The 72,089-nt window shown below is 41.4% G+C and overlaps 2 protein-coding genes across 2 annotated transcripts; both read right to left on the reverse strand.

Annotated features, from left to right (window-relative positions):
- Positions 1-25,395: 25,395 nt before the first annotated feature.
- On the reverse strand, positions 25,396-26,890 carry pou4f1 (POU class 4 homeobox 1). Its single transcript, XM_056413177.1, has 2 exons — positions 26,768-26,890; positions 25,396-26,370 (listed from the first exon to the last, which is right to left on the reverse strand). The coding sequence occupies exons 1-2, from the start codon at positions 26,888-26,890 to the stop codon at positions 25,396-25,398; spliced, it is 1,098 nt and encodes a 365-aa protein (XP_056269152.1).
- An 812-nt stretch (positions 26,891-27,702) lies between these two features.
- On the reverse strand, positions 27,703-34,599 carry obi1 (ORC ubiquitin ligase 1). The gene is made up of 6 exons (XM_056412617.1): positions 34,481-34,599; positions 34,108-34,243; positions 32,736-32,827; positions 32,242-32,463; positions 30,775-30,863; positions 27,703-30,175 (listed from the first exon to the last, which is right to left on the reverse strand). The coding sequence occupies exons 1-6, from the start codon at positions 34,550-34,552 to the stop codon at positions 28,807-28,809; spliced, it is 1,980 nt and encodes a 659-aa protein (XP_056268592.1). The 5' UTR covers positions 34,553-34,599; the 3' UTR covers positions 27,703-28,806.
- Positions 34,600-72,089: the final 37,490 nt, after the last annotated feature.

The following is a 72,089-nucleotide window of genomic DNA, read 5'->3' on the forward strand; positions in this document are numbered from 1 at the left end:
GGCGGAGCAGGTGAAATGAGAGATTACTAGCCTGTGCTTTGTTTGATTATACAAACAACCGCTTCACCTTTTGTGTCAGCATCACAAGGAGAAACGAGCGATGAAGAGCTGTGTGAAAAGATCTAGACTCTGTGGAAACATTCACTTCCTTCCTTCCCTTTTTTCCTTTTTTGCTTCGTACACTTATTTTCTCCATGTGCCCTCTTTTCATTTCCTCTTTTGCTCCCTGTCACCCTCACTCTTGTTTACTTTCTTTATTATCTTTCTGTCTTCTTTCACCCATTTTCCTCTCTTTCTTCTTTATATTTCCTCCACCTCTCTCACTCTCTCTGTCTCTCAGACACGCGTGGGCACACACACACACACACAAACATGACACACATTTGAGCAGTCTATTCCTCTTTTGAATAACACCGCTTTTATTAGTTTGGGTCTTTTCTCTCTTGCCCGCTTTAAACAGAGAGGGGAGATGGGATTCTAAAGAGCTGCCAGGGGCTCAGTTTGCACAGCGCTTTGATGTCACTGAGATGCTGCGAGAGCAAACACACACACACACACACACTCACTAGACACCTCTACATATCCAGACAGAAAGCACAACCCCACTCACACTCAAACACACACACATATAAACATGCATAGTGTACAGATGTGCTTGTGGCTGCAGCACCACCCATGGATGATCACACTTTACTTCCTTCTCTCTGCTTCTGTGGAGCTGTTTTTTCCCCCTCTTTTTGACCCGTGACACATGTCCTCCTTTATTTATTTGTTTTTCCTTAAAGAAGGTGTCGTATTTAAAAGGAAGCCCCTGTTCCCCAGCGACTCCCGATAAAGTCGTTATCGTGATGAAACACTTTGTTACAATTTCGGGCAGTCTGGAGCGGAGTGAATTGGCATAACATAGTTCTAATACCCACTGACTCCCATCTGTGATCCTGATTGGTTAAGGAGCTTCTATTTATCTTTTCACTGAGAGGTCAAGAGCCCTGGGAAATGGAGGGAATAATCAGAAGTAGGGCCATGTCTTCATTATGTCCAAATGAGGTTGGGAGAGATTGGACAAATACGGCACGTGCGCATTCAGCACTTCATATTCATGACCCTATTAAAGTGGTCTGGAGTCATTTTCGGAGCAAATTTGATCAGATTTTCTCAAGGCAATGAAGCCGATAAGTGTTATTTGAGGTTGGACAAAACGAGAGGGATGGCGGGGATTAACACGTGCAGCAACGTGCTCAAGAGGGACACACACACGGATTTGCATGTGAAGTGTCGTCTGTATGGATGTGTTGGTTTTGCTTAGTGTTGCATGGCTCAGAGTATCCTCTCCAAGTACCAGTGTGAGAAGCAGATTATTGTGTGTGTGTGTGTGTGTGTGTGTGTGTGTGTGTGTGTGTGTGTGTGTGTGTGTGTGTGTGTGTGTGTGTGTGTGTGTGTGTGTGTGTGTGTGTGTGTTTGAGAGTGTGTGTGTGTGTGTGTGTGTGTGTGTGTGTCGCTCAGCCTCCAACCAGCCTTGACTAACAAGCATATGTTAATTATGGAGGAGATCACAGGCAGGTCATCCAGCACTCTGCCACTAAAAGAAGTAAGATGCTTTCCTGGAGGGCATATCCAGAGCTGAGGATGGGTAGAACACCAGCTATACACCACCAGCTCTCTCTCCTCCCAGCCTCCTCCTGTATACACCCCTTCCTCTCATCATCCTCCCTTTTCATTAATTAATGGTGTCCGCCACTTTTTCCAGCTGGTTCTGATTTTCATTTCAATAGTTTAGGATCTATTATTTCTGTTAGTTGTTGCCAGGAAAAAGTATTTGTAGTTATTCTGAGAAAACAACATGGACACTATAAAGTTAAAAAAAAGCCCCAAAATCGCGACCTGTCCGATAATCGACGCACACACAAACAATATAATCAGATTATTAAAGCACAGTGTTTGAATACTGTACCCACATAATAGAGCATTTTTGGGGCACACATGTAGTAACGAGTGGAGAAGAGTACTGCAGTTCAGATTTTATTTGGAGGAGTCGGTCTGTGATGGATATGTAGAAGACCTTTCCAACATGCAGGGAGAGCCCAGCTAGCACGACAGCTGGCGAGCTGATCCGCTAACATGTTTACTGCCGACTGACCACTTTTGGCTGTGAGCTATTTCACTTCATGGAAAACGCTGATTGTTGGTTTGACAATGTTTAGTCTTCCCCAGTGGCAACCATCTTGGCTCTCTATCACCGGGGCGGACACACCAGTTGACACAAAGTCATTTAAATCTCTTCGTATTGGATATAATGTCATACTTTGGAAGTTGCTTGCTGACTTCTGTCACGTTTTTTTAAACTTATGAAAATGTTTACGTTGTTATAATCACAAGGATGATTTTTCTGAGCTTGCGCTTCATGAAGAGGTTAAGTTGCGCCTATATAAAGGCCTTCACCGCTTACCTTCTCACACTACAGACGAGCTGACAAAGGCTGCCAAACACCTTCAGTCACGTGACCTTTGCCTGGCGTGTTGTCCATGGCCGCCGAGAGTCTCACACGTGTGTTTTGGTGATCATTTTAGCGTCCGCCTTCGTTCCTTCTTCTATATAAATATGAATGACCTGTGGGCTTGCTTGCCACCTGTGCTCATGTTTCCTGTTCCGTTATTCCAAGTAGGAATGATGGCCGAAACTATGAAAATTAGTATTAATAAAACCAGAGTTATGCTTTAACAAGCCTCCAGCCAACAGTAATCCTGAGTAATCCTGAGTCACGCCAAGATTCTCCCCTTTTAGTTTGCACCCCCACCCACCCACCACCACCGCACCACACCTCTTCACCCCACCCCTCACCCCCCTACCATGGCTTCTTCCTGAATCCCCTGCTGCTCCTTCCACTCTCCCCTTCAATTCTCCCCTCTCCCCTCTTTCTCTCTCTCTCTCTCTCTCTTTCCCACACACACAGCCCTGTACCCTGTACCCCCCACCTCCCACCCCCACCCCCAGGCCTTGCCCCAGAGCACATTGATTCTCCTGTATACCTAATTACTGCTCATAATCTATTCATTTCACCACCGCCAAAGAGGGCAGCAGCTGTCACACAACACACCACCAGGGGACTGGAGGAGGGACACTGGGGCTGGAAACCGTGAGGAGGATTAAAACTTGAAGGAAAGACTGACAGCTTGACGGCAGCGGTGATAACAATAACTCCTCAGAGGGCTTTCATGCTATACAAGTTTTGCTCAAATTCTAATATATTTATATATATATATACATATGTATATATACATATATATATATATGTATATATATATATACATACATATGATCTGTGATGGAGATGTTTTTTTGTAACTCGGGTTGCTCTTCAATTCTTCTCTGCTCTCTCAGGCTGTCTGTGAGCAGAATGATGCTGGTGGGAAGTGTTTTGTTTTGGCAGGTTGAGGCAAAAGGGCAAAAACACTCTGGGTTTTCTCTTGTTGAATGTGTTTATCACAGGGAGAGTGTTGAGAATTAATAACACAGTGGATCGTAGTCAGACCCTGAGATGGGCTCTCGCCGACGTTTAACCTTTGAGTTTCAGGTCTAGCTTCTGAGTCAGGCACAGTTTTATACTTTGTGCACGAAGATATTAAAACATCTATCTCTCTATCTGAACATCGGTCCGTCTGCCCATCTCTCTCGCTCTCTATCTAATCTGTCGATTTAATGTAAACATGAGGAGATATTATTCTTCCATATATTTCCAGCTACAATGGAGTTGAAATATAGCGTATTCTAAACTTATTAATTAATTTCCCTTCAGGAGAAATCTTAGTGGATTCATTTATTACGTCTCCGCGCCGGCAATAGCCGTGGGGTCGTACACACGTCCACATAATTCATGTGAGCGCGATATCTCCAGAAGCCTGACGTTTGGCACAAATATCCATTTGGACTTTTGGTCGTGAGAGGTTAAAGGTCACTGTCACCTCACGTCCAGTCAGGAGAACCTTGACAATACAAATATTAAAATCAGCCGCCTGCAGTTGGGAAAATATGTTTTGACTCAGAGTTGGGCGGCGTCCCATTTCCACAGATTTGTGGGAGCTGACAGTTCACAGAAAATATTTGGTGGGAATCTTTTCCCTGTGCCTAAAATACTAGATCACACATGTCTAGGAGACCCGTAATACCGAGCTTGGCCCCGCAGAAGTCAACATGGCGATCACACCCAGAGAAGTGCACCTCTCAGCCCGCCCAGGGGTAATCAGCATCTGTTTGTTTAATCTGCTTAATCTGCTAGTGAGATCCACTGGGCGTGCCTAATTAGCCAAATTAATTTGTTAAGACATTAACGTGGTTAGAAATGGCCAAATGAAGCTGCACTTCTTCATGCAAATGTCTGTGGATTTGGCTGGCTGTGTTACCTCAATTAGACCCTTCTTTGATATCTGCCTCTTTTTCTCTCATTCTGTGTCCCTTCTCTTCCCTCTGCTTTCATCTTTCCTTTCTCCTCATTATCACTGTCAGATTCTGCTAATCATGAAATACCGCGTTTGGGTGACAGCAAAGAAGGGGAATGGAAAAGGGGAGGAGAGGAGGGGAGGGGAGTGATGCTCTGAAACTGCTAATCATAACACAAAAAAACAGCAGATCTGTTTTTTCAATTAGGGCGTACACCGTGGAGCTACCGGACCACGATCATGGTTGTCATCCCCACTACCGGCACTGTGTGTGTGTGTGTGTGTGTGTGTCTTCTAGTGTGTTGGTGGGTTAATTAGCCCCCCTGTACGCAGCACCCCTCACAAGCCTGTTTAAGGGTTAATGAGGCCCCAGCAGCTTCTCAGCATGGGTTGGGGGGGGGGGGGTTGTGTATGTGGGTTGGGGTCGGTACAGGCCTAGCTTCAATAAGAAACCACCCATAGGACTATCCTTTGAAGTGTCAGAGGGTCCCCCCTTGTTCCGGGTGGCTCCTGTTTCATTTGTCTGAGTGGCAGCATAAAATATAGATGAGCTGCCAGACGACACAATCTATGCACCCCCCCCGACCCCCAAAAAAACCTCCCTCACACTTTACACCAGCCTCACCCCTGACATTATTCACAGATTAACCAACGCCTCCCTGTCACCCGATAATGACCTCCCTTTCTCCTCCTAATCTAGCTTCAGATGGTGACAGTAAAATTAGACACACACCAAGCTTCATTTGTGAATTTTATTTTGCCTCACCGTCACAATAATTAACCTTTTACCACCAGAGGACCAAATAAATCCAAACATTATCTCAGATAATGTAGCCGCACACAAAAGTTTATAGTGTGTATTTTCTAGTTTTGCCCTGAGGTGGGGTTTTGTAATGGGTGGTAATGCAATAGAGGTGCGAGTGATACTGCAGCCTTGGGGATTTGTAGTTGTGGACTCCATTGTGCCCTCACTGTATTTCATCTTGGCTGGTCCCAGTGGGATGTCCAGTGGTCCATTTGAACACCACCTCGAGTCTCCGTCAGCTGCGTCCACAGGAGATAAGGGCCAAATTGCTCCATGGTAAATTGTAACTGTGACAACTGACAAAAGAATGGTTAGATTTATTATAAAATAAAGTATGTTTTTTACATTGTGTAGATTTGTGACATAATGAATTTTTATTTTGTATTGTGCTTGAAAAAACTTTGAATCAGACAGAAACAAAGATATTAATATATATACATACATATACATCTATATATGTATACATATATAGATATATATGGACACATTATGTACATATATAAATGTATATATATACATATATATATGTAAATATATATGTATATATGTATATATAGATACACCAAATATATGCATATATATACGTATATATATGTTTATATATATATATAGACACACCATATAAATGCAAAGAAAAAGATATATTTATTTTTCTTTTTCTTGAGGCTATACATCACAGACTCAGAGTTGTTATCTTGCCAACACTTATTTTTTACAGGTCAATCTTACAGTAAAATATAAAATATGATCACACTTACATTACAGACAATGATTTACACATGATGACAAAACAAACAGCAAAAATGCACCAAACAATATCATTAAACTAAACTATTAAAACATGCATTCTGATAAATCTCAAGACATTTGCATATCTATACTGAAGAGAAAGTCAAATGATACTCCTTTTATGTATTCTACAGGCTTGAAACATCTTTCATTGCTTTCAAAGAATAGTTTTCTCAGTTGGAATTATTTATGCTCTTTGTCCCTTTCACATTAAGTTAAATAACAGTTAAAGAAACTCTTCCTACCAACTATTCATACACTCTATCATATTCATTTATTGTGTTGTTACTGTGTTTTAATTTGTGTATAATGATTCCTTCTGGTCACATTACATCTATTGCACCTGTCCATCCTGGAGAGGGATCCTCCTCTGTTGCTCTCCTGAAGATTGCTTCCCATTTTCCCCCCTGAAGGGTTATTTGGGAGTTTTTCCTGATCCGATGTGAGGTTTTGGGACAGGGATGTCTATGTGTACAGATTGTAAAGCACTCTGAGACAAATTAGTAATTTGTGAAAATGGGCTATACAAATAAACTGAATTTAATTGAATTGAATGGAATTCCTAAGTCTCTGAATATTACACTTTTTAAAAACCTGATGACAAGTGAAGATCATGAATCCTTCCGTTCAAACTAGTATAAAGTTCAAAATAGTGCATCTTAATACCATATCCATGAGAAAACCTCGAGAAATATAATTGTAGCTGTTCATCTCATATTTCACGTCTTAAAAATCCTAAACTGAATGGTGCCACAGTATCCAGCCGGAGTCCCTTGATGTTAATGTTTTTGCTTGTCTTTATTTCCGAAGCATGCATCAATCATAAGAAAGTTGAAGAAGAGCATTAATATGTCCTCATGATGACAAAATGCATTAGAGTCGGGAGGCACCACGTTTCATTACGGACTACAGGGACCTCTAATTTCATTCCGGTCCACTTTGTGGAAACGACAAAATGTTATTACGTTCCGCGGGTATATCCAACATTACACAAACGCTATTTATTTTCACTTTATTTGCTTAAGTAACACAGGGGCATCTGCAGGTAATTGGTTTATGCCTGAGAGAGTCTCTATACATAAAAAAAATCATATTTTTCTCATCTGATCTCCCGGGAACCTTCACACTGGCCAACTTTAAATGCTTTCCCTGGAACAACTTTCTCCAGTCACTTTGGGAAACTTTCTCGTACCAATTATTATTTTGTTTGTGTCTGAGCAGGATATTGGAGAACCAGGGAGATTGCTTTGACCTCTGTCGTGCTTCACACGTTTGCTTCAAAAGTGGAAATAGATAACGAAGTGGCCGGCCTGTCGACAAGGTCTGCTCTAATTACTGGATGCATTCTTCATGTGAAACGGGAAAATGTTACTATGCAAGATTAAAGACTGCATATAGATATTAGAAATGAAAAAAAGACCAGTGTTTGCTTTGTTCTATATAATTTATGACGGCTCTATGAATGCGTCAGGTACAACTAATGAAGTCTGCGTATGAAACAATATGATGTGATAAGGTGAAATTGAATAAGAATAATTGGAAAATCCAGTCGTTTGAGTGGTGTCTCTTCAGCAGAATGAAGAATGGGAATTAGTGGTCATGAGGTTGGGTTATCTCTCTTTGACAAATGCTCAGGAAACAGAGATAGACTGTTGCTGCACAGAAGGCAATTGAGCAGCAAATTACAAACAAGATAACAATTTTTCTTCCTTGCTTGAACTTGGAGGAGAGTATAAGAGCTGACAGGAGGGCTGGGATGAGCACGATAAGGAGGCGGAGGAGGGCAGGGGGGGCATTTTTAATCTGGAAATTATTATATCTGGACTAGTGACTCTTCAAGCTTTATCAGATTGCTTTTCCTAATCATTGCACCCTGAGTATGTTTGATCTCCATGATGAACAGATGATTAGTTTTTCATGAAACCGTTCAAGCAAAACGCTCCAACATGAGCTGTGGCGAGACGCTGTTGACTTAGCTGTTTGAGCGGCAGCAGGCGGCCCGTCTACCGCACGCTAGCCTGGGCAGGAACCCACATGGGAGTAGGGAGGGGTCAGCAGGGTCAAGTCTATGGGTAATGATATATCACCTGCCATATATTTAAGGTTTTGCTAATTCTCCTCTCAATTATGACCATTCCTTTGACCTGCTGGCCTTGGAAGCAACGAGGCGACACAATCAATTTGGGCAGAGGTACACATTTTTGACAGGGAGCTGACACCGTCAGGATGCTGCAAATCACAGGCCGGCGGCTCACATCAGAGCGTTGACAAGCTTAAATGATAATGTTATCTTCGGACAATATATATATATATATAAAGTTATTGTCTGATATATGTATATATATAGATATATACATATATATATATATAATGTTATTGTCTTATATATATATATATATTGTTATTGTCTGATATACAGGACTGTCTCAGAAAATTAGAATATTGTGATGAAGTTCTTTATTTTCTGTAATGCAATTAAAAAAACAAAAATGTCATGCATTCTGGATTCATTACAAATCAACTGAAATATTGCAAGCCTTTTATTCTGATTTATTGCTGATTATGGTTTACAGCTTAAGAAAACTCAAATATCCTATCTCTAAATATTAGAATATCATGAAAAAGTATACTAGTAGGGTATTAAACAAATCACTTGAATTGTCTAATTAACTCGAAACACCTGCAAGGGTTTCCTGAGCCTTGACAAACACTCAGCTGTTATAAATCTTTTTTTTTACTTGGTCTGAGGAAATATTAAAATTTTATGAGATATGATTTTAGAGTTTTCTTAAGCTGTAAGCCATAATCAGCAATATTAAAAGAATAAAAGGCTTGCAATATTTCAGTTGATTTGTAATGAATCCAGAATGCATGACATTTTTGTTTTTTTAATTGCATTACAGAAAATAAAGAACTTTATCACAATATTCTAATTTTCTGAGACAGTCCTGTATATATATATGTATATAACATGATGTTATATATATATATATATATATATATATATCAGACAATAGCATTAAATATATATATAGATATATTTATGTATAGATAAATATCAGACAATAAATTATATGTATATATATATGCCCTTCCTCTGTCTCCGTCTTTCCCACTTTATTTGCTGTGTGTTGGCTCGAAATTAAATGCTTACTTGCTGTTCAGAATAAACCACATTGCCACACGCTGTTCAACACCATTCGTAGCCATCCTTCGTTGAGCCTTTAAACTACACAGAACTTAACGACAGCGTACACAAAGGGCGCCACACAAAACAGTTAGGAAGTCAGCATCTTTGCAGATCTTTTGTCTTTCTAGAGTCTCGGTTGTTTGGATTTGCTGCTTTCATTTGTCTTATCATGATTGTGAATTATATCACTGCATATTAAAACATTCCTAATGTTGTATTGAAGTGGAGAAACTTTCATCTAACAAGCTCAGTGTTTTATTTGTTTCTTCGTTATATATATTTTGTGCAATACTTGAACAACACAAAGCACAATAGTTCTCCTCAGATAAACCTCTGTACGCAAAGCTCCGGCACTCAACACCTCAGCATAATAGCATGACAGCTTGTGTGAGCAGAGCGAGGGGGATAAAAAGAAGGTGAAATGGATTATTTAACCAACAGAGAGCGGGGAACTGCAGGGGGTTCAGTTCTCCATCAGTAACTTTGTTCTGCTTGGATAAAGTAAAGAGGAGATGGGAAGTTGTGTGCTCACCTCTTTGCACCAAACAGAACAGCAAGGTGCAGGCCACAGATGAACCCCCCCCCCCCTTTAGTTTACTGACTGATTAACCTCTGAGACACACAGACTGCAGAGGCAGCATATCATTTCATCCTGGGCCAGATACACGGCTCATAGTGTGCCCCAGGCCTTGGCTATTTGGTATAGTTACACGTTTTGCTTTTTCCCGTCATTTGAAAAGTTTCATATCTAATCTAATAAATATTTACTGGACATTCCAGTGAATCAATACTGATATTTTACAGACAGAGGATTCTTTAACGACTGGAATTGTTTCTTAGCAAAGGTCTAAAAAAGGATTTAGCAATACCACTCGCTTTTAGGAGTAGGCTATGTACTTTTTTCACTTTGCTGAAGAGAGCTAAGTTAGATGTTTAAATGATATATGCCCATTATGTTCTATGGGTAAATATGTTTTATCAGTTCAACACAATTCATTTTTGTCTCTTATTTAAACCCATGGAAAAATCTATAGCACAAGACTCCTATTACCCACTGCTCTTTATGCAACTTCTGTTGAGAATGTCTTCCACGATGTTTTCACTGTCTATAAGTTCATAGAAATAACCAGCCAGTTCTTCTCAGGCGAGAATCTTTACATGTAATTCATATTCCATGTGTCTTCTAAAGAAGGATTGAAGGTGGTTCATGTGATCAGTAACAATGAAAACATTGTTGGTCGCTTTAAATCAAGTCACGTTTGCTTTTGGCGCCTATTTCGCACGTTTGTTTGTTGTTGTTTCTTTTCTTTAATGTCTCTATTCTATTGTTGTAGCTCAGTCTGCCTCAGAGTATCGTGTGGACTGACAAATCAATGTAGCGTACATTTTGAAAACACAACTGTACAGTATGTATTCATACGTGGGCTTTAAAAGATTTCAGGAGGTGTTTATCTCTACAGGTGAGCACCTGTGGAGTTGCCATTGATTGCATCATTGAGAAAACTCCCAAGCGTCCAACGTTATTTTTCAATATCCGAATAGCAGATACACAACAATCCACCTGCAATACACATAATGATACACTGATACAGGTTTCTATTTTCACTCTACATCCAGTTGTCTAACAGGTAGTTTCTTTGAATTATAATGACTTTTACGTTCTGGAGTTATGTGCAGCTAATCATCTGTAAAAAAATTCCAAGCAAAAACAAAACAACTCTTCCATAAAATATAAGCTTACATTAAATATAAGCAGTGTTGTGTTTCGGGTGTTTTTGTTGGGATGATGGCCTCATAATCCACCCGCTTCTTGTTTCCTTCTTAAATATACATATCTCTTAGGCGTAGTATTGAATCTGAGAGAGGCTCTTCGGCTCGTTGTTTTCATATGAACGTGACCAGGGTGAGAAGAAAAAAACTAACAAGCACTTGTCAGTTCTCAGCCATCACCGTCGTGACAAGCCACTCTTGTGGACTTCTCTTATCTTCCCTCTCCCTCTCACCTTGCAGTCTTCTGAGAGTGCACATTTCACTGCATTTGTATCTGTGCACATGTGTGCATGTGCACTTTTGTGTGCGTGTGTGTGTGTGTGTGTGTTTGTGTGTGTGCACATGCTTGCCTGCATGCATGTGCCTGTGTGTATCTGTGTGTGCTTACACGTGTCAGAAAGTCGACATGATCTTGTCTCCGGTGAAGGCCTTGGATCACCCAGCCCTGCTCACTCCAGACCTGACAGTGTAGCTGAACTAATCAATATCTCTGTGCAGTCAAAGGTGGGTTCTGCCAAGAGGCCGCGGGGGTGCACTAATTGATGGAAACTCACCGCCGGCTAGCTCCATGCCCTGCGGCGCTGGAAGATGGAACGCTAGGGCCTTCCACCGGAATTGAAGGGGAAAGAGAGGACAGAAAAAGGCCGAGATCATAATCAGGAGGCGAAAGCTGTTTAGTTTGTGTCACTTTTGTCTGTTTGCATGTGTGGCTCAGTGTGATTTTACATACATGTGACATGCTGCTTGTCGGGGGACACATTTTGCACTTTGGCTTTTTTTTTTATTCTGAAGGGCAGAAATGTTCAACATAAAAACGGCCTTTTGGTATGCAGGTGCAAAACCTGCAGTGGAATTTTATTTTTATTCTTTCTGTTTTATTTTCAGTGAATCAATTCGGCAGGTCACCTTGCCAACCCATAAAAAAGAATTACATTAGTCTGCTTTTAAATGTTCCGATTTAGTGTCACAAGACCTATGTAAGACAATTTGATTTCATCATAGATTTACGAAGAATTTCAAACGGGAAAAATGCAATTACTTTTCTTTTAATAAATGCCCTACATTTTAATTAAATGCCAAAAATAATAACGCATATACTTTGACAATGTATTTATTACTATTCTTTTAGAAAGAAAGCTGATTCTTTATATTCACTACTATAGCCAGTTAACTAGTCCAGGCTGCTGCCCTTATATAAAACTATCTAGAGAATGTGTCCTATTGCAGGTATGTCTGTGCTGGTGTTATAAACGTGTTATTAGTCAGTCTTCCCTTTCATTCTTGTGCAGGTCACTTTGTAGAAGCATATCACATGTAGAAGAATCACCACTATCAGAGTTTTTAGTCAAGAGGGAAAGAAACCAAGAGTATCCCATAAGAAATAGAAGATCATTTGAGAGAATGCCCACTGACTTGCTTCTTGTTAGGGATATATTGTTATGGTGCAGGCTAAGCATGCCATTATAATTACCATCAATAATTGAGTAAGGGGAAATGGTAGAAAGAGCTGCATTCAACGCTTGCTAAATGTGCCTGAGAGATGCTGAGATGGACAGTCTGGCTAGCTTGCTAATTTGGCTCCTTTTTATGTGGCACTGAAGATTATCTTTATGTTTCCAGGCGCTTAGCTTTGGCTCTTACAAAACCTGGGAGGAGAGCACGCAGTATTTCCTGTCATTGCAGTTTATCAATTGTTTGGTGGTGCGTATTGATCCCAAAGAGCATCAAAACAACATAAAGTAAAATGCCTGAAATGCACGTCTCATCCTGGAAGGCATATTAACCTCATTCGTGGATAAGAGCCTCCATAAAGGACACAATTACAAAGCGGTACCTGAAAGTTTCAGGAATGAAAAGTGAGTCATAAAGACGCCTTGTCACATTATATGGCATGTACAGTGCAAATATAGAAAGCACATTTACTCTTCCACTTTTCTAGTAGACCCTTCCTCTAGAAGCAAACATTGCAGCATCAAGGGAGTGTTGCTTCTTTTTTTGCCTGTGTTGTTGTGTGTATATTATGCTGACGATTACCTTTCTAGAAATCTCGAGACTCAGATAACCTTAATGCAGCGCTAGCTGGAGGGCAGTTGTTGGCAAGAGCTGTTGCTCGAGCCTTTGGAAGAGGGAGCTTGCTTCTCAATTAGGCCAGATAAACACTATGATCAGCAAAAAAGAATTGTCTTATATTGAAGGAAAATTAACCTTTAAAAAAAAACTCTTTTATTGAACTGAAGCAACCCGGCAAACATGTTTTGATCCACTATACGTGAAAACATTTAGAACAATCGGGGTATTGTGATTGGATTGGTAGACGTAGATAAACTTCGATACAGTCTGCAGGGACCACATATGTGTATGGATTCGGACATGGGTTTTCCACGATGCACTAGCTGTAAAAAAGGAAGAGGAAAAAAAAGTGAAGCAGCCATAAGGCAGCTATGTGAGTAAAGGACTGGAGAGCCTTCTACAACAAAGAAAGTTCAGAGCCAGTATTGACTGAAAACGATAGGCAAACCCACCGGGAGTAAGGTGCACTTTCCAAAATGTAAATCAGGTCTTCCCTGAGACACACCTGGGCCTCTCCCTCCCCTGCTGCTCAGAAAGCTTTGCCATTCACCTTTAAACAGCAGAACAATAATCAATGGAGCATTATTAATGCTGAAATCATTCATGTGCACTCCGGTGTAACCCTGCTGAGTGTAAAGCCACTGAAGGCATGTACCCGATACAGTGGATTGCATTATATGTGTTACATGGTGGAGAAGCACACCTATTGTAGCCGCATGTACTCTGACGTGAGATCTATATTCATCCAACAATCCTGAGAGGAATAGTGCTCCCATCGAATGAAATCTTGAGATGTAATTTTTGTAATGACCCACAGACTTTATTGTTGGCACTGATAATGAGCTATTACGGTTACCCCCCGAAGCCTTTGATACCTTTAACTCCCCTTCAGTTTCTTCTTTCTCTCCATTTCTCTTATTCCCTACAGAAAAGAGCCATGTGTGTATGCTTCAATCTTTAATAAGCCATGTTACTCCTTCCCTCAAAGATCATGGTGTGAATTCTTCACGAAGCCGTGTCTCTGTTTTAATACACGGCCAACATATTTATCAGACGTTAGAGGAGTGTGAGCGGAGCGCCAGGGCTTCGGCAAACGGGGGCGAGGAAGGACTGAGCGCTCTCCTTCATTACAGTGGCCAGATATAAATCAAACTAATTACGGAGCTGCTACAGTATCGAACCCATGGAGGGGAAATGAAATGATCAGAGAGGCAGGTCGCAGCTCAACACAGAGCGAGTTAATGAAAATATTAATTACCTGATGATATACTGGGACTCTAACTCCCCACCTCTCCCCCTCTCAAACCCCCTACCACAGAGAGCATTTGTTTTAATTGAGTAATAATAAGACTGTTACATTTGGCTGAGTCACTTGATTTGAGCGGGTAATTGACCAATAAAGGCCCATGATAGCCAATTATAAAGCCAATGTAGCTCTAATTAGTTGAACGTCTTAAGTGTCTGACTGACGCCAAGAACATTTACCCTAAAGTGCAGATGGTTGGTTTAAAAAGTAATAAAATAAAAGCCAAGTGAGTTCACCGAGTAAGTTTGATGCACATGGCACATACTAAATGAGTTGCCTCTCACTCTCTCTCGCTCGCTCTGTCACACACACAACAAACGCCACCTCCAATGGAAAGTCACGGGTGTAATTTACTGTTAATATCAGATTTTGGCCTCGTGATTGATTTCCTCTGTGTTTTCATTCTGAATTATTCAGTGGCACACTTTATCTCCTCACCTTCCCCTCTCTGCGGAATGCCCCCCCCCTCCATACCAGTGTTACCACTGGTCAATAAGTGGGTGAAATTTGGATCCTGACAGTGTGGGACAGGGTGACTTGTAGGTTGTATAGATGTGATGCAGGGTGGCTGGGGGGGGGGGGCGGGCAGATAATATGGCACAACAGTCAATCACAGTAATTAGAGGAGGTATCAACAGTATCGTGAGGTGAGTTCATGACAGAACTCACCCCTGACAGGGGTGAGCAAGGCAGGAACCAAAAAGCAGCACAAGGAGGGTGGCTTCGGTCTGTCATGAAGAGTCAAGGATGTCCCAGCGAAAGAGGACCCAAATGCCGACATAACTGCAAAAACCAATATTTAATTTCAAACTACTAACAGGACGACAAAAACGCGGACCAAACAGTACGAAACCACACAGGGTTTACGTACACAGGCAGGCGGAGGTGATTGGACAATGGGGAACGAGACACAGGTGGACACAATGAGGGCGGGGCCAGCAATCACACAGAAGGAAACAATCAGGGCCAGGGCAGACAATCACAGGGAGACGGACGACACAAGGACTTCAAAACAAGACACAAAACGAGACACAAACTCAGGATCATGACAGCTCATTGAACAGCAGGAAAAAGAGTTATTTTAAAACATCTGTATGGATGGACGTGGCTCAATAACTTTAGCTGTTTGCTTGAATAACAACAAAACAGATGTTTTGCCCCACAAACAATGTTGAAACTGCATGAAAAAAACTACATGAACTTAAATTTAAGTGAGTTTCTGATAACATTCCAAGGTGGAGGTTTGGAGGACAAACTGATTATTCACATTAGTAATTATTCCCGATAATTACAACCTATTAATTCATAAACTGGCAAGTAATTACTGAAATGGCACCAAAGCCATGCTCTGCAACACCTGCACAGATGCATCAATGTGACCGGTGCGCATAGCTCGAGAGTAATTAGTCATCTCAATTTAATTCATCTAGCTCGATCAGGTGGCGCATTCCGTCCGCTACCTATCTGGCCCAAGGCGAGTTGATCAATGACTTTTTACATATAGTTTGCGGCTCTCCTGCATTCGGAGTGACAGGCTAATCAGTGCTTTGTCAAAGTCCACTGCAGCTCCACCTGTCAAAGCTGGCCGGTCTTCTGTGGAGCCGATGAGGTCCCCCGAGTAATAAAGCGGGGGGGCTGGTTTCACACCGTGTGACCTGCGAGGTGTGAAGTCAGGACGCCGAGGACACAACAATCAATGTCAGAACGTGTGGTATTGATGAGAGGTGTCAGAAATGGCTGGAAGTTACACGGGATCCTGCAGGCACTGGTGGCGGGTCTCCTGGGGCATGATCATGATTATTACATGATGTTTTTGTGTGGCGTAACAGTGATGGAAGGCAGCAGGGAAGGGTCCACCGGCCGTAGCGGAGACTGTTCTGGTGAACTGAGAAGTGACGGGAGCTTGCCGAAGTGTCCTTGAGGGCATCGTCAAACTTTTTACCTGCATGCTTTAACTCTCCACTTCTCACCACTTCACTGCTCTGGGAGAGCGCTCCCCAATTGGGGGAGCGCTTGTCATCTTTGTTGTGTGTCGGCTGGTCGATGGGTGACACTCAGGTTGAGGTGCTGATCTAACAACCGTGTCATGAGGCGGATATTCCAGTAAGGGGATCCAGAGGATGATATTCCAGTCTGAGTAACAAGAGGCTAATAAGATCACAGAGGGTCGATCAATGGCTAGTAAGCTGAGCTCTCTTTTTTGTCTCCCTCTAGCTCAGACACTTGTTTCCTCTCGCCGATGACTGCTGTCTGATAACCCCCCCACACACACACACACACACACACACACACACACAATGACTCACTGGACATGGCAGAGATGATCTCAGGACATGATGCTCCAGTTGTGTTTTTTCATGCACATACAATACAAAGAGGAGCTGGTGTGAATGGGGTGAGCACATGCTTTTCAACGAGGACCCAGTGTTGGCTTTGAAATCGAGCTCAGGCCTTTGTGGGGGAGGTTCTAGGATTCAGAGCTGAAACAATTAGGCAATTCATTGATTAATCTGCCGAATAACGGATATGTTGCTGGAGTAATTTTTCAGGCCGTTTGCACCAAAAAGCGTCTATGATTTTCTCTTTTATAGCAAACCTAATATTTGGGGGGGGTTGGACTATTTGGTCTGATTTGGACAAAACAAGACATTAGCATGCAATCATCTTGACTCTTTTGCCATTATAAACTAGACACAATAAATGGTTAATCAATAATGGAAATAATATCCATAGCATGAGTTTATTCATTTTTTAATCACTGAAAACCTTGCATTAAACTTGTGCCTGTTGTTAGACTTTGAATCTTTTCAAAAGGGTGAACGGTTTATGTATTTCCTTACTTTATGAAATGTAAACATAACTTACATTCTTTGCAACTCGGTCTCATGAAAATCTAAACTTGATTCATTGGAAACTGAGGATTTGCACACTATAGTTGCAAAGTTGATGTCCATCTGTGGGCATTTGTGTGTGCAAACAGGGGGGCAAGAAGATTGCCAATCCCCCCTCCTCCTTCCACCCATCAGCAAAAGTGAAATCAATCATTCAATTAGATCCTCTGTTGTCTTGCTAAATGAGCCATGTAAAGTCCCATGGCTCATGCATAGTGGAGTTTGCATCTTCAGAGGGACGGGAGACGTGAGACAGAGTGGAGATTCTCCAGGAAAATGACAAATACAATATTTGTATTGTCACTGGTATTCAAGGTACTAACTATTCAGTCAATAAGGTGTGTGTGTGGGGGGGGGGGGCATGTGGTGGGGGGGGGGGGGGCAGGACCACTGCATGAACATTTGTTCCCCCTGCATGCCTCTCAGCCCGAGTTCAGCAAATGAGTAGAACCAACCTCTTTCCTCTCCACTCCAACAACTCATGAAATATTTAACGTGCCTCACAGTAACCCCTCTCTATCTCTCTTTCTCGCTCTCTCTCTTTCTGCCCATGCTTCTTTCTTTATGATGGCCATGAGACGGACATGTTTAAACTCCGCCAAATTTCAAAGTGATATCCCTTCACCCCCACATAGACGCGCACACGCACGCATTTGGTGAACTTCCGCTCCTCTATATCATCTCGTGGATGATTTAAATCCTGTTTCATTGAACGCAGCCTGGGTGTGTACAGAGGTAGCTGGATACAAATTTGACACCCAGCCGATCTGCAGCTGCCGGCTGTTTAATCAACAGTGATGAATAGTTGATGGCGTGGCGGCGGGCAAACGGTGGCCGACGTTCTCCTCATTATCGAAGTCCATGTGTACAGAGGAAGATATTCAATATCTACCGACGGGGAACTGGCCTCACTCAGCCATATAAAATGCCACCACAGTTCCTCATCGGGAAAAACAACAACTATGTGGTTGGAAAAAGTATCGGTGTGGAAAAACAGAGAATATAGTCCTCTACTGTGATTTAAAAGAACTATATCAAAATCAAAACATAGCACTCAATTAATAGTGTCCTTTTTCCACACGGTTCTACGAGTCACGGTGTTTCTTTCTCTCGCCACTGTGGCCCCATGCAGTGCTGCTCCTGCGGGAATGCTGTCTCTGTAAATTCTACAGGAGCCACAGTCTAGAAAACTGTCTCCACATCACTTCAGTAGACGCTAAATACAATTGTCATTGAATTGTGTTTTAACATTTCTGACGGTTTAATAATGTCCTCCCGAATCCTACCTAACTACGTTTAGTTCATCGAAGGATATGGAAGCACGTTCACACTGTGTAGCTCTGACAAGCTTCCAGCAGACTTGACATGAACGATCAAAGTCAATACGACCAGGTTTTTCCCGGGAAGAGCGTGCACGTGCAATGAGGGAAGTGATGGTGATGTTCAGCACCAAGGCCAGCGACACGGGAGGAAACAACAACGACACCAATGTCTTAAACCATGTCCTCTTGTTCAAACGATTTATAAACGTCGTTATGCGTTTGTTGTATCAAATAATGTCTCAATAATGACAGGTAAGAAGCCAACATCAACTCGAGGTGCACATCTCATCAGGCTTTTTTAAAATCTGGACATGGGCAATAAGACTAAAGAACAATAATGCGTGCTTTAAAGGAAACAGCTGGCTAATTTGTCGAGCTGCTTGTGACTTTATATTTGCTTTATAAATGTGGCAATGGCTAGTAATTATATAATCGCATACATTAATCACAAATAGTGATTGATTAGAAAAAAAAATCAACGTCACATAAAAATTGCCTTCTGAATATTCTGCCTGCAGGTGAACCACGTGGACAAATTTGACCCATAACTTTAGTCGGTCTCAGGTTTGCTTGAAGGTACACCCACATTAATGCGGAATCTCCTTATATGGTGTTGTCTTTCCTTTTATTTCCGGTTAGCGTGTGCCCTCCCCCCTCTCTCTAGTTGGACCGTGCGCCTTCTGTCTGCAGCACGTGTGGGTAATGACGAAATGGGTTCAATACAAGGGGTTCAAAGAGCACTTTGCCCGGGGATATGACAGCTCTTAAGAGCCAAGACTTGGGAAATAAATGACATTTAGTCAGGCAGATTTAGCATAAAGTGACATTTAGGTGGCTTTTTTTTTCTTCTTCTTTTTGAACGAGGTGAAACACCCCGAAACGAACCGGTGCAGACACTGACGAGTGTTTTGATGTTTTAGTGCAGCACTTCTTCAGCGTGGAGGACAAACGTTTGATCCACACAAGCAGGGGGTTCAAACATATCCGCTTTGTTTTGGGGTCCAGTTCCAACATCAACTGAAAGACAGATAATGAAAACATGAAATGGCCTTCCCTGTGAGGTCCTTTGATAGTTTTGATGGAAATAAAACTGTTAAATGTATATATCTCGTAGGCTTGTTTGATATGTTTAGCAGTGGACAAATGCGGATGTTGCAAATGACAAATGGTTGAGTCATCATGTCAAACTTAAACAGCTGACAATCGCAGCACATCCTCTGAGTAATGGCAGGCCTCTGGAGCCATATTCAGAGTTGTGTATGCAGTCTCTTTTTTCTTCTTTTTTTTGCTCCAGTGAAACTCAACAGCATGTGTTCACTCCTAAGACATCCTCACGGTTGAAGCAGTGCTTAATTGTTTAAATAATCCATTAGTTGGCTCATGGGTGACGCCCCATAAAGATCACCTATAGAGTGAGGAGTAAGTGTTTAGGTCATGGGTGGTCAAAACAAAGCTGCAGAGTGGCAGCCGGCTTTTAGTTGTGCATGTCTTCATATAGTCTCCGTTGTAATTTAGAGTGGACTCTCTGAACGTGGAGCAGTAAAAAAAAATGTTTACAAGATTGCAGTAACATGACAAAAATAAATTGTAATGTTCCGTGGCACAAGCTGATTGCATACAAAAGAAGTTTGAGGTGAATTTCCAACAAATGATGAACTTTGAGAGTTGAAGTGCAAATGAACGGATTAATGGAGGGATTTGATTTAATAACTTTAAGTGGCTCACTACAGTTGCTTCATTGACTGTGCAGGCCCAACATGTCTTATTAAAGCTGATGTAGGCCATCTTGTTTTGTTTGTTTTTAATCTCAAAGTCACGTGACACCTGTCCAAGATGGATGTTTGGCAATTAGATTAAGATTAGGTTAAACAGTTGTCCAAAAAAGGTATTTAATGATTAATTATCTTGGTTTAAAAAATATAACCACAGTATATTGAAATAAAATAATGACACAGATCTGCTCACAAAAATCTGCACACTTTTCTTTTCTACTTGCTTGAGGAAGATGCTGTTGATTAAATGTTGCCTTGAAGATAGAAATAATCTATTTGTTTGCGGGATGAAAGGGTGTGAAAACCTATACTATGTGTTTGTATGTTTAGTATTTTGGCCTGGATGCCTTCACTATCTCCATAGAATTATGTTATAAAAAATATATATATTCTAATAGTCACATTTTGGATATCTGAATCGTTTTATCCTTCATTTCTCCTCTAGACTACACAGAAAACTTTTTGGTTTTCTTCCGGCTCAAGCATTTGGTTAACAAATGCTACAATAAGAGGATGTGTGCTGGCAGGCTTCGATCTGTTTGTTGTGTGTGTGCTTCATACAAATATGAATCTAAATTGGGGTTTTGCAGACCTGCATATCCGTGAAGCATATACATACCCATTTTTATCCGTCGGTAGCTACATGACAAGAGGTCAGCCCCTCAAGATCAAATATTTTTCTTACTAAATGACGGATTTATTAGACAAATAAGTTGTTCGTCTGACTCTGAACCCTCTGTGATTGAAATATACCCCTGTGTCAACAGCAGCGCCTCACAAACCGGGTCCCGGGCGATGGAGGGCTGCCACAGCGGATTACTGAGCAAATATAAGTGGGAAATGAGTGCAGATCTGGGGGATCTACCCATCCACATCCACGGTTTGACATTTCCGTCCAAAGGCCACCCTTCCTGCGCATTGTTAGATCAACGGAGCCTCTCGATGGGAGATCTTTTTTCTTTCTTTCTTTGTTGTTCTGAGATACTGCAGAAGAAGAAGAACAATGTCAAAAACAAGGACAGGAACCAACGCAGTGCGCTCCCCATTTCCTTTCCCTTTAGCTTGTAGTCTTGTAATTATAATGATCTAATCCATCTTGACCTGGGCGCCTAACAGCTGCGATTAGGGTAGGCCCACTCCCTTCCGCTCAGAGCTATAGTAAAAAGTCGTGTGCTCGTAAATCTAAGCGCCTGCGTAACCATAACGTGCGGTGAAATCATTATTTGGCGACGTGGTGTCAAAGACTCTCTCATCTCGTCTGTCAGGAATCCAATTTCCCTTTATTTACATCCACGGTATAGATTAATTACTCCCGCGACTAGTAGCCTGGAGGAATTAAGTTATGAGATCCTCTGGTAGGCTCCATGATGAATCCATCGCGGCCTTTATGCGAGGATACGAGGGAGAAAGGAGAGGAGGGGATTAATGCAGTCGAGGGTCGTAAGCATTGTTACGCAATAGCCTCCTCATAATAATAATAATGATAATAGTAAGAAGAAGAATACTGGTGATAATAATACACTCTAATACACTAATTTATCAAAATATTTTTTTGGGGGGGGGTTATTGCAAAAACGTGTTTTTATGTGATCAATTGGAATATATGGTTGTTTTCAACAGGCAGCTAGAGCACCCAAAAGCATCATGGGAAATATGCAAGAGGACGTGTGGGGGTGTGGGGGGGAATCCAGTGGGTGCAGGGTGGCAGGCAATAATAATACCATATACGATCAGGTGATGCTGCGCGGCCCACTATTGATAGAACTGTAAGGGTTATGATATCGGTGAAGACACCAATGAAAAAAAAACGTGATTAATAGAGGACTCCGTCGTAACGGGCTGACATATGGAAGGCGAAGCAGCTGGGGACGGTACCTCAAGCATCCCCTCCGGCCATTAACATATTAGAGGCTATTGTGCAGGCAGACAGTCCGACTTCATCCAGAGCCCTTGTGCAGAGAGACAGCACCCCAGAGCTGTTTGATATAAGCTTTCAATAATGCATTACTCTTCACTCTAACCAACGGAGCTGTTCGCGGTGCTGAAATTATTGCCATGTGGCGCGTGCGGTGCTGCGCGCGGACGGTGTTCAGGTCCAGCCGTGGTGTGTTCGATGGGGAAACTTTGAACTCACGAGATTTTAAAAAAAGGGAAAAAATAAAATAGATGGATATCAAGGCTACACAAACACGCGCGCGCGCGTACACACATGAATACACATTCTGATCAGGGGCTCCCTTAGCTGTGGGAATTAGCCCAAGACGTCAAAACGTACTAATGTATTTAACATTTGCGATGTTAATAACATCAATCAAGAAACCGCGACTATACCTCAAGTAACAGTGTTTCTTTTTGAAGATGGTATCTCCCTGATCTGTCTGTGCTGCGCGATCAAAAGAGAGAGAAGAAATTCAGATGTTTTTTCCCCAAGTTACTTCTAATAATCTTAAAATTACAAATGTAAACTTTTGAAATTATTTCTTAAAACCTTTAAATAATATATTAACAAAAATACGTTTGACGAACTGATATTAGAAGATACTTGTGCTATTAATTTAAATACCGAAGAAAAAGTCCGACTAAAATATAATTTGTACTCACGTTAATGAACTGCTCGTTCGTCGGTAGCCAAAAGCTAAAGGCAATAAAGAGCCGTTCTCTCTGCTTTTAAACAGCCGCTTCCTTCGTCTGCCTGCCTCCTCTCATAACCCCGATAGCGGCCTGAAATATTGCATTTTATATCAGCGAATCGTGATTAATTTTGCATTACCTTTCTATATCAATGCAGCGGAAAGTGAAGCCCATACTGGAAGGATATTGTGAATATAAATATATAAATATGTGTAGGGGGGTAGAGGTCACACTGTGTTCCATTTTAGATAAAATATATATAATCTACCGCGCTCGCGATCTCTCTCTCTCTCTCTCTCTGTCAAGACGAGCCGCTGGTTAAGTTATTCGTTATTCTGACTCCTGTAAAACTTTATTAAATGTTGATTGTCAGGCCTGTTTCAATACAGCAAAAGGCTGTAACTGTGTCTTAGTTAAGGATTCCGGACGTACACATCAATGTTTCCTTTAACAGCCTATTTTGCTGTAATCCAGCTCAAATGTGTACAAACATTCAAAACGATGGGCAACTAAAACAACCGCATGGCAATGCCCCATTTTAATCATTGATTATAATTCTACTTCTAGGATCAAGTGCTGCTCTGTTGTGCCATTTAGAAATGTAACATTCCTTAAATGAGCTCAAATACTTTTACTTTGTGTTTTTATTGTTGGTATTATTTTAATTAGTATTATTATAATTATTATGTATTATAAATATTATATGTTGATTATTGTACAGTTGGTGTTATCATTATTGATATGCATACTATACATTTTGATTTAATGAGCTCCTTTAAATATAGCACACCATCTTGTATTAAAGGTATAGAAGAAAAATATAATTAAGTTTTATATTCTTACAATGCCGTATTTTTCAGCTGACTATGCTTTATTTATATATGGTTTGTCTCCCAAATTATGAACATCCACTAAATAATTAGTAAGACAATATTCATGGACGCTTCCTCTTGATTGTAAAAATGCAAGAATTATATTTTGATGTGATTTAAAATCAAAACAAAACTGACATGTACAATTATATTAAGTCTCAATTTACAGCGAATTTGTGGTCACATTAACACGTTTAAGCACTCCACCATTATTTACATTAAACATATGCTCAGCGAGGGCCCAATCACAACCAGAAAAGCATCGTTTTCTTTCTTCAATTTATTAGAAGATTGCTGGAACACACCTCCCTGTTGAATTTTGGCTTACAGGATGAATAGTACCAATGAAAGTAAGAGGACAACAGAGGAGAGTGGAGGAGTTGTGACAGAGGAAAGGAGACAGTGGGACATGATGCACAGGTCGCCCGCAGTTTTGTAAACATAATTGTGCACAAAATAAAAATATAATTTACACAACGTTTCCTTAACAATTAACACGACAAACAACGTGGTGAGCTCGACGTGAAAACAGGCATTTAACAGTGACTTACACTATCCACAAAACGAGGTCTACCAGCAGACAGCTCTACTGCTCGCAGTGATTATTTTTCCAATGCATAGAGTGTTTGCACTGCAAACGGAAACACATGATGGAAAACGTGTTGTTGTTATTGTTGTTTTCATCCTGATCTCTCATTGATGAAGGGTGACACGCCGTTCGAGCGCTCGCTCTCTCTCTCTCTCTCTCTCTCTCTCTCTCTCTTGGATCTGTTTGAAACATATCCTTGTGATGCCAATGGTGTCGAGAGACCCTATAATTAATTTCCAAAACTGATAAGTGGCAACGTGTCTGTATGTACAAGACCTTTTCGACACAACCGATCCATAAACCTAAAGGGTCATTTTGTGCAAATTCCAAATAAATATATCTCTAGATGTTGCAGCCTATCGAGGCCAACTGACTGCCTGTGAATTATAGGTTTTCATGCAGGCCTAAACATCATTATTATTTTTTTCGTTTACAATAAAAGTTTGCAACTAAATTTGAGTTCATAGCAGCCTCCGAATAAGAATAAATGAACACATAAATAAATTAAGAGATTCATGAATTATTCTATAACAACAACGAAAAAAAATCAAACCCAACAAAAACACAGTTCAACAATCAATGAGGTAATTCGTAAATGGCTATACTTCAAATAATAGGCCTATTAGGATAAAATAAATCGCTATAGCAAATTACCTCTTTCCACGGGTGTTAAAAGGCAATGTCGACGTCGCTAAACTTTCCCCTCGTGACAACGGAGCGAAACTTGTGTAATCTGTTATTTGCATACTTCACATTCACCGATAACGTGAAAATAAACAAGATATATGAAGCCTCGCAATGCAGGTATCTAAAGCCCACTGTGCACCAACGTGTAAAATCGCTGGAGACAAAAGACTGAAAATGGTGTCTGAGTGTCCCTTGGTCCCCTTATTCAGTAAACACAACTTTTTTTGTACTTTTTTGTGTTTGTTTTCCTTTTAATTTTCTTTGCCCATCAGTGAGCTGCGGAAAATTTCAACCGCTTCTGCTTCTGTCTTTGGTTGCAAAACCACACTCGCACCACGTTTTTTTTCAGGTCCAACTTCTCAGCGATAGCCGCTATTTTCTCGGACGACGGCCGAGGCTGTACCGCGAAGTAAGCCTCCAAAGACCGCTTTTCCGGGGCCGCTATCGAGGTCCTCTTACGTTTCTTTTCCCCTCCATTAAAAATGTCTGGTTTGTTCATTTTCTCCCTCTGGGCCCCCTCGGCCTCCTCCAGCCAGGTCTGGAGGATAGGTTTGAGCGCAATCATGTTGTTGTGGGAGAGAGTTAACGACTCGAATCGACAAATTGTACTTTGGCTCAGTGATCCCACGCCGGGGATTTTGAGATTAGCCAGAGCGCCGCCCACGTCCGCCTGGGTCACCCCCAGCTTGATCCTCCGCTGCTTGAAGCGCTCCGCGAAAGCCTCCAGCTCCCTTGGGTCTGTGTCCGAGTCATTGATGCAGGGGAGTCCGGCGTTAGTGAGTCCTGGGCCGCATTGACCCCCTCCGTGATGGCCCGGTAAGAGCCCGTGATGGGTGAGAGGCGAGTTCATGCTCATAGCCTGGTGGGAGAGGTGACTCAAGCCGTGCATGTGTGAGTGCGGATGGGCGGAGGAGGCGGAGATGAGCCCTCCGCCGCCACCGCCGCCTCCTCCGCCGGACCCGTCGTGCGCCCCGGACATCAGGGCGAGGGACGGCGAGGTGATGTGGTCCATGATGTCCTGGTGCTCCTGGTTTTGGTGGTGGTGGTGGTGATGGTGGTGGTGGTGGTGGGCCAGTGGAACAGTGGAGTTCGACGCGCATGGCACCGTGCTCATCGTGTGGTAGGTGGCGTCGGGCTTGAACGGGTGAGTCTTGCCCTGGGACACCGCAATGTCCACGGCCGCCAGAGCCTCCGCGCGAGCCAGCAGCGTCTCATCCAGGCTCGCAAATATGTTGTTTTGGAGCTGCAAGGGGAGGCAACCAAATGGGTGATGAGGACGGGGAATGAAGGGTTGCGACTTGCGAGATGGGCAAGACACGGAGAAAGAGGGGAGACCTCAGAGAAGAGAAAATAACATGAATACATGTACCTGCAATTTTGACGACACACAACCGGAGTGTTACTTACGGAGCCAGAAGTCATTCAAAATATTATAAAATCAGTAACGACAGGCTTCTCGAGAACATGCTTTTTAAAGATAAGACTCTTCCGAGTACTTGTCGCGGAATACATACAAATAAATAACAAATAAAAAACTTAAAGTGCGCGTCTTGGCTCAATGTGCCTTGGAGCATCCTTTACGCGTTCAGCGCTACATGCAACAAAAAGGACAAAGTCGAAGTTTTGCGGGTGGAATTTACCTGTGGAGTTTGTAGACAGGCTCTCCTTATAGCTTCCGAGCTGGAATGCAAAGTGGTGTACTTGTGCTCGGGTAAAGAGGGATGCATGGCGTAGTGCGGCTGTTTGCTGTTCATGGACATCATCTTGGCGAGCTTCTCCAATTAAAGTGCACGGGAAGAAGGGGGGGGGGGGGAACTGCTACGAGAGCAGGAAAATAGTCATAGATACACAGCGGTCCCTTTGCCTATCCAGTAATGATGCGGTGTAGTTCGCCGTGGAGTGCAGCCTTGAGCCCGGAGATCACAGAGATGCCTGCAGTCTCTCAGACGCACTTATCTGTCTACTGTTTCCCACTGCTGGGGATGAGAGGCTCTTACACCTGAGCGCCTCAGATCTCGTCAAAACCCGTGCTCGGCAGCTCTCGCGAGACTTAAACGCTGCCAGAACCCAGTGAGCATGGGCTGACGGATAAAAACTGCTCACATGCCAAGCTGTACACATCTGGAGAATAGACGCGTGTGTAAGGGTTCACTCCATCCAGCCGCAGTCCTGCGCCGGTCCAAACGCCTTTAGCCTGTTCTTTACCTAAAACAACGGAATCAACACTTTTATTTTTAGAGTGGTGTTTATCCATCTGATTTCAGCAAGTTGTTATAATATAGAATTAAGAGTTTTTGAAGCACTATTTCATTAACATAATCTGTGATGATCTTTTAATCTTACATTGAGTCTAACATACATCTACTTCATAGACTGAGTTGTTCACAACAATAGCACGTGTTCACGTGTAGTCACAGACGTTGTCCCGTCTGTCTCTCACATCTTAACCCTTGGAAGTAATGAGACCGCCGTCTCATCATTAAAGCGCGTCATCGCCAGATGAGCACTAAACAAATTGATTTAATACACCGGCGTAACCTTGTACACAGTCTTTACCGGAATTAATTAATCCCAATGAATTAACACTGAATTTATTCGAACCACAGTGGCTAGCCAATTAAAATTGCATGCAGCGATTAGAGGTATGTGAAATATACATGATATCGTTAAATGTGCATGATAAATAAGGCGCTTAGCACTATAATGGAATTACTTTGCGTGTGTGGTCTCTAATGCGTGTCGTTACAGGCTACAACATGCTCTCATCCGCGTTTACAGGCGACGCGTTTTAGCCTTTTAAGAGCAGGAAAATAATAAATGTGATTTGAATGTGATGCAAATCATCACCAAAGGAGCGAGGAAAAACTAAAAATGACAACGTACTAAATGTTGATCCCGAAATCAATTAGAAATCACAATATGGGTGAATTGACCACCAGATACCAGACCAACCTATGAAACCCATTGAATGTCCAGAAAGTTATTCGTGAGCTCAATCACATGAACTGCAAACATAAATATGAAAGGTTTTTTCCTATTTTTTGGGAGTTTTTCCTGATCCGATGTGAGCTCCTGGGACGTCATATGTGTACAGATGGTAAAACACTCCGAGGCTAATTTGTAATTTGTGATAATGGGCTATACAAAAAGAATTTAATATAAACCACATATAATACAGAAAAAAGAAAAATAAGTGGCATACATTGTTTCTCCTTGCATTACTACTTTATTTCCTAACAAACTGCAATATTTATTTCGAAATACTAGTTTTTCCATGACAGTCCTGTTCGTCGGTCTTCAGCGTCGCATGCCATCTTAGAGCTTATCAGGTGGACCATTTACACAGAATAACTTTGATGGATGAACACATACAAGTGCACAATACAGCGTAACAAGGAACAGCACAGATGTGTTTTTCAGTTTACAGAAATTCAGAAAAGCCTCAAAATCATGTAAATGCCACTGAGACCTGGAAGTGGACAACACGCAAAAACCATCAGATTTTGTCTTGTTTATGCAATATAATAGACAAAATTACATTAATTTACACAGGACCAACACGCTCACAAATTTATTCTGGAGAAACGTGGAGTTAATTTCTCGGGCCCGCGTTTGGTTTGTGAAGCCCGACCCAAAACACACACACGACAGTGGAGGGCAGGTTCTTATTCTAAAACCTTCACATGAGCTTTGAGAGTTTCGTGGGACTGTTCGTGTTGAAGGAACTGTGAGACTTCCTCTTTGCCGGCTGGCTGATGTTCAGTGCGTGTCTGTCTCTTGGTGTGTTCACAGGTTTACCAGTGCAGCTGGGGGACGAGGCGGGAGGGGAGGAATTAACATGATCGTGGTCCTGGCTTGCTGGACTGAGAGAGCCGGAGGGACCGGCCTTATTCTCTTCCAGTGAATCAAACAGCAAATCAAAGGACAGTTCGTCCGTCTGAGGGGGGCCGCAGTCAGGGACACGGCTTCCACTCTCACTACCCGACACCGGCAGACTGTCCTCTGGTGAGCCTTTCGGAGCCTCTTTAGAACTCACGGGCATGTTGTTAGATGGCGAGTGTTTCTTCTGGTCACAATGTACCGCGGCTTCACCGGCGCGACTCGTCGAGACATCGTGGCATGTTTGTTTTTCTGGGACCAGAGTGCTGTCCAAGTCTGCACGCGGGGAGGAAGCCAGGGAGCGCTGGGATCCCCGGCTACTGGAACTCTCTCCATCCAACATCATGGAGTCCAACTCGGAGATTTTGTCCCGGTAAGCCGCATCCATTGATGCCTCGCTGGACATGTGGAAACCACCGGACTCATCGCCTTCAAGGGCTGCGGCTTCAGCTTCTTTATCCGAGCCATCTTCATTTGGATCCGGACAGGACTCGTCATTAGATTTAGAACTCTGCCAATCAACCCAGAAGACAGACTTTGAGGGTTCCTCGTCAGTATTTGCAGGCGAGCCTTTGGGGAACTTGTCGAGACTGCTGATTTGGTTCTCCGCGGTGGTGCTGCTGCAGCTGCTGCTGCTGCTGCTCTCGTTAGGGCTAGGACATTCTTCAAAATCAAGCTTCCTCAGATAAGAAGCTGGTTTAAATGCAACTTTCTTTTCACGGATGCCAGGGCTTCTCAGAGTGAGCGATCGGAAGGCAGAGGACGGCGTGGTGGGCAAAGGGTCGGACAGGGTGCTTTCAAAGTCCCCGTCTTTCTGTTCTCCGGTTAGATTCTTATTGGCCTCTTTGGGATCCGCAGACGACATGAGCAGCAAACTGGAATTTCGACTTTCCACCAGTGGATTGCTGAGGATTGACTCCCTCTCATTGTCACTCAGGCTTCTCATCATCATGTTGATTCTGTGTTGTTGTGTGAGTGCTTCAGACTCAGCCTTGCCGTCCTTGCATGCTTCCTGCCCTTCAAAGCCCCTCTTCTCAGACTTTCTGATGCGAGACTCCAGGTCTTCAATGTACTGGTCGCTGCGCTCCAGAGCCCTCGTCAAGTGGTCCACATCACGCTCGTGCTGCTGGACTTTAGCTTCCAGCGCTGCCACTGTGCAACGGCCAAACCTGGGGACAGATCATAGTGTCTTGAAGTTGTTCTTGGCTCATCATGACAGAAAAGCTCAATTAATATATAGCTTCACTTTTTCATTTCTTTTTTTATTCGTCATGCTCTTGACCGAGCATATGTGCAAGATAGCAAATTAGGAAAAAGAAAGTAGAATCCAAATATAAATATGTTTTTTGGAATATCAATTTAGAAAAGAGCTTGTGACCATTTTGGATTTGACAAAGGGCACATGGAGTCGGACAGGAATTACTCATTTTAGCAGCAAGTCACTGCCTCCAACTCAAAACACTGAATAGACCCTTTAGCAAGTCCAACCCCCTCAAACAGACTGGCCAATCACAGTGTAGCATTGGCCAGCGCCGACAACTGTCTCTCTCACTGCTCTAATATCTCAAGCAACCGTTTCCGATATGTTTACACGTGTAATAGTGCATAATGCTCCCAAAGCCAAAGACAGGGAAGCTATCTGTAAAAGTACATTTTGTCTGCAGTTACCCGTGATGATGTCTCAGAAGTATGCGTTTCTTTCCAACTGAATGAGTGTATAACATTATATTGAAATAAAAACATGTCTTAAGAATGTAAAGATACTTACTTCTGAGGAGACCTGCTTGTCACCTCTGCTTTTAATCTCATATTCTCCTGTACAAGGTGGACATTCTGAGATCGTAATGCCTTATTTGCCTGAGGATGGTAAAGAAAAATATTAGCAGAATGTTACAAATAACTCGCACAAGACATAGCAACAAATGTATCACGCATAGTATTTATGTTAATGACAGAAGCATCACATGAATTTCACTGCATTTTAATCTTAATTTGTTGTTTTTTTGTGTGTATGACTGGAGCACATGACACAAGACAGAATACACTCAACCATGGCTGACCACCCAGCAATCCCTGCCGAACAAACTGCGGCTGAAAGTGGAAAGATGGGGAGACGCGGTGGAAGCTAAGCTAACCCAGTGAGGACTTTAGGCTGTTCTTCCACCACCCGGTTGGCGAACCCGGCAACGGGAGGTCGGGGTCCGTTGTGTCCACATAGGCCCGTGGCTCCGGTGTTGCATCCCAGATCAAGCTGCCCTTGACGGTCGGACCGTAGGACTTCATTGGGACGAGAGGAGACTAAATCTGTTTACCTCAATGATGCTTTGTGCGCAAACAATCAAAGTTGAGGAACAGTGTTTCTCTGATGTAGATTTCTTTATGTTTAATACATCGGCCATATTGCAGAGAATTGTTTGGGTTACATTCCTTCAGACACAAAAAAATACACTAGAATGCAATACTGTTTAGATTGTGATGTTTTTCAAGTGTAAGAAATGGGCTACAACTGCATTTGGTTGTGCAACCCCGTGTTGCATAATTACACAAACTGTCCTTGTATCCTCCAAGTCAATAAGCGCATCAAGCTTTACCAGTGCAAGGATGTTAACTAAGTAAGTTGGGAAAAGGGTCTTATTCCCTCAAACAACATGAACAGGTATGTCTAACATGTTATGCATTAGTATCAGCGGCGGAAATACACGAGGGCAAAGGGCGAAACGGCCCCTAACAAAGATAATTTTGCCCTTGATATCACTAGGAAAGGGGCAAAAAATGCCAACATAATTTCCATTAATAATTCCTGATATCTTTTTGTTGTGTGTGTCCTATCTGTATTGCCTGTACTAGGTAGGTACACAAAAACATGTATATAATTTTGAATTATAAAAAAAAACAAAGAAATACATTATAATTGTTAATAGTTGTAATAACAATAAATAACCACAAAGAAATGAGAATAAAATTGAACATGATTGTCTGATCGGTTTGTTTTTTGTTCAAAAAACTTAAGAAAACATTTTGAATCTGTAGACTGACCAATAGTCGTAATATTGCCATTTTTATGATAATTGGTCATATACTGCAAGCCTAAATAAGTATATTTATGACTTTTGAACAAAGGTTAAATATTATTTCACAAGTTCCTGACTAAATTTGTATATTGTAATTTCCTTTGAGGATCAAATACAATAGAGGTAATGTCAATACAATGTATTGATTAGCACAGGTAACTTACCTCCTTTAGCCTATCCGTGTCCTGCTTTACTTGGTCACAAACATTGGTGGCAGCCCGCAGCTTGTTCATCCATTCTTCCACAACACAGGGGTCAATGTTCTTGTCTTCCGTTTGCACTGCATTCACGCTGCAGGGATCCAGAGCGGTCTTCAGCTGGGACTCCAGACTTTGATTTGTTGTTTTCAGCTCCTCATTTTCTCTGATGAACCCTTCAATTTCCTCCTGTCAGAGAGAAACGGTGTGAAACTTCTAAATAAAATAAACACGTCTTGGTCTATTTTTGGCAACGCGAAAGCTGGACACTAACCTAAAACATTAATTTAAAGTTTTCAGAAAACCTGACATTCTGTTGAGACATAAATAGATTGGCAAATCTGGATCAAAAGTCCCACCAAGTGCGTAAGCCACGTTTTTGTGTTGATAAACCTTGTGATAGATCTGCTCAAGAGCATCAACCGGCTGGTTATTGTTCTGAAAACAAGGTGAACACATACCTCATACTCTCGCAAAAGCAGTTCTCCTCTGGTTTTTCTCAGGCATTTCGTCGTGGAAGGACTATCATGGTGATCACTCTCATTTGTGCCTCCTATAACAGAATCACATGAGCACAGCAACAGTTCAGACTTAACAAAATACATCATAAAGTTACATCACTCAGCTTTGATTAAAGTGAAACAAGGCGTTGATAGAGCTACTGCCCAAAAACGGAACTATGAAAGGCCACTTTGAGTGCGGAGAACTTCACATATTACAAAAGTGTAGATATTTACGTTGCGCGATCACAACGTCACAGATGGTGCGCAGACCATGGCAGGGAAAAGGAAGGGCTTGCAGGCACTGGTCAAGAGTGTCTCTCCAAATGTGCATTGGACACACTGTCATACAGAGAAGCGCTAGATGTGGTGTGAACCACACAAGGTTTTGACAGATGCTATCAGCATGGTCAATTTCATAAAAAGAAGGTCCCTGAAAGCACCACTGTGTTCACTCTGAGGAGACCGGATCCTTCAGTTGTTCACATTAAGCTCAGTGGCTCTCACGAGGAAACGTGTTGTCGCGAGTCTTTGAGCTCAGAGACATTAAACATCCGTCATATGATGACATGTCATACTGGATCGTGCAATACAATTGTACAGATATTATCCATGCACAATATTCTGCAAAGAGTAGGTGAATCAGTTTATCATTTATTTTATCTTTGTAATGCAATACATGTATATACTTTTTGTTGTCAAATTTATTAATTCAATTATAATTATTAAGTTTGCTGATGAAATTGACCTCTCAGTGACACATTTGGAAAGCTGAATGAATCAAATATTCAAGGCAGAGAGCATCAGCGTCCTCCGCCTCAGACCAGATCAGGTTCCATTGACTGATACAACTTGATGGCTCACGCATATCTGCACTCATTTTGTTTTGCACATTATTGTTCTGAAAAGATATTTAGTGTAAAACTCTGTGTTGACAAATATTTGAACTTTTTGTTTAGTTTTTCACAGGTTGCACTTATTGTTATTATCATGAGTAGATATCCAGTGCAAGACATGTTAATTGCAGCCACAAAAAGCTATTTGCCAAATATTTGTTCTTTTTTTGCACAACTTTATTTACATTGTTTTTGTCTGATGGAGTAATCTGGTTTAACTCAAAGTGATATTTTAGTTCCTCCGAAGTGGGGCGCGACAGAAAAAGTGTGCGAGCCACTGCTTTAGCATAACAAGAACGGCAGTTTTACTGGCATAATATGAATGAATCTCAAGTGTATTAAACTAAAATGACAGAATCCGCAACTTCACCAACACACCCCATTTTAACATTGGTATCGGGCTGCTCTCCTGCCGTGTGTCTCGCAGAGTTCCTTACCGATGATTTCCCTGCAGGGGTTCTCCGCTGTGATGGGGACTCTGCAGGTGGGACACTGGCTCGTTTTTTTCAACCACATTTCCATGCAGGATGAACAGAACACGTGGTGGTTCGCACAAATGACCGGCTGCTTGACCTGCGAGAAACAAGCAACAGATGGTGACTCAACCGGGGCGACGAGGCGCATTGCCGCCAGGAGCCAATGGGTTACGGTACTTTAGCTAACCTAGCTAACAGCAGCTGCATACTCTCCTATTGACGTTAAACCGGGGCACCTAATAGCAGTCGGGTTACTAAGGCAGCGGTCCGCGCCGTGCATAGGCATAACATGTGTTTCACTGTTTAAACAAACAAAAGAGGGAACAAGAGTTACCTTTCCGAGACATATCTGGCACGAAATCGGCAAAGTCAGAGAAAGGGTGGACGTCTGGAAGTTGAGAGCCATGCTTGTTGAGGAAATACACAGCGCGCGCGCACACAACAAACTTAAACCCACCGTGAAAATACTAATTTCCCACCAGCCCCTGCTGCAACGCGCGCAGTCTCAAAACTACGGCAAGCCCAAACGGCCTAAAAGGCTGTGACGGTTTACTTCGCCCACAATTTAAACCCGTAATTAACAGTAGGCCTCTGCCACCTGTGAAACAAAGGTTGCACTTTTACGGAGAATAAACTAATACGACCACTGACCTTCATCCTGAATTATTACCATGTGAATATAGAATTACCAGCTTTTAGCAAAATATCGCATGTTTAAACATTGACATGCAGCAACATTAGCATTCATTTAGAGTCATTTGTGTGGCCACCTGATGTAAGTCCACTGTTCACTCTTCTTTTTAGTTCTATTTTGGTCTCCACCTACTACTAGAACAATATATTTATTTTTAGCCTGTAAAATAATGTAAATTGTCTGTCTCCGTGTAACCAAAACAATTAACAAATTATTTTTTTTAAATCTAAAGTTAAGTTAAAGTCATTTGAAGCTTATATAAAAAATATTGATAAGTGGACGCATGATATGATATGAAGGGAAATCAATTAGGCCTAGTTATTTGTATGTTATGTGCTGTGCAGTTGATAAGTAAAGCTACTGTGAAGAAAACGATGAGACATTAAAAACTCACTTAATGATGCTATGTTTAAGATCTGGACAGAACTAAATATGAAAAAAGACAAAATGTGAAGAATAGGTAGAATACAGTTTGTTTTTTTCCAGAGATATTTCATGAAAGGAACGTAAAAAACAACTGGCCCCGGCCCTTCACTGTAGTGTCCATTCTGCCATAAGTCCAAGATAATGGCCCTTGGGGGCTTGTCTGTCATCTTTGAGTTACACAATTGTGTCTATTTTGATAGTTGGTTTATTTAATTAAATCCGAAGTGCCAGAAACAAGAAAACAACTCATATTTTGTCTCATTCTCCACATCACCGTAAAACTAGCTCGCCAGGAGGAAAGCAGGCAGCAGCTCTGGGAAACAGACCTGTGGTCAGCGGCTAGCTGCAGCAACTAACGTCAGCATTCCCAGTAAAAGGAGGCCCAGCTGGTTGGGGGGCAGTCCCCTGGGATCAGTCTCCAAGCGCTGGGGTTTGGGGCTGGCTGAATTGGAGTTGTTCCAGCACAACTGACTGAAGGTCAGTCTCCAGGAGCTTAACACCAGACAACATGTTAAATGGGTCCCTTTTGTATTTCCTGTTGCAATGTTTTTTTTATGCAGGAGCTGACATGAAGTAATCTTTTCAGTTTTAGGGATTATATAAACGTTTGAAGTTTGGATTTTTCTTCCACAACTGATGTTTAATTTGAATTCTCCGACACTTTTAAAATAGCAAATATCAGAATCTACTCTGGGCCACATAAAGCAAAGCTAAATTAAGCCAGATATTCTCAAGCACATCAAAGATGCACAATCAACATTTTAACCCAATGTATTTGTTATTATAAAGGGGTGAACTGAAAGTTGTAAATCATATTCCATGCATCCAGAGCTAAAGTTAACTCATGCACGGGTTTGATGACAAGAAAGCTTTATTCCCAATAAATATCTGTGAAGCAAGCAGGGTTTGTGAAATTGGGCTCTGATTTGCATGCCACAGATAATCCTGGGAAATAACTGTTAAAATTAAACTGGGCTAGGAAAGATATTCATTAAAGAGTTCCTGAAGGTTTAATGTGTTAAAAATATTTGCAGATATACAGCAGCATGCAGATAGAGTGCATCCGGAAAGTATTCACAGCGCTTAATTTTTTCCACATTTTGTTATGTTACAGCCTTATTCCTAAATGGATTAAATTCATTATTTTCCTCAACATTCTACACACAAAAACCCATAATGACAGTGAAAACTGTTTTTTGCAAATTTGTGCACATTTATTAAAAATAAAGAACGAAAACATAACATGTACATAAGTATTCACAGCCTTTGCTCAATACTTTGTTGAAAGCACCTTTGGCAGCAATTACAGCCTCAAGTCTTCTTGGGTATGATTCCACAAGCGTGGCACACCTATTTCTGGGCAGTTTCTCCCATTCTTCTTTGCAGAACCTCTCAAGTTCCATCAGGTTGGATGGGGAGCGTCGGTGCACAGCCATTTTCAGATCTCTCCAGAGATGTTCAATCGGGTTCAAGTCAGGGCTCTGGCTGGGCCACTCGGACATTCACAGAGTTGTCCCGAAGCCACTCCTTTGTTATCTTGGCTGTGTGCTTCGGGTCGTTGTCCTGTTGGAAGATGAACCGTCGCCCCAGTCTGAGGTCCAGAGCGCTTTGGAGCATGTTTTCATCCAGGATGTCTCTGTACATTGCTGCATTCATCTTTCCCTCAATCCTGACTCGTCTCCCAGTTCCTCCCGCTGAAAAACATCCCCACAGCATGATGCTGCCACCACCATGTTTCACTGTAGGGATGGTATTGGCCAGGTGATGAGCAGTGCCTGGTTTCCTCCAGACATCACGCTTGGCATTCAGGCCAAAGAGTTCAATCTTTGTTTCATCAGACCAGAGAATTTTGTTTCTCATGGTCTGAGTCCTTCAGGTGCTTTTTTGCAAACTCTAGGCGGGCTGTCATGTGCTTTTTACTGAGGAGTGGCTTCCATCTGGCCACTCTACCAAACAGGCCTGATTTGTGGAGTGCTGCAGAGATGGTTATCCTTCTGGAAGATTCTCCTCTCTTCATAGAACAATGCTGGAGCTCTGTCAGAGTGACCATCGGGTTCCTGGTCACCTCCCTGACTAAGGCCCTTCTCCCCCGATCGCTCAGTCTGGCTGGGCGGCCAACTCTAGGAAGAGTCCTGGTGGTTCCAAACTTCTTCCATTTACAGATGATGGAGGCCACTGTGCTCATTTGCACTTTCAATGCTGCAGAAATCTTTCTGTACCCTTCGCCAGATCTGTGCCTCGATACAATTCTGTCTCGGAGGTCTATAGATAATTCCTTGAACTTCATGGCTTGGTTTATGCTCTGATATGCACTGTCAACTGTGATACCTTATATAGACAGGTGTGTGCCTTTCTCAATCATGTCCAATCAACTGAATTTAGCACAGGTGGACTCCAATCAAACATCTCAAGGATGATCAGTGGAAACAGGATGCACCTGAGCTAAATGTTGAGTGTCATGGCAAAGGCTGTGAATACTTATGTACATGTTATGTTTTCGTTCTTTATTTTTAACAGATTTGCACAAATTTGCAAAAAACAGTTTTCACTTTGTCATTATGGGTTTTTGTGTGTAGAATGTTGAGGAAAATAATGAATTTAATCCATTTTGGAATAAGGCTGTAACATAACAAAATGTGGAAAAAGTGAAGCGCTGTGAATACTTTCCGGATGCACTGTACGTTCTATTTTGGTTCAAATGAGCTTGTAAACTAATATAGCTCTTCTTCAAGAAACATCCTTTGTATTATTTCCAGGGAATTTCTGGGAAACATTAAAGCAGACATGGTCTCACATGTCTCACTTTTTAAAAAACTAGTTTGCTATAGGTCAAAGTGCTCCAAATAACAATTGGCAAGTAGTTTCTTGCTTTGGTTTCTCATATGTATTGTTTGTTTACAGTTTTTTCTTGTGAGATGACTCACAGCCCAACCTAAGGACCATATTGTAAATTGTATTACAGTATCAAATGGCAAAACGTCTTCTCCAGAATATTGACATTACTGCAAAATGACAATTCATAACGAGCTCATTCATTCATTTAAAGCAAGCCTGTAATGAAGATTGCAATGTAATATTTAGCAAGCCTTCATCTCAGGTAAACAATCTAATTTCCACGATAAATAATGATACAGAGCGATGTAGTATTAACATAATTTCCACTACAAATATTTCAAATTACATCTCCACCACAGTTTAGCCCTCCAGAGCCATTACTCATATTTAAACTAACATGTCCTGTGCTTTATTGTATCTCAAACCGGGACAGCTTCTCAGGATCTAATGTGATTAGAATTGACTGGTTGCAAAACGGCTTGTTCACTGATCCCAGTTTAAAAACATCCCCGGTACTTGTTTGGTTGTTTTCAAAGGAGTATTAAATGCATCGCAGGCCACCACGTGTTCTCACTCATTTTTCAAAGCACCATTTGTTTCATGAGAACGTTATCATAAGTCAATATACATGATTCCAAATTAAAGTGAAGTCGCAATTTGCACATTATTTGATGTTACTTTTTACTATGACTGTATAACGAGAATGTATTATACAGACCTCTAAAACAACAATACAAACAAGAAAATAATCAAATATTTTTAGTAACCATTCTGATTGAACTAAAAAAATAACCCTGCGTGAATGTGTTTGCAGCACGAGCACTCACTCAAGCTCATATTCACCGCAACATCACAAATAACTTCAAAGAGCACCCGACACGCAAGATGCCTTTTCTAGTGTGCCATAGTAAACCTACAAATTGTACATTGAAGTGATTCATGCATTTGTTACTGGGTAATTCGCTCTAGAATTACCAATAACAGAATGAAATTAAACAGAAAAAAATTTCCGATATGTTCCGTTGTCCCTCTAAGATTGCATTGCTTTGCAACAGGCCGGTCATTAATTGCTGACAGTCAATTAATCACAGCTGGTACAGACGGCTGCATCTATTGATCTTGTCTGAGCACTTATTTTTCATCCCTAAATGACACCGATTGCCAGATTTGACCAGCATGTGTAATGGGCAGTGAAGAACCAATGACCCGAGTGTCAGCCTACCACCGGTCGGGCTCTGGTTCCCCTCCCCCACCTCTGTCAAATAGCATCTTTACCATTTAGCTTGGAAAGGTTTAGACTGCCCTAAGAGCACAGCAGCGGAACAGTGCGCTCTGGTGCTCAGATGACCTTTTCTGTTTAAGGCTTAATCTCTGACAAATGCTTGCTTTAATTAGCCTGATACCCCCTGCCTAGACTGCCACCCCACCCAACTCCTCTCTCTCTCCCTCCTTCACCCACTCACTCCCCCGCTCTCTCGCCCACTCTCTCTATCATCATCTCTCTATCTCTACTTCTCTGTCTTCCCCAGTGTGCTTTTTAGAAATTCTCAAACACACATCAGTGTGATTTATAGGAATGAGATGACAGTCAGGTAGCCAGAGGTAGGATGGAATGGGGGGGAAATCCGTTTGAAGCATTGCGTTTAAGGGAATGATAAGAAGAAAACGGTGTCAAAAACGTACAATTTATTTAAACATGACACAAAATCGTGAAACATTTTTTAGTATCTTGCCTAACAAGTCACAAGTGAGTACTATTATAATTGCAGTGTATTGCTCAAAAAAAGCTGAATCAGTTAATTTTGAGAAAGGGATTTTTGAAACATGCTGTGTAAAATATTTAGACATAAACTGATATTGTCCATGATAATTAATAGATAATTAATATTCAATAGAATATTTGAAATGTGACAAAAGAGAACAGAACACAAAGAAAAAGGTAATATTGGGGAAGAGTGAGTAAAAAGATTAGTCAGTGCACATTTGGAGGTTTAAGATAACATGCAACCGCAACCTGCAGCCCTCATCCATTGATTAGCCTATCAGAGACAATACATTGTGTGTATTCAAGTGTGTTTGTGTGGGAATGAAAGAATGGGCAGTTTATGCTTCAAACGAGTGCATGAACTGAAAAGTGTCCATGAATAATTTAGATGTGATCATAAATGTTAATGAAGCGATTATGTAATATATGAAAGTAAATAATAAAATATGTAAATGTGGTTTTGATAAGATGCTGATAAAAAAAAAGCTGATGTTTCTGATCACTTTCCTCCACTGCTGAAATGAAATCCTCTCAAAGCCTGCAGCTTCATCCAGAGACTGCAACAGAGCATGCATCCCTCTCACTGCAGTAGCAAACAGAAGTAAAATAGATGCATGGCTACAAATCCTTGTTTTATTAGAAAGGGGCCTAATTATTGGGATGTAAGTCAAGGCTGTGACTGGAGGGCCGTCTCCTTGAGGCGGGCCTGGTTTATATTTATCCCCTCCTCTGCAGCTACAGCAGCAGCAGTGCCACCATCACTACCAGCAGTGTGTGGCGCTTTTATTACATTGCCCACAGGCAGGTTCAGCCCTGACACACACACACACACACACACACACACACACACACACACACACACACACACACAGCCTGCAGGACCGGCAGCCAGTTGAGTCTCCTCCACAGCAGAGTTACCCCACATCCCCATGCAGCCCCACATGGGCCCTTGGGACGGTGGAGGGAGGGAGCGGGTATTATGGTAATACTATAGCCTGCTCCTACCGTCCCCTCTCCTGCAGCACAGCTGTGAAGGACCATCATTACAAGTATTGTAGCAATCTGTTTAAGAGGGACACATTGGAGAGCTCGGGTGACAGAGAGAGGATGAGTGCTGCATACATAGATCACATAAAATATGATTAAAATGTGTGTGAGGGGACCAGGAATAAAATGCAAAACTTGTTATGAACACCTTATATCAAGTCTACTGTCAAAATGGCCAGCTGTAAATCTCTATTTTCCCCTCTTTACTTTTTTTATTTTATTAAAGGTTTCTTGTGTTGAGCTGGTCATATCTCAAGACATGGGGCCTGTGGCACATAAGGAATAAATAGGACATAAAGTACTTGAATCTCTAATGCCTCGTATAGCTTTACCAATCTATATTATAGTGTGTCACAAGCTGGAAATCCATTATAAAGTGGCCAAAATCAAATAGCCTTTCAATAGTGCAGCCACACTACTCATATGGTCAAAATACCCTGATTTCATGCAAAACTTTTCCAACCAATTATTTTTTAGACACAAATTAAATCCAGGATATATATCTATGAAGTCTTTATGGTAATTGATAAAAACTCCCACAACATATGTCTCAATGCTGCTTTAAAGACCTGTTTTGCAATAGATTAATGATTATATATCAAGAAAGTCTGACGTATAAACAGCTTGCTCCACTATTCTGGTATCAGATTAGGCCTTTGACAGGGCGGTCACTCACTCACTGTCAGATTAGGCTGCTCAAAGCCCTCTGTCTACTTGTCTTATTTTGGGGCAAAATAGAAAGCTGTGATTCAGAGCCTTCCTTAGACTCCATCATCCTCGCAGTATTTTTAGGAAACACAGATGTCCATTACACCCTTTTTGTTCCTCCCCGCGTCCTCGTTGTCATTCTATATTCAGCTAAATTGTGAACAGAAAGTTCCAGTGATGAAGCACAGAGTCTAGGAGCGCATGCACAGAGGTGAAGGGTTATGGAATATTATGAAGATGAACTATTATAAATGCATATTATCTCGTTATTCCCGCTGCTAAATGACTGGAAACTATGTATGCCACAAGACATAGTCCTCGTCTTTTTCTTTTCTTCACCTGACAGAGGGCACGTGAAGAGAAGGGAGGGGCGGAGGAGAGTGGTCTTTTAGAAACTGCTTCAGTGCACTAATGTCCCTGCAACCTGAGCCCTTATTGGATCTGAAGGGCATTACAAGCCAGGCATCCTCCACACCCTCTGTTTAAAGGTGAGGATTAAAGGTGAGTGTATACATGTATAACAACGGCAGTGTGTTTAACAACATGTCTGTGAAAACACAGTTATGCATATGAGTTTTTAGTGTGTAAAAACAACTACTAAAAGAGGGCTGGTGTGACTATCGATGATCAACAACGGCGTTTGTCCCCCCAACCCCCCCCCCTCCCACCCCTCCTCCTCAACCTTACCACACACATGCACCAGGAGGCCTTATTAATTATTTGTAGCCACTTGACTTCATATTGTGCTGCCAGTGGCTTGGTCAAAGATTATAATTACCACTTCCTGTTTGTATCATTTTCCATCTCCTGTGCTTTTAGTGCAGTATTACGTCTCTTGTCCCTCTCTCTCCCTCTCCTCCTCCCTCTCTCCCGTATACACAAGACCAAAAGTGCAGGCACATCATTTATTGATAAGACAAAAAGAATGTAATGAAATTATCAATGTTCTTGAATTAATTATGAACATGATTAAGAAAAGCTAAAATCTCAGGAGCCGGTCTCTCATTACCCATTCACTCGTAGGGATTGCTTTCATTCAGGGAAGGAGAAGCGAAAAAGCCTCCAAGCAGAGCCCACTCCGGCTCAGCCCTTCTCCCTGTGTGCCCGTCCTCTCGTCTCTGTTGCCGGGATGATTGACCGAACCCACCGACACACCGGCTGCCAGCTTGCCCGCACGGCTCCCTTGCGCCCTAGCACCCTAGCACCCTTGCTTGTCGCGGTGAGGAAGCCGTGCACCGCGAGCTGCCGCGTGGCCTCTGACGTTTGCGTGGAAAAGAGAGGATGTGCTCAACTTTGCGGTTCTACACCTGCGTCCTGAAGAGGAAACATTTGATGTAAGTTAAACTTCTCAGACTTCTGATTAGGCTGAAACTACTTGGCTGTGGTTAACTATTTGCCATTTGCAATTGTCTTTAAAAAAAAAAAAAAAATGTTTTCCTCTGTTACCTGCCAGAAAGATTTTCTAGACTTTAAATTGCCAACATATAAATGTTATTTTTAGTCATATTGTTATCTCTATGTAAAATGTGTATTTATTGGAGAAAAGATCAGTTTAAGTTGAAGTTCTACAAACTGTAGATAATGAGATTCAATTTAATTTCCCCCTTGTGATGACAGACTGTTCTCTAGTTAAATCATTTAACTGACTATTTATGTTCTTATGTTGTATTTCTGTCGTTATGGCAGATATTGAGTGGATTTATCTCATAAGTTTAACTCAAGTTTGACTGTCTTCGTTCTTTATGATTAGTTTGACCAATTGTGTGATGAAATGAGAACACGTTTTTTATTTTATCATAAATATATATTGCATACATTTCAATTCTATATATTTTTAAATAACATTCCTCTGCAGTGATCCATATTCCCATATTAAGATATTAGATGAATACTGAAACTGTCACCTTTGCAATATTTATAATGCCCATTGTGTTGCATGTAACACCATTTTTATATGAGAGCAGCAGTGCACGTTAAACTAATTTCAGTGACTATTTATCCATCTATATTCTGTGAGAGCCTAAGAAATGCTCTGCAAAAGCTATATAGCTTCAGTCTATCTTTTTTCTGCTCAGTCACATGGGACAATATATGGGGCAATGCTCCCTAAAGTATTGGGAGTTTCAAACAAAGTCTCAAACCCACTTGCTCCTCCCTATTCCCACCATCTACCTTTAGAACAATCTTTCTAGCTTTTTCCACATGTGCACACGCTTCAACACAAGGCAGCGTGCACACGCACACATTCTTAATCATGCTGTAGATACAGAAATACAAACCTATGCTTTGTTTCACCTCCCAAAACAAGCAGGACGTACACACACCTGCACACGAACATACTCACTAACGTACACAGTTTTTTATGTTCACCTCGCCAAGCTTCATGTTATTTTTAAGATATTATGAAGAAGGCAATCTAAGTAATGAAACAATTCATGGTGAGATTCAAGACGCCACAAATTCGGACTTATGACCGTTATTGAAAGTTTGAGAAATTCAAAGTGGTCTGATGCTCTGCCCTCCTGTTAATGAGTGGAATATACAGGAATTTTTTCTTCTGGAAAAGGATTTCGTGATTTCTGCTGCAATATCAAAAGCAGAAGGGATTCGATAGAAGACAGAGAAAACAAGAAAGAGAGAGAGAGAGAGAGATCTCAGGGGTTAATGGCAATCCTCCTGTCCTAGGGATTGATCCAAGTATTGGATCGCACATAAAGCTGCAGTTACTGGATATTACCCTGCCGCTATCGGCCTGCAGTGATGGCCTGGATAAGAAGTGCTTACCAAAGAGGATGCTCCTTCAGGGCAGATACGGTTTCCCAGCCCTCTGGGAACAACAACCACATGCATGCTGCTTGGTCAGGAACTTTCTACCTCATCGAGTAAATCCAGGGGCCTTATCAAGTTACTGGTCTACTAAACTGCTTTAAAAAATGATTAAACAACCTCCGATTTTGAGCTACGTCAGGGCAGGGCAGTAATTAAATAGCACCTGCTTTTTAAAGATAAGAGTGTTGATTATTTGGTGTGTTTGGCTTGTATTTTATGTTACAGGGATTGGGGTTATCGCAGATTCAATTCTGAGCAGAATGTACTTTCATAGATTTTTGCTGAGTTTCAAGTTGCTGAGTTGTTCTTAACAGAGTCGTAAAGTTCAGTTTAAGGTTTTGCTTCAGGCAGACCTCAGTGTACTGCTCTTGACTAATTATTGTAATTGCTTCAAGACACCGTCCTCAAACCAGTCCTTTCTTCCTTCCCTCTTGTGTTTTTACTTCAGATTCGTATAGGGTTTAGCTGATTCCAGATCTGTGCCAATGTGGGCAGCTCTACCCACGAGCATCTGCTGAATGTCTCTCTGTGGTATTACCCATGAAGCACCTGGCTCGTGCCACATGCCAGCAACCACAGCCCAGATGGCAACTAAACAGGCTAATTATTTCAACACAAAACTCTGATGTCCCTCACCAGCACTGGGGGGCCACTTTGGCATCCTCCATTCCTCTCTCTAGCTCTGCCGAAGAGGATGTCTGCCATGCTGCTATAAAGATGTCAAGTGGGTAATCATGGTCACAGACAGGCCCCGGTACAGTGCTTGGTGTCCAGATGTAAAGCTACTCGTATGCGTTCTGCTTTAGAGGAACAGAGGCATTTGGCAGAGTAGGATGGTGCATTGTCTTTGCCCTTGATGCTCATTGATGCAGATGCATGCTCATTATATTCCAAAGTTGCCAATAACATAAGTTTTTCAGTGCATTGTTTTGGATCCTCAAATGAACATAACCACCACAAAAGTGCTGATTCAGAGTGAGGGCCAGATTTCATGGCTGTGTAAGCAACTGTAACTGTTGTTTCCTCACACCCCTAGAACAAAATATGAAAAGCACCAAGTATATCTTTGATGAACAGGCAGGCGTTCACCTTCTCATGTATCTCATTAGACTCTGATTGACTGTTGGCTTGAGGTATTTGACTGCATGCTTTTGTGAAATGGTCAGCTTGGCTGTCTCTGGTGGGCGTGCACCGGTATTGTGATGTCTCCAGGATCATTGGCTCGCCTCCTCTACAGCCCTGCTGTAGGATTCATCCGAGGACACATACAGCCGAGCTCGTACAGTAACTATTGCATGTGCACGTCAGACAGGCTAAGCATTGTTGAATGAGTCTCTAAGAATGTCAGATGACAGTTGCAAGCTCCTAACTACTCCACCGATGGTGCGCTGCAGGCTTTAACCAAATTGTTCCTGGTGGTCCAGTAACCGAACAGCATCAACATCTTTATCTGACATCAGAGGCTGTAGTTTCTCTGTACATCTTCTCTGAGGTTGATGAAGTGTTGCCATTAGGGCACATCTACTGCGTCCACAGCCACATCAGAGACAGAATTGGTTGTGCGTGATAAAGCTGGAACTTAGAACAAGGTGCAGGTCCCACAGCGATAACCTACTGACTCCAGCATTAAAGACTCCACCAATGGGAGGGTGGCCTACATCTTGATCTATTGCTTCTTGTCAGAGAAAAGTATTGCTGGCTCTAGCCTGTATTTTTTGTATTTGTGTAGCTTTGTGTGCCGGCATGAAGAATAAACCTCTGTGGATTGACATGGAAAGTGAAGATTGTCCACTCAAGAATGAGCAGTTCATTTTATTTATCGCAATAGTTTTTAATGAACGTTCACTCTTAAATATCTCTACAACAATGAGCAATTCATTCATTGTGAACAACGTATTTATGAAAACGTATGGAAATCCATCAAAGATTTTCACTTTTCAAACTAATGTGAGATTGACGCTCACTGCTGGCTGTTTGAAAAGTCAGAACAAGTCAAACATAAGCACTAGTATAGATATTAATAACACAGCTATTTACACACAGAATAAGCTAAAAACCTATTGTTGTGTATTTGTAGACTCAAACTCCAAGACAAATTAGCTGGGAAAAAAGCAATAAAGACTCTAATTTGTCCCAGTACAGTTCTACCCCATCCTCTCACCCTCCTCCTCTGCTTCCCCTCTCCCTAAAGTGTATCCCATCTGCTTTGGGGACCTCTCCCCGGCATGCAGGAGCAGGATAAGCACACCATTTCCCTGTCAATACTTTGCTATTAGCCTCTGCAGATCTATATATCACTGAGCTGTAGGCTATGAGCTGGGTGCTCTTCTTATCTGAATGGCCGCGGCTGAGGTTCTCCTCTCTGCCCTGCACTTTGATTTATCCAACCAGTAGGTTAATGAGCAATGGAGCCTGCCCCTTTACTCTAAGCCTGAGGGGGTGAAAATGCGTCCATGTAAAGGAGTAAAGGGAGGCGAGAAAGAGGCTCTAAGATTAGCCCCAAAATGCCACTAAACTGCAGTTTTGGTTAACGATTTATTTCTGTTATTGCAGAAGCTTAAAAGCTTGTTTGAGTATAAGCTTGAGGTTCATTATCTAAATCATTTTATAAAATACACATGTTCAGTTTCTTTCTAGATCAATGCCCCATATCTTTCAGATTCATTTGAAGCTAAAGCCAGGAGACGGTTCGTTTATGTTAGCAGCACCTCTAAAGCGCACAAATGTACATGCATGTTATATTCTGTTTGTTTATTACATAAATTGGCTTGGTAAAAAATATCAGGCTTTGGGCTTACGGATGGGTGAATAGTGCCAGACTATATGCTGGGAGCAGTGCTAAACTAAAAGAGCAGGAAACTTCTGTTGGTCTTGAGGAGCTTCAGCATTTGTTTATGCACAAACTGACAACTCTAATGTTCATTCACAAACGTCAAACTGTTCCTGTAAAACATTGCAGCTTCACTACAGTTGAGGTAAAGTAGAAATGTAGACCGCAGCATAGACGACTTCAAACGTTTGTGTCATGGAACAAACACAAGTCCTATGTTTTTCTGGTGGGAAGCTGGTGAGGGATCATGGCCTCGTAGCTCCATAGTACAGGGGAGTTGGAGACTTTAAGTTAAGGAAAAGCAGAGGAAACCCAAACAGATGAAGGTAGTCTATGTCTGGCAATGCCATGTGGTAGCCTACGCCTTTACTGGTATGCTGTGTTTCTTTGTATTCAGGGACAAAATGTGACATGCTAAGAGTACGTGATGACACACGGCAGTCCTAAAAAGAGATGTGTCGCCTTTGATCAGTGAGCTTATGTCAGTGAGTTTATGACCTGAAGATATTTGGCCTCAATCCAAAAAGAAACTGTCTAATGAGCCTGCTGTGTCAGTGTCTCCAGTAGCTCCTTCTCAGTGTGTGTGTGTGTGTGTGTGTGTGTTTGTGTGTGTGTGAAAGCAACAGAAATGCTCTATGTTGAAGGCATTTAGCTATGAGATAGAGAGGAAGCTCAGCAACTCGCACACCAGCACAACAGGGGAAAACAAACCACTGCCAGATAAATGTCCTACTTAGCTATTACACTGTAGTACATTTCTACAAGAAGTCAGACACCTCCCCCTGCTTGCTTTCTGCACACATACACAGGCAGACGCGCACACCTTCCTTTAAAATATCTAGCATATGGTTATGTGCTTCTAGCTGGTGTCCCAAGGCCAGTTTCCCCAGCTGGTTCCCTTGGAGAACAGAGAGAAGGAGGAGAGAAACTAAGGAGCGGAAAGGATACAGGGAGAGAGAAAATAAAAGGAGAGATAAAGGAAAGAGAGAGGAGAGAGAGATGGAGATAATAAAAAAAGAAGAGGAGATGAAGGAGGTGGCCATGTGCCTGCATGCCTCCTCTGCCTTTGGCAAATGTATTGTAGGTCCGGATTGTTAAGAACCTGATAATTAGTTTGCCTCTGAGGCATCAGTCATTATGCTTCTGTCGTGACTAACAAGACCCTATTGGGGACAACAGTTCTACTCTGTGATTTTCACGGGGTCTTTTAATTACGGCGCTACACCCACCCAGATATTTATTTATTTATTTTCTAAACAGCAGAATATACTGCAGAAATAATGTGATGGAGAGGCTCTGATAGCCCTTTTCCTCCTTTTTGAGTGATCCATGTTGTTGAGCTTTAGCAGAATTGACCTTAGAAATAGTAGTTTAACCACATAACATGTGGGTCATGAAATGGAGCTGAGAGCACAGGAACATTTCTAGTAAGCGGGCCTTGGACTAGGTTTTTCTTTTGCAAACCTCCACCATAATATGTTTTGAAAACCTGGATGTGCATTGATTTCTAGTCTCTTTTCTCTGTCTTTTAATTGATCAGTGCAGGCACTCATGGATGTCTCTCAAGGACATCTTCAGTCACAGCTTGTACAGACACTGTTAAGGACTGGCCTTGAGTCTGTCTATTGAGTGTCATCACACACACATACTGATTGGGGAAACATTTTATATCGAGCATTATTGTAATATTTTGTTTTTAAATTTCTTTTAATCTGTTCAACATCAAACAACTGAGACGATTGAATTGGATAATACCATTATATTAAAAGAAAATATTGGTCTTCAGATCCATTCAAGTGAATTGTATACCCTCATCTCACCACTGACACTGTTGACGTGGACAAGGTCTGTTTTTTGCAGGAAGCAGTAGATTGCATTTTTTTAGGAGCTTTGGTGCAAAAGACCCGCAGATGGATCTCATCAAGAAGATTTGATATGTTGTGTTGCTCTGAACCAATGGTCAGATGAGATTGAGCTAAAGTACTGGAGAATATTTTAAAGGGTCATAAAGACCAAAAATAATAAGAATACATCCGTTTTTTTTGTGAAACTAGATTCTAGTTGCTCTTTACAAAGAAAAAAAATATGTAGAAAAAAGAGTGCTTATTGAATACCACAGTGGGACATACAACACACAACATCCTAAAGACAAGCATAATAATTTTCTTTTTCGACCTCTGAGAATTAGTTTGGATTTTAATTTGACACAACTGGGAGCTGAAAGAAGCCATTTCACATGCAAATAATCCAATCGCCCTGCAGACCCCTTCATTATGCTGATTGCTGCTCTGCATTGTCTTTTAACAGTCAATAACTTGCAAAGCAACCCTGCGTTCTATCTTGAAAGGGTTAACATGACTGTTCCATCGCCTCAGCATCCATCATGTTTCTCTGTAACCAGATCAAAGCTTCAATCACAGGGAAGATTAGATAGTAGTCTATTAATCTCCCATATTAAGCAGATCCATTTGTGAATGCAAATGGCCCAGAGAGGCCACCCTTTCACTTGTTGTCCCTAAATCTGATTAGCAAGCACAACGACATGTAGCTGGGGGTCACGGGAGATATAGATTGGTCCTGCCTGCATCTCCACTCTCAGGGGCTAGGGTGTTGCAAGAATGAACAATTTTATGTTCAAGGACTCATGGGAATTTTCTGTTGTAGTCACCTAGTTTATTGAGCGGACAAGATAATGGGAAGGTGGGTTCATTTATTTTTAACTTGCAAAACACTGCCGTGCATTTACTTTGTCCAATTTCAGCAGAGAGTCTTCACTCTTAACATTTTATGTAGGGGGAAAAAACAATAAATGTCATAAATCTTGTGCAAATATAGTTGGCATCTGCTCAGGTCGAGTAGAGCAAGGACATGTTTTATTAATAAACAAACATGACACATTTGCACCATTGTTTGTGCAGCCTGACTGGGCAGACTGGCGCTCCAGATGGAGGTCTAAATAAAATAGAAGAAGTCCAGTCTGCTATGATGATGAATATGTCCATACTTTCATAAATACCTGCTAGAGTGTGAGCTGTGGAGCAGTAAGGAAACGAATATTCAGACCCTCTACTGAAGAAAAAAAAGTGACAATGCCACAGTAACAATACTGTGTAAAGTAACACAACTTAATTAAAGTATCACTTATTGTGCTGATTTATTATGTGTATAATTAGATTGTTCTTATTGATGTATAAACATGTGAGATCATTTTAACTAGTGGATCATATGTTCTAATTTGATCAAGTGTTCCGCAAAGTAACTACAGCTGGTAAATGTAGTGAAGTAGAAATCCAATTCCTTAGGAATTGTACTGAAGTACAGTACTTGAACTTGACTTCAGCCTAAAGTTCATATATTTTGTGTATTATTGTGAAAAACATATGCAAATATAATCTACTCACAATCCCAAAATGATCACCTGTTTCGCAGCGGTTTTGATGAGTGGAAATGGTCAAAAACATAGACAGTCGCTCTAGATTAACACATTTTTCAATTTATAGTAACTATTTAAATGCTCATCCGTGTCAAGAACAGTTTGTTAAAACATTTCAAAATCAAGAAAAAAATTAAATGGCATCAAACCAAAAGCCAAATGGGCTTCTTCTTTATTTCATTGACATGTTCTGAATATTGTTTTCATAGAAGTGCGACAGTGGGTCATGTAGTGAGGAGACAGCAGACGTTTCTTTACACTGTCTGTCTGATCCGTGATCCATTCAGAGGTCATGATGTCAGTGAGGAGGAGGAGGAGGATGATGAAGAACATGCAGATGATGTCATTGTTCTTTATTTAGCCGTCTTACCTCAACACACACTGGAAGAGAGTTGGCAGCAACATTCTGTCAGGTATCTGGTTCCTCTCTTTGACTTGGCTGGGACAAGGAGGAGGAGGAGTATCCGGTTACAGCAGGGAGCAGAGAGCATGGGGACGGATCTGTTTACTTGGGGAAGTTAATTGATTGGGAGGAGAGGTGGTGAGGAGAGAAAGGAAGAGCAGTGGTGGAAGGGGCAAGGCGAGGAGGGTCGAGAGGGCATTGGTCATGTGACTGCTCCTGCCATAACCTTCGATGTGCTTCTGTGCTTTTATTGCACCGTAATGCCAAAAAAAGATTTGTTTCTTGTAACAACAGCAGAGAAAACTCACTGAGAGGGCAAGTCGAGGCAAGGAATCGTTATGATCTGGTTCACTCATTAAGATCAATTTCTACCTTTTTCATTAACACCTTGGCCTCAACAAAGATTATGTCACTGAATATATCACTCTGTACTAAGTGGGCCTGTCAATGATATCGATTCAACAATACTTTTGATCCACAAAACCGGTATTTATTGGAACAAATGCTTTTAGATGAAACATTGAAATGAGGTGTCAGATTATTGGGATGTTTTCTCTGAGATGTAATCAATCAACCTTGTGGGGATTGTCTATGCTCTTGTAGCATGGGACAGTTGTCATTTCTGTTGTCGGTATTTATTGTTGTAACAATGTTTAAATTCTGCCGTCTTGGCCAGGTCTTTCTTTAATCTCAACGTGACTTTTACCACATTAAATAAAGAATCATTGAATGGCTTTACATTGCTCTTCCAGTAGACCTGCTGGGTGCAGCTGCACAAAGAAGCACGATAGTGTGAGTGGATGTGAGCATCTCACCTCTGTTGGTGGTATATGTGATATTCCCCTTGTTAGAGCCTGTTTTGCTCTAACTTATATTGTCTTGTGTAGCACTTTGTGACCTCCGCTTTGGATGGTTGTATTATTAGCATTAGTATTACATAACCATGAACATGTAGTAAAGGCCAATTTATTACAAACAAAACAAAAATAAGCCCAGTCATGCGCATTGTGTCTATCGGGGGGAGATAGAGAATGAGATGGAGAGCAGGGGAGTGCCGTCTGCATGCCGTCCACTTTGTATTGGATAGACCGCATTAATTATTTACCGGCAGGGCTGCTTGCTATTATTACAGAAAAACACTGGACTGCATCTGGACGCTTTCCCCATGTTTGTATGTCAACACACACCTTGCCCTCATGGGCTCACTGCACCTCCCGTGGAGCTCGCATCTTAAAACAGGGCCACGCCGAACAGGTCACCTTCACCAGACATGGCGGCGACTCCTCTGTGTCCAAACGTCCAGTTAACAGGTTACTTGGATGAGATGCAGTTTGTATTAATGAGAGGGAAGGACACAAAGCACCTCATGGCCCGTCTGCTGCAGGCTTTGTCACACCTTTGTAAGTGTGTGCGTTGCGCTGGACATGATGTTTATGTGTGTAAGAGAGAGAGAGCTACACGCAGATATAGCGCAAAAGCCTACTAGAAAGCACAGGGAGGCTGGAGGTGAGGGGGAAGTGGTTGCTCAGATTTGTTTGCCGTGTCGTTTTAAGTCCTCCTCTCCTCGGCGTCGCTCCTTCCTGCCTGGACGGACATTTCTCTGTAATTCACTCCGAGGTTATGGTTTTAGATTGAGGGCAGAGCCCGGAGCCTGCCGTTTGTTTTGAAGGAATCCACTACCAATACAGACGCATGCAGTGCTCGGATTGTTTGCAGAGTTAATAGTAGTTTGATGATGTCATTCTCAGTGACCTGAAGAGAAATTGACCCCTGTTGTGTGAGTATTTCTAAAATGCCACCTGCACAATTATGTTTGGAGCGTCCCTGGGCTGTTGTATGAAGGGTTTGTTTTATCTGATGCAGTCGCGCTTGCACGCACACACACACACACACATACACACACAGAACGTGTACTGCCACAGTTTAATTTGCTGACCCATACGTCCACATCTTCTGAAAACATGTTCGTTAAATGTCAGTAGAAATTAGGTTCCCCACAGTGATGGTGAAATAATTTATTCATCATGACTGACTTAGAGCATTTCACCATGAATCCTTTACATATATATATTAGTTATTGTTATGCCACGGCAAGGAGAGAGCAATGCTCTGAAATATGACATTTTTAACAATATCTGTTTTTAGCCGAATGACAAAAAAAAAGTTTTGCTTTCATTTACACATCAGACACAGAAAAGAAGACGGTGTAGTTTCGGGCATCGAGGTATCCATGACAGCATACGACTGCATTCGACATCTGCTGTTACTCCTGCTCATATGTCTTTGATGCTGATCATTTCAAACATTTTCTGCTGACTGTTATTTGTTTTGTATGTATTAGTTGAAGGATAAAATCATGATGTTGAAGAGGAAATATAAAATAAAAAAATTAAAATAGATGGTAAGAGGCGGAAAGCAATAAGAGCAAATCCTCAAGAGAGATGTATAATTGATGCGACATTCCAGGCTTTCTCTCTCTCTCTTTGTGTGTGTGTGTTCTGAAGGATAATCACTGTATTTGCTGAATCCCTGTCTCCATGTTTTTAGAGTTCAAGTAGCCCAACACATTGGATTTAGCCCGGCCGAGACCCGAGTCCGTCATGGTGGGATTCTTTCTTTTTTCACTGGAGACAATTTTTATTTCACAGGTGTGCAGTGATTTTAATCTCAGAGTCCACATATGTTCTTCTCCAGTATGTATTTCAGAACATTAATAATATAGAAACAAGAGAACCCGGGGCCAGATTCACAAAAAAAGATTCAATATTTTAATTAGAAAGTTATTTTTAATAATTGAACTTATTCAAATTGTGCTGTCTAGTGTTCCTCAAGGTTTTTTTTCTTTTTGACTGGACTTACTTGATGAAGGTGTTATGTCAAAAAGCCATACCTCCCACTTCATCTCTTTTTGGCAGCATCTTCTTGAGATTTTTTGAACAACCCTCAACATTTAGTTATTTATTCAGACATTTTTCAATTCTAAATAATTAAATTTTTACTATTTATATATATATATATATATATATATAAAATGCATATACTACTATTATATCTAGTGCTATATATTACTATCTACTATATATCCACATATATTCTATTTTGCTATACTAAATCATTTTGCATGTCAATACTGATATGACAATGCCAGATAATCATGTTTTTACAAAAATACACAATTTATGTCAAGGGTATCTTCAATTTGGTCCGTAAAAATCAGTATGGAGCCGAACATTTTACTGTTGAAAAAACAACAAGTCTACCCCAAAAAACTATTCTCTTATACTCATTGTACATGTCTCTAGTGTAGACATATATATCAACACCAATATCCTGCATTGACAATGAGCTAAGAAGCACCTTGTCTGTTATTTTTTTATTTTGTCCCAAGCCTTATGGAAAGAAGTCAGCAAAGTAAGCATTTACACTAAATAGTCGTTCAGCCTCCATGTAGTGACCAACTTCATTGACTTCTCCTACAGTGAAGTACTTGTTGAAGTAAACACAAATAAAGGGCTGTTTTCTGGACGGAGCTGCATCGGGCTGCAGCTGGGGAAGAATAAGACGGATGTCGGGGAAGGTTAGATAATTGCACTTTGGAGCATCTGTAAGTTCTAGTGTTCCACAGATAACCTTTCAAGATCTTTCTCCACACTAATTTGTGAGAATAGCGTCTGGTCCAAGGAGAACTTGAGTCTATCCTATTTGTTGTATATATATATTTTAAACATTCATAGTGAGTTTCATATTACCTCAGTTATTTCCCGCTTCAGCAAGAAATGGTGCTGCTGTTGGGCGAAAAGAGTTTTGAATGAACCTTTTTCAACTTTCCAAGACATTCGATTCTCTCTTTCGGCATATGATGTTACATATCAGCTGACAGGACACCTGCTACCACTTTTAGTTTGTCGCTACAAATACATGCAAATATAAAGTTTAAATCATTACAATTGACAAGTACGACACATACATTTAAATTGAACACTGTTAAGAATAATAATGTGTTTCCTGCGCTGAATGTTTTGTTTAAAGTACGTATGCACCAGCTGTATAACGTTGTGAGCAAATTGCGGGGGCACGGTTTCAGTCGTCACTGCATCATGAATTATAAAAAGGGAGGATTCCCGTGCGTGTGAAATGGCATTGTTCACAGTTTGTGTCACATCAGTGCATCTTTAACTAGGCAAAACAAAAGCTTTTCAATATTTGAGTGCTCTGGGACCGGCAGTCAGGAGACACGGCTGCGCTGCTGTTCCGCCTCCACCTGTCTTGTCCTCTCCTATCTGGTGTCCTGTCCTCTTCCATCCACTGAAGTGGTCTCCTCTCCTCTTAGATTACACCACCTAAAAAAAAAACATTCTCCAACTCGGCATCTCCATGTCGGACCAACATTTGCACCATGAAGCCAACAAGGATTGACTCTTAACCATCCCTCCTCCCCATTTATCACTTCTCCATCTGTCCCGTACACCAGGCCTCAGCCACAACCCTTTTAAGCGCTCTCCACTGGGTTTGAATTGGGCGTGCTAAAATGCAGTGTTAATCAAACTCCAAACAGGTACACCAGGGTTTAGGTCTCAGAGGTCCAGTAAAAATGCAGAAATGATTAACAGGGGGGCTATTGAACAGATGTGGAAACCGAGACACAAGAGGGACACAGACATTTAGAGAGAGGAGACTGTTTGAAGAGTAAGAAGTAGTTTGTTCCTTCATATTATTACTTTAAAGTCTCATTTGTAGTATAATAAGCTCAGGTGCCTTCGGGCCATCAGTTCATATTGTTCAGGGTTTGTGCACTTGGTGACGTGCCCGCAGCACAGATGGGGTCTTCATTTGCTTTTAAGTCTTTGTCTTCCTCTGCTGAGTCAACCACGGGGAAGGTCTTAACCGCTCCCTACGATCCACTTTGTGCCCTTGCGCAGGGGACTTGTCTGATTAGGCGTTGGCTAATTAGGTCTGACTAGCCAGGCTTTTAAGTCACCCACCGTCACGCACGAGGCCTTGTTCGAAGTCGATGGACGGGTACGACATCAACTATCGAGAAGCAGAAACACTGATGATATGAGAAGACTCTGTCTCGGACAGCGGTTCCAAACTTGGTGGAGTTGCACAATAAATAGGAGCAGTCCTGACAGGATTAATGGGATAACAGAAGCAAAAACATTCTCTGCTACACACCATTTTATTTATTTTGTATGCTTCTACAATCATTGCTATTTGAAAAAAAGACTGTGATACTTGCATACCACAATACAGGAGGGGAAAGTAGATATGGCTTTGTATTACAGGGAAACAATTAGAAAACACGTTTTCCTGGTGAAACTAAATTAATGTTGAGATCTTGATTACAGTGGTTTCACCCAGTTGCAGCCATATATCCGTGAGTGTTTATATAAACTAATACAAATCTGCTGTATTTAAATCAATCTGCTATGCTTTTATATTCAATTAAAATAAATATTAAAACATGAGGCACAACTGCATTTACATCTGGGCAGAGACATGTCATCAAAGCTCATATATTGTCCATAACACCATAAAGCACACTCATCACACCATCAGAGAAGGATTCTTCAGTTCTTCTAATTGACCTTCATGCAACATAAAGAACATTAAGAGACATTAAGATAGTGTTACTCTATTAGTGTTACTCTTAGCACTACTAAGGAGGATGTATTCAGCAGAAGTCACACGCTGGATAAGCAGCCAAAGCAGAGACACGGAATAGCGACAAAAAAAGCAGAGTTGTCAGATATTAATCGAGACATTTTAACTTTGTCATGAGAACATTTGCCAGCTGCAAGGTGCTCTGCTGATGTTTAGCCTGAGGCTGTGAAAGAGAGGAAGGGATGTTATGCCATCACAGCGTTTGATCACTGGCGTCACGGGAACACAGGTATCAGAGAGAGACTCGTATCTCTTGCATCTGTTCTAACACTATCGTGGCGCTTGTTTAGATATTGGTGTGAATGGAATGAGGAATATTTAACTCTGAAGATGCCAGACAAGCTCGCTTTTCTTCAAGCCCCCCTTCAAACGCCATGTATGGTTCATTCAGAGCAGTCCTCTGTAATGTGATAGGCGGTCCAGTCAAATAAACATGTACTATGAGTCAGCAAGCAAAACATCACTCTCCAAAGCTGTGTAATTGTGTGTTATAGGCATCACAGTACAATTACTGAGCCGACCCATAATAGAAGTCTAATCAATGTATGGATCCTGCCCTCTGCTGTCAATGATGAAAATGACATCTATAATCAATTAGTGGGTGTTCAGCGTTGAGGGGCTGCAGGCTGATGACCATCAACAAAGAAATGCTTCTCTCATTTACATCCTGTTTTGGGGGCAGAGTTTACTGTCCTGGCCCCAAACAGTTGGGAGTTATGTCTCAGATATTACAAGACATTTTATTCCACATGGGTTTTATTTCGACATGTTCAGTGTCTGTATATTCTGACAGTTTTTTTTTCTGTTTAAGGAGTATACTGAGTGAGTCTACTTTAAATGGATCTTCAATTTCAGTTACAGTATCTAGTAATCAGTATTTTAATTGTTAATTTTTACTCTCTCGCTCTCTTTCTCTCCCTGTCTCTCTCTCTCTTCCTCTCTCTCTCTCTCTCCATCCTCCTAGTTGTATGTAGGGAACACAGCAACCTCTTCTGGACAAACGTGAAAGTAGCAGACGAGTCTCAATGAAGCCAACACAACAGAAGTGAGTAACACCTATCAGCACTATGAGCCTCACAACGCTCTGTTTTCATAAAACGCTTCAGGTAATTAAATGGCATTTTATTGCCATTACTGTATACCTGCTAAACAGGTATAGAGTTTCAAATCGAGCCATTGACTGACATCTCATTGGAAATGTTAAAATCCCAAATGTCTAGCATCACTTCTGAACAGATAACTAATGAGTAATTTGACAGCGGAAAAAAAAAATCTTATTATTGCCTGGGGAAGCGTTAAAAAGTATTTCATGATCAATGGATCTGATTAGTTTGCTTTGACGGTACACTGGTGAGCTAATCAGGCCAAAGGGATCAATGGAGCGGTTGTCACGCTGCCTTGCATTCCTTCCATCTTCGGATAACTACAATGTAAATGACTGGGTACTAAAGGAAACCCTACTGGGACGCATACTAAACTCAGCCTGTGCTGCATTGTGCACATGGGAATCTCCGCAGACACTTAGCCAGTTCTTAATCAGTAGCGTGCGAAAAATAGGTCCCTATTACACAGCCCTCTCTGAGTCTCTTATCATCATATTTGTCAGAGCTGCTTTATTCATTTCCAGATCAGTTTCTTCCGACTGTAAACTTTACAGCCCCTTGTAGCAAATCCTTGTGGTACGATCCTTATTGTTGCTGAATGGCTTTTCTTTCTCTGCCTCCCTCTCTCTCTCTCTCTCTTTCTCTCCCTCCCTCTCGCTCTCTCTCACTCAGGCAGTACGAGCTACGAGGCCACCAGATGCTCTGCCAGCCTATTTGTCTTGTCCCTTTCACAGAAAAACTAATTGCTAAACAAAAGGTGCTGGCGTGTCCTGTCGAGTACCCTTGTAAATGCTTTACAGCCACAGTTCCATTCTGCTGGATAGTTAAGTGGCTAATTATAAAAGGATCACAAAAAGAGTCTGATTAGGGATGAAGGGGAGGAGGAGGAGGAGGTCGTGGTCCTATAGCCTTTTCTACACAAGGCAGCTGACTCAGTTAGCTCAACATAAATGAAGTGCCACTGATGAAACTTCCCCTAGACATAAAGAGCACTCTGTGTTGTTGTTGACATAGAGTTACTGTAGAGGCCATCATGATACCTGTTAAGTGCGGTGCTTGTGTGAATTGAGTTGAAATGAGTGGACGCCATTAGATAAAGCAGAGGGGGTCAGACCTCATTGACATGCTTTTCCACCACATAAATGGAGACTAGGGTTACAACTAATGATTACATCCCTTTGTGATTAGTCTGCTGTTAATGTTCTTGATTAATTGAGTCGTCTACACAATGTCAGAGAATAATGACAAATGACAATTACAGTTTCCCAGAGCCCAAAGTGGCTTACTCAAAGTAAAATATATTTGATTTACTTTCCCAGTGAAAGAACTTACAGAAAAAGGATCCTATGAATGTTATATTGTGACTGATTATTATTACAAATACATTATTGTGTAAATATTAAAATATATGTATACAATATGTTTTTTATAAATGGATGATTACAATTTTTTTAGATCTGAAATCTGAAGCCAAAAAAAGTTACTGAGTAAACTTACCTCTAAATTGTTGTAGCGATATGAATAAGTATTTAGTAGCATACCTCAAAGTACCTCAATGTTGTACTCAAGTACAGTACTTGAGTAAATTTAATTTGGTACGTTCCATCCCTGTAGAAGACAAAGAAAAAAGCAACTAATTTCAAATTTGAGGCACTACAACGAATTAATTGGAGTTATTTTTGCAGTTAAAACAAAAAAGTAAATTGATTATTAAAATGGTTTCTGATTAATTTCCTGTCATTCGAATAATCCATGTATTGACAATGTTTCAGCCCCAACGTAGACACAATCAGGGGGAAGTGGGGAGGGGTGGAATATATGCAATTTAATGCAATCCAATACAACTCCACCACAAACTATGAACTCCAGAATTACAACACAGTCGAATCATCTTTGACAGCTTTTACAAAACCTGAACATGATGAGCTTTGCAAAGATGCTGTACGCTGTTGCATGGTAACCCTTTACCTTTTGGAAACAACAGAGGCAGAGGGGGAAAGGTAGAAAGATTGTGAGTGTGAGTGTGTGTGTTTGTGTGAGTGTGTGTGTGTTTGTGTGCGTGTGTGCGTGAGAGTGTGCATGTGTGTGTTTCTATGCCTTCACCTGCCATTGCATCAGTGAAAATGTGTCCCATCACCTGCTCATGTGTGTGTGTGTGTGTTTGTGTGTGTGTGTGTGTGTGTGTGTGTGTGTGTGTGTGTGTGTGTGTGTACTTGTGAGCTTGTCTGCGGGCCAAGAAAACAGAGAGCCCCTGACTCCCTATCTTGACAAAGTTGGGTAATTAACGACAGAGCCTATTAAAGGGAGAATATTCAGCCAGTGATGAATGGCTTTAATAACGGGGCCGTGTTCTCTCTAACAGAGACAGATCCTCCCGCCATCGTCTCCCTGCCCACCAGATAAAACTACCCAGACTCCCATCTCACCACCCTCTTCATCTTGCCTTCTCCCATCAGCAGTTTCGCTCCTTCTCTATTTTCTGTCTGGGTTTTTATTTCCAATCACTTCTAAAAAATCCCGTGCTTTTCCCTCAAAGATTTCATCAATATGTCTGTTTATTCTCCTGCAATTTTGTAGATTCAAGACTTAGCCACATCAGATACGCTCACATTTAATTTTTGCGTAGAAACTAAAGCATACTGTGGAGTAACCCCAAGAACACAAACATGTATAATAAGTAAAGCTCCACTTTTCCATCTACCTGCATGAATATTTGTGGTTTTGTGGACATGTCTGTGCATGTTTGTCATGTAAAACATCGTTAGCCTCTTTGTGCAGGGGCCATGCAAATTGGACAGTTAAGAAGCGCCAGGACCGATTTATGTTTGCATGCAGCCCTTTAACAGGGGCTGTGCTCCTGCTTTATGTGTCCTGGTGGAGTTGGGGGCCAGGGCGTACCACAGGGGTCACATTCATCACAGCCCCGTATTGTGAGATTGGTCCAGATGTCTGTCCTCATTAAAACAGTCGGCTCTGAAAGTGAAAACATTCAAATGGATGAGAGTTAAGCAGCCATTCACCCACGGAGGCATCCTAGTGGCTGAGTGTTTAAGGTGCATATACCCACAACACCGGCAGGTCATTTGTAACTTACTGCTCTCTGTCTCTTCTGGTTTCCTGTCCGTCTCGGCTGACAGCTGCTCAAAAAAGGGCAAAATGAATGGAAACCTGTTCCCATTGGCTGATGATCTACACACCTCACTGTGGAGAGTTTTCATTGTAGATACTTGCACCTGGAGAAGTAGTCTCAATTAAGAATTATTGAGATTATTAAACTATTCAGAGCAAAGTGAGAGAATATGTTTTTTTTTCACAATTTGGGTCGATCACCCCTTTCAGCCCAATGTTCTGTTCGAGGTCCTGGAGACCCCGGACACTCTTTAACAGCTCACAGATTATTGTATCACTTTGACCTTCATAAACCTGTATAAAACATAAGAAAAAATTATTATGTTTCAGAAGTCTGCTACAGAAAAGTAAAACGTGGTTAATGTATTCTTATTGTCAGTTTGCCCTATTTCCACACCTTGTTTTGGGAGTTTTAAAGAAACTATTTAAAAGAGACTGACAGAGATGTCAAACACAACACCGGCCACAAGTAGTACAACTAACAATATGTCGAATGTTAAACTTATGTGAAGGACTTATTGGTAAAGAAAATAGGAATACATATTCAACCATGAAATATTTTGTTGTTGGTGTTAAAACAGTGCTTTATTGTAATTTCTCACTTTCTTTGAATTTGAAAGCCCAATTTGTAGAAAGAGAAAGGATTCCCACTTAAATCATTTGTTTTAAAGAAATTCAGAATAAAAGAAAAACATATTTGATGGAACATAAATTGTTTATTTTGTTTATGTTTTATGTTGATTGAAAATAAAACACATACATGTGAAGGAGACTGTGGAAAAGTACTTTTTTGTGTATAATCTATCAACTTTACAGGAAAGTCCAGGACCCCAAGAATGGACGAAGACAAAAAAATGAACGAAAACATTGTTCTGCTAAAGTTTGGCTTCAGGTTTGTGCCCTGTTTAGCACACACACACACACACACAAAGCCACGCATACACAGACACAGCCACACACACACCCCGCCAGGCATACACGCTCACACACGTTACACATGTTATACACACCCAGTTCCTCTCCAAAGTGACTCCCATGTGTGGAGGGACCTTCGTACAGAGGTTGGAGCATCAGGCGCTCTTTCACAGGACCAAAGGCAGCGAGTCCATTAAATACACATGAGAATCTAATTAGGGCGCCCCTTGTGCAGCAGACTCGGAGGTAGAAGTCATTGGGGAACGACACTGCCGAGACCCTGACACTCGGAGAACACACTCTGCAAATTAATCGAGAATGACCAAGAAGAACTCTGACTGCCTGAGACCTCTGCTTCCTTGGAGGCAAAAATGTTCAGTGCTGATTGGTCTCATTAAATTTCTTATAGTGATATAATTATGAAAATATGTCTGGAAAATGTGTAGACTCTTGGTGTGTGGTTAGTTTGCATACAATGGTAAATTTGATATGAATGTTTAATATTTATATGGTTCATGTGACCTCTAGATGAGACCGTGGAGAAGGTATTGTTGGCTATGTGTTTTAGTTTGTGGCCTCATTTGAACAAGTTGCTCTACTAATTCAGAACCATAAATCATGTCTGTTGTGGTCTTTAAATGAATGATGTCAACCTTCCTGAACAAAATTAGCATAACTGATCATTTTGCTAATTTGTTCAGAATTCAAGCAGAAAAAGAGACGTGACTATATTTCCCATTATAGTTAGGTTGATAATAACGTTGGGTGAATTATTGCATTTTTGTTATTCAGTCTTTCCTCTGCTGCGTGTCACTTGAGATATTAGTGCAGACATAATTCTTATTCTGGCAGCAGCACCGTGACTGATATGATTTAAATTACACCTCCTTGGGCAAAGTATTCAGAAATACTTTGCAGATGGGAATTCATCACCAAATGGTATTGAGAAAATGAGGGGCATCAGGGTTCGCTTACGCTAGCAAACATGTTTTGTCTTTTGCAGAGGGTAATGACTAATGTTAACAACAGTCTGAGGTGTACGTTACTTTAAAACTTGGCCACATCATAGCTTTACATTATATTCATTAGATAGATAAAAAGATAAATCAACCTGCAGCTCAGCTTTACGGAGCTTTATAGTTTTTGCTCATTGTTTGCTCACTCGATTAGTGTCTTGGTCGCCATTTCTGGATGTCCGTGATGATGCGCAGTGTCACATGGAATTTAGTCTGACGTCTCAAAAGATGCATTTTGGTCTCATCAGGCTATAGGACCTTCTCCCAGCTGTCTTCAAACTTTCCCACAAGCCCTGTGGCTAAACCTATAGTCTCCAACCTCAACCTCTGTACCTCCGGTAATGATTTAAGTGTCTTGTTAGAAGGGAGTAAATACCTGCGCAAACATGAATTCAGTATTATACGTTTGGATCACTTTGTCGATCTGTTTTCACTATGACACTAAAAAGCCACATTATTCCACTTGACTGCAGCGGTGATAAACAATGAGAGAGAGAGAGAGAGAGAGACCATTGTAACATGGCACCTCTATCAGTGACGCTGTGTATCTGTGAACTCCAACAGCCTCCGACTCTCCTCTCCACCTCAATGCTCCACTACGCTTTCTCCTCCCCTCTTTCTCCTCCCCTCTTACTCCTCTCCTCCCTTCCTCTCCTCTGCTGTGACAGCGTTGGCCTTTAAGCTCAACACTGTTATCGCCCGGGCCTCACATTTTAACAATAGCGTCATTAATGTCATCATGCAGAGCGTTCTGTCTCGGTGACTGACAGCTGTTTGGACTCACTCCGCCTCGTAGTCTACACACATGCAGTGGTCGGGCTGACTTACAATATTGCGATACTAAAAATGTCAGCAGATCCCTTTAACTTTATCGGTTTTAAAACCAGTGGCTTAGGGATTTTTAATGTCCTGCTTTCTTAAATATCTTCCAGTGAGATAGTGCTGTCTAAATTATATTGTACATTATGAACTTCTGCGAGTATGTGTCAGCAGCTCCACAGAAACGCTCATCAATGTCAATTCTTGTGCACATAATATACTGTATGCTCCCACAGATGGGCACCCACCATGTTCTGTCTCAAACACAGCAGACCCTTTCTGTCTACCTTTTAAAATGGCAATATATGTGACACGTGCCTCCTCTCAGCGTAGACGCACTGCACATTAACTGAACTTTAACCCCACATTTCTGGCCAGCGGGGCAAACCATTCCACACCTTTTGGTTTCTAATACTGTTCTATTACTTTCTATTACTACACCATATGTGACATTACAATGTAATGCGGTGTGTTTAGTTTTTTAACATAAAGCTGCCATCCTCAGATGATTATAGCCACTTCTGAGGAAGGTTTATGTGTCTCGGTAGCCCGGCAGCTTTTGTAATAACTGTTTTCAATCTGCTCTCTCTGTTCGTTTATGCACTGCTTGATACTCTGTAAGTCTATCTGACAATAATCGCCAATGTATCAGCTGTCTTGCTACAGTATCTCATTAGTCCTGATGTTTTGAACTACACTCAAGATATCAACCATACAGTAAAATAAGGTTGACATCCATAATCCCCCAAAACAGTTACAAATGCCACAAAGACTTCATCCCATTTTCCAAGATAGTCATTTTTCTGTGAAGAGGACTCGAATTCCAAAGTACCCAAAACAAATTACATTGTGGATTATCATGTAATTATGGATCTTTCCAAAGTCTGATAGAGCAGGAAAATTGAGTTCTGAATATTTCATACTGTGCAGCACCATCTTTGTTGAGGAAATTATTAAGGGATAGCATGCTCATTTGCAGAATGGATAAAGGTTCATTTTGAGCCAGTAATTGGAAATGTCCAGCAGTTCAAAGATGAGCATGTCTCCTTGATGCGTTCAGGACACCATTCATCTTCCTCAGACACCACAAATCTATCAACTGCCTTCCAACCTATCAAGCTGTTGCTGTGTAGTTTATTTGTGTCACATATAAATGACTTTTATACTAAACATTTTTAAATGTGCACTTTTGTTTTTTCCCCCTGTGCACTCCAGCCTCAGCCACAGCAGAGAAAGGGTGACTCATGCACACACTTACCTGGGATTTGGATTTTGAACGGAAAAATTGCAGCATTTATTAAAACAAGCAAAGAATCGTTCAGACATGTGATTAAAGATAACGTTCAGTCAGGTACAAGTATCATGTACTGATATCAGACAAGGAAAAACAATGTTAGTGCATCATGAAATACAATCGATATAACAAAGGAAAACAAGAAAACCAAACAACTTAGGGTTGGACAAATTACACTCTTATACGAACACTCTGACTGGGATGTAAAAGAATAATTTTGTCGCCTTTAGAAAACATATGAAGAAATGCCAGTTTTGAAAAATGTAATCTTTAAAAGGCAAATCTAAATGTCAGAGAGACAGATACTTTACACATCGAGAGCGCTGCCTTCTGGGCGTAACACAGAAAGGCGTGAGAATAATATTTCTTCCCAGTTGAAATGAACTGCAATTACCCGGCATCAAGCATACGCAGCTGTAGTACACTCACATTCACACTCACACAGCCTGGAGACGAGTGTAGTCACTGTTCACAATGTTACTCAGGAATTTAGAGAGAGGAATGAAAGCAAAGGATGTTTTTCATGTAACAGAGAACGATAGAGACTTTACTTTGTCACAATCTGCAACAGGCATTTAATTAAATGTAATGAAGCAAGACTCAGATACAGTTAATCAACAGAAAATGTACACTATTTTCATTATTGATAAATTGACAGTTCCATATGACGGTCTAATTATTTAAAAGAAAAAGTGCAGTGACCTGAGTTTTAAAGAGAAGAAAAATAAACAAGCTAACGCTTCACTTTAAATCAATTTACATCACTTACATTCACTACTTAACATTTAACAGTTTTATTGAATTCATTTTTGCTTTAAAGTGTGCATTAAAGTGTGCGTGTGTGTGTGTGTATCATTTTAGTATGCATGATATTTGTGTGTATGCCAGTGTTTGTGTGTGGGTGAGAGTTTAGCTGTTCCTGCGTGTTTTGGAGGTCATGTCTCAGGTCAATGGTCATTGATAGATAATCTGAACTCCGTGGCTGGAGGGCACCTAAAACCTGCAGGGCATTTAGGTACGCCTTCAACCGAACCGAGAACCACCGGGCTCTTCTCTTAGCATGCAAATGAGACAGGAACAAATGTCCCATCACTTCTGGGGCTCCATGTCCCAAAGTGCTTAACACTCTTCCTGTCAACCCCCCTCTGCAGCTGCTTCAAAAAACCCTTCTGCACCTCCCTCACTCTTATTTCCTCCCTCTTATGTTCTTTAAATGAGCTTTCCAACTCCACTTCTTTCTCACAATTCAATTTTACAAGGCCATTATCCCGGGTGTAATGTGGAGGTTAAATATATCCGGGCCGACGTTATGTGAAAATAATTAGTGCTAATGAATAATGCACTCATTTAGCTGATGAAGGATGGTTGTCAGCGTAGTGGAGTGCAAGGGAGGGGCCCCTCTGACAATGAAATTAAAATATTTAAACACTGTTTGACGATGTTACCGAGCCCTCACACCTTTCCTGTTACCCTCTCGCATGCAGCCGTCCGGCCTCTATGTGACATGAACGCTGTGCCATTACTCATGCTCACGATTTGTCTCACTAAAGACAGCGCCCAGATATGAGGAGGAAATATCCTCCACATCACACTTTTACAGTACCTTACACCACAGCTAATCATCCCTGCCACTGATAATCACTTTAAGGACATCAGAGACACCAATCCATGTCGACAGCCCGTCTTTCTGCCAGGTTATATTTTGTTCCCTTTTATTTATTGCCACTACACTCATTCGTCTTACGGTCTCATTCGGCACCCATCATGTGATAATGAAGGATGTAGGTTTTAAATTGCCCAGTTTACAGCTCCCTTCCAGCCAATTGGCCCCCTGGAATCAATAATGGTGGACCAAGTGCTCTGTGACTGATAAATGGTCAAGCATCAACAGCATTTCATTAAACATGATGGTGAGAGGAGAGGAGAGGACATGATGGCATGGGACAGAAGGCTCGTGAGCTGATAATTGCTCAGTAACTTTCTACGCGGTTAAATGACATTTTGGATGGATCAGTTCAACCAGTTTCCTAAAAAGCAACAAATTCAACTGACTTTAGCCATTCTAGTACTTTGTTTTCCCAGGTTTTGAGATATATTTAAGATGTTGCCACCACTCCAATGCAACAGAGCTACCGATTACATTTAAACAAGACTAACAGTATACAGCCACACTAGCAGCTCTGTGGGGCTTTACTTTGAATTACATCAAATGCTAATGTCAGCATGCTCACAATGACAATGCTGACATGCCGATGCTAAAGCAAGGTATAGGCCTACCGGATTCACTGTCCTAGCCAGGGCTCTCAAGTCTCACGCATTGAGCGTGAGACTCACGCATTTCGGTCTTATCTCACGCACTCCCGCCACACATCGAATTCCTCACGCTGAAAAAACCTCTCGGCTATTTAATGCTTGAATGCAGGGGTGCTCAAAACGCCGATCGATTGTTCCGCTGCAGAGCTCCGACGCCGGTCTGCGCGCATTGGGATGGAGCAAAAAAATAGTCACTAGCACCCCAATAATTCTTTTAAACCGATGCCGGCCGCATAACGGTTTAGCGGTGGAAATCTCACGCTTAGTCGTATCAAACTTGAGCTGCTGCTTTGTATTAGCTAATGTTCACCATCAATTATAGCAAAAATACAATCTGGCTGCTAGTGTAATGTCAAATACAATAAAAGGAACCGATGTCATTGCAATAAAACCAATGGTTGCTAAGTATGGACCAAAGAGGTCGGCCAACATTGCCATCCACAGAGCAATGCAGCTAGCATAGATACCGTCTGTGGATTATCCAGAGTATCTGGGACTTTGTTTCTGGAAAAAGGGTGTTAATTTTATTTTGGTATGTTTCAGTGTAGACACCCGCAAAGGAAATGTTGTCATCATTCTAGCTTATTCGAAGCAGGAATCTAGACAGCTCAAACCCTAAACTAGTGTCATGGGCCTCTTAAGGTAATATTGTTTTTTAAGGTGTTTTGTTGGTAATTTTTGTTTACCGACCTTTAAAAAAAGGCAAGAAAAACGGCAAAAGCATGGGCGGTGTGTACTGTTGAAATAAAAAGGGAGAAATTAACAATTTTTTCTGCAAAAAATGGAAATTGCTTCTAAGATTGTTACAAATAATGCAGTTCTTTAAGTCAAGGCTATGTTCAGTTTTCACAGGACAATGGGTCGCTGTTATAAAAAAGGTCTGTAAGCAGTGAAGTGTGCTGCTCTCTCCCTGGGGCTTAGCCAGCACACTCATAGCAAGCCACATCTGACAACTTTCTTTTATTAATCTCATATTTTGCACAGTGGCCCCATACACACTTGACTTGTAAAACAGACCTAATTACAAAGCCTGTAGCATGCAAGCTTCACATCAAACAGTAAGTTACAGTAAAAGCCTATGATCTCAGTCGCCTTCTCTCTGTTTCTCTCCCCTCCCTTGCCTCCTCCGCACAGCAGAAACACTGATTATAACAAGAACATTAAAAGGGAATTACAGCGAAACAATTTACACTTAATGTAGCAGTCATATGAATAGGGAAGAAGGATGGACAAAGATATAGCATTATTAATAATACATGATTTAATTTAGCAGCTGGGCATGTATAGAGCGTGATCAAGGCACAGGGAAAGTCAGACAATGAAAGAAGAGTGGTAGAGAAGGAGGAAGCAGGGAGAGAACGACAGCTGAAGGTGAAGAAGTGAGATGAGAGATCCAATGAAACAGAAAGTCTATAACAGAGTAGAGGGTAAAAAGTGGAGGAGGGAGGAGGATCAGAATACGGTGTTATGGGTTTTCAGCGCACTGTGATTAATTGGCAGTAAATATGCAAAGCCTGATGGCCATAAGGCAATCAGAGGAGCGCCACTCATCTACATGTTGCACATGGGCTATAATCCATCTGAGGGGCAAGGAATAATGATACCAGCAAGCAGGAATAAGAGCAGGATCTGTTTATTACCTCAGACAGATCCATAATGCATACAAATGTGAGGGAGGTAGGCAGCAGCCTGTGGCCACCAAACCCTATTGAAAAGTACAGATGGTAATATTGTTTTTAGTGTAATGAAAGACAATCTGATTTAAGCGCCCATTAAGGCGTATAAGGCTACTGTCATATAAAGTTTTAAAACAAGTGCTAAAGCAGTAATGATCACTGACAGAGTGCAGAGAGAAAAGGCAACAGTAAGGTCAACAATAAAGTACATGCATATTGTAATAGGGATGTATAGTGTAAAGTGAAACATAGCATTATAATGTGGTCCGAATATACACATGAAAGACCGTGACTATCATTACCTATAGACCTGTATAGATAAAACCTACTGCTGGCAATAAACCTGGAATTTCACTTCTGTGATGGCATGTGTTACATTTTCGGATTTGCAAAGACTTATATGACTTAAGCATATGAACACCCTCCAACACAAAGCATATGAACACCCTCCAACACAAAGCATATGAGCACCCTCCAACACAAAGCATATGAACACCCTCCAACACAAAGACCTCACTTTTTTGCCTCCTCACTGAGGACATTACCACCAGGATCCTTTTAGTGCCAGAGTAAGTATAAATTGTGTTGAACATTGATAAACTAATGCAATTACCTGCAGGGCAAGCAAGTCAGCTAATTTAAAGATACCAGGTTTGTTCTTGCGGTGGGGGGCTCCGAATAGGCCCCAAGGGTGGAAGATGGCACCTTTATTACATCTGAGAGGTCAGCCTGGTAGCATTGTATTAGGATTGATCTTTTGATCCCTGAATGGAACCCCCCATACTGTACCAACCTCATCTGGCTGAGAAAAAACAGCTTATCTGGCGCAAAGGGTTAACTCTGCTAGCCAGGCAGCCTAATTGAGCACCACACATCTCAGCTACACAGCAGAAACAGGAACCTAGAGGGTCGTAACAAGCCAGGCATGACTTATTCACATAATAAACCAAGCAGATATCTAAATGAGCCATTGAGCTAGCCAGAGGGAGGGAGGCCATTAGACCTCATGGACTACGGGTACATATTTGTATTTCTACAATTGCCCTGTCATTTGCATATGTGGCTCGCTATGGAAATGTTAGTCTGTGTTCGTACCCAAGGGCCTAATGACCCGATAGAACAACTTTGTACTCATTCACGGTAGGCTACCCACCATAAACGAGTCAGAGCCACATTCCTTTATTCAAAAAAAGAAAAGTGATGGCGTGAGGAATATTGAGGTTATATTGAAATCAAAGCGGCTGGAGGTTTGCTACATACCCGCCGTTTATTCACTTATTAAAAATATGATCAGTAAATGTAAGCGGAGTAGTTTAACATTTTAGGAAATATGCTTGTTTGCTTTCTTGACGAAAGTAGATGGAAAGATTGATATATGCTTCTGCCCGTGCCACCGGTTAGCTTAGTTTAGCATAAATACTGGAATCTGAGAAACGGCTATGGCTCAGTCTGAAGGTTGCAACATCCACCTTCGAGCACTAGGTCTCAAACTGTCTAAGAAAGTATCGTTAACACAGTTAAATGAGAGGAGTTCCATTTGTTTCTCTCTTTTTTTGTTGAATAAAGAACTTGTCACCTGGTGAGAAGCCATGGTGTCATTTTCTAACATGCGGGGTATCCCAGTTCAGCAAAGATCAAGGTTGGGCTTGAAATAAGTATGTAAAGCTTGTACAAACTTAAATAAGGTAACATCAGGACGGAAAAAAGTCACACATCACAAAAATGACTTCAAAATAACTCAACAACAATTTGAGAATCCACCAAAAGTCCCATGTGTGTTTTTTTAGGGTCCTTATACTATGTCATCACACTCCCAGAGCATGTATAAATAATACATGAAGATTAAAGGTGCAAATTGCCAAATGTTATTGTTAATAGATTTTTTTTCATTGAAACACATATTTACTAATAATGCACAACATTATAAAGGTGCAATGTAAAAAACAATGTACTGTGCAGAAACTGGAAATCAGCCAACAAAACCTTGGTCTTATAGGATGCTTGGGATGCTTGAAATTTCATTTCAGACCTCAGAAAACAGCTGATCCTCCGGTTGTGCACTTGTGTTTGTGTTATGTTGTTCATTTGAAACAATAACACAAGGTTGTCACTAATCAGATGAGTCTTGTGGCAAATGGTAAAGGTCAGCCTTTAATGTGACCTCTGACACATAATTAAATTGCCATCTTTAACCTCTGTTACAACCTGTCACGGAGCATTGGATTACATGCTGCAAATCACTCCACCAATCAATGCCAGGAGTGAGGGCAGAGGGGAGGGCCTGCTGTGTCCAGCGGTGTCTGCAGATTATCTTTAATGAAGTTGAACTGTACAGTGATCATGTTAGTGTAAATCCAAATTAGATTCTGAATGACTTCCACCGAGTAAAGGAGACTGCAGATAAGCGCCACATGCCTTATTCCCCTTTAGCTATTAGTCATGTAAATGCAGGCATGGATGTTGCATGGATATATTTGATGATGATAGCCATAACAAACATATGTTATGCAGTAAAATACAGTAAAAACTAATAAAAAAGTCTCATTATATTGACCAATCCCATCGGCAAGTGCAGAATAAAGCATCTCAGGAGATGGGGTTTTACCTATTTGTTGGATTTACTTTATACTTGAACTAATCCGCCTTGACATCTGCCCAACAACTCAAAGCAATATGAATATCAAAGCATGGCTTTTATATCACTGAGATAACCTTTTTAAAGAATGTTACTTTTACTGAATTCGTATAATAGTATGTTGGCAGAGATTCGGCCACCATTGATGAAGAAACTTTGTAGGAAACAATGAAGCCGCTGCATTACAGCAGAATTTCAAGGTTAGAAGTAACATTTCATCTAGAATTTAAAGACATTTTTTTCTTTTCTTATTGCGCTACTCTCCATTCGTTCTCTTTGTACTTTCCTACAACTTCAAAGACAATAAGTATAATAAAAAAATAAAGACTATAGATTATGATACAAATAGCATTCCAACTTTCACCTTGAATGCATACTTATGCACATCATGAATACAAAACAAAAACAA

The sequence above is a fragment of the Pseudoliparis swirei genome, chromosome 4 (genome assembly GCF_029220125.1).
Source record: "Pseudoliparis swirei isolate HS2019 ecotype Mariana Trench chromosome 4, NWPU_hadal_v1, whole genome shotgun sequence".
Classification (NCBI taxonomy): domain Eukaryota; kingdom Metazoa; phylum Chordata; class Actinopteri; order Perciformes; family Liparidae; genus Pseudoliparis; species Pseudoliparis swirei.

Coding starts and splice junctions, on each gene's coding strand:
- pou4f1 (XM_056413177.1), bottom strand. CDS start 26,890: ATGATGTCCATGAACAGCAAACAGCCGCACTACGCCATGCATCCCTCT. Junction 26,371..26,767: donor CCTGTCTACAAACTCCACAG/GTAAATTCCACC, acceptor CTCCCCTTGCAG/CTCCAAAACAACATATTTGC.
- obi1 (XM_056412617.1), bottom strand. CDS start 34,552: ATGGCTCTCAACTTCCAGACGTCCACCCTTTCTCTGACTTTGCCGATT. Junction 34,244..34,480: donor GCCAGATATGTCTCGGAAAG/GTAACTCTTGTT, acceptor TGTTTCTCGCAG/GTCAAGCAGCCGGTCATTTG. Junction 30,176..30,774: donor ACAAGCAGGTCTCCTCAGAA/GTAAGTATCTTT, acceptor ATCTGTCCCCAG/GTTTGGCCGTTGCACAGTGG.